Raw genomic sequence first — 70,743 nt, 5'->3', positions numbered from 1 at the left:
GTCAAATATACATGTAAGGAGCCCTTGCCGGAAGGAGATGATGACAGTATCATTATTATTACAAACATAAGAAGAAGAGTTGTACCTCCCACAATTGATTTATATCAACAGAGTACTGGAAAGACCCAATTTTTGAGTCCTCTAAAATTCTAAGCATTAGCCGCTGCATATTGAAGACATGGATAATGAGGAGATGAGTTATAACACATCATAATTGCCTAAGCATGTAGACTACAGAACATTGACAAACACAGAATATATATATATTTATATAGATTTAGCTTCAGAAATCCCTCACTCACTCGGAGGCTCAAGTTCAAAAACTAGAGATCCCTGCCTAACACTAGAATGTATGGGAGTAGAAAACTATAATAATTGTTATGCATGTGCTCAGAAAGAACTAGGATGCCTAACCATTTGAATTACCCTTTTCGGTGAATTACATAGAAAATAACAATCAAGTATTGAATGTGATAATGATAAATAAAATAATGAATGAGTATTCAAGCAGGTAGACAAAGCAAAGATAGTAAACAAATGAATAAAAATTACTAATTAAGTTTTGAAGCACGTAGGGAAAGCACACCAAATTTTTTTGCCGACCATTCTAATCATACAGATGATTGATAAAAACAAAACAAGTAACATAACATATATATACACATAATTAATACAAGGAATAAGAAGCATAAGTTAATAGCCACTTTAGCATTATTACATCTCCTAATCTACTCACTCTGCGATAATGGAAGCAACTATTATCAGCAACATGCAAGCCTGCCCAGTTTCGGGTTTTCTTTAGCTCATGAAGTACCTACAAGGACACATTCAGACTGTTAACTTCATAATCACCACAAGATGAGATACACTGTGGTTATAATAATAGAATCTGAAAAATCAACATTTTTTGGTTATAAATGTTTAAGGACTTATAAAATTACTGCGACTGCCTTTGCCTGCACTTTCATATTTAAGGAAGTTCAGCAAACTCTGACTTTGTATTCAAGGTTCAACGCTCTAAGCCTATAGGTTTAAGCAATCTGAAACAAAAACTAATTTCTTTCTTAATCTAGGACTGGAGGGAAAGAAAGAATGATAAAACAAAGAAATAAAATAAACATATCTAACCTGTTCTTTTGACATATAAGAAACCAACCAGTTCCGATGATTCCATGCACGGTAATTCATTTTTGATCTCTATAAAGAAGAACAGCTAGTAATATAAAATGACCAAATACAAGTATAAGCAATGAAATGAAGGAAATTCATGGTAATTCCATTTTTATCTCTGTGAGGGGGAAAAGCAAGTAATTTGAAACACAACCTATAATAATAAGCAGTGCAAATTAGGAAATAGAAGCCGTTAATTAACACAGGCAGACTACCACATTCCACGTTTTGTGGGATATAGAAGTTTAGTTCAGTTTAACTGTGGCTGTCAATTCGGAGTGCGGGAAGAGGCAATGGAAAATAGAACGTAAAAAGTTTCAACAGAGAAACAAGCATAATGATCCCATATGCTATGCTAAACTTCCTTCGAAATGTTCAAGTGAACCTTTAAGTTCTAAAAGTAAGCAGTTTATGAATTGAATTAGACCTCAGCTATTTTCTCCACCAGCTCAGATTCTTTTTCCAAAATATTTTGTAGAGTTGGACATCTTCCAGCAATTGATTTGATCACCCACCGCCTAACATGATCAATAAGTAGTAAGATTTCTATTCAAAACCATTGCAGAAAAATGGCTACATAACAAAATTGACCAAAAAACTAGATTAGCTATTCAAGTAAAACAAGCAGACCCAATAACATAAAGTACTGAAACAAAGGAAGAGAAAAAATTCCTACAATTATTAGTATCTCTAGCCAACATCATTTCTTTGGTACTGGTACCATACTTGTAATGGTACCAGTACCGGCAATATGGCATACCTGTGACTCCAAGCATGTTCGCATTTAGGTGCATATGATAGAACAAGTGCTGACAAGTGAAGTTCATACACCAACACAGAGGGAGGATATTTCTTCGACACAACTAGTTTCCTGAATGAAATGAGTTGTCAATTGTCATAAATCATAATAGCAGCAATTAAACCATAATAACTGATATTATTAAAGTGCTTTTTAAGTGGGTTTACAATCAAGCAACAAATAACAAAGGTAAATTAGGCCTAATAGCTCTTCATACTCCTATTACTTTAATAATAATAATAATAACAACAACAACAAACTAAAAAACAAAGATACAAGCATTTAAAGATGATCAACAAATATCTTTGTAAACTGTAAAGTTCCCGTGGCACCATTCAAACTAGAATTGAATCAAAGACAATTAACAGCCAAACATGAAAAACAGGGACAACCTGGAATGCCACGCAGTGCCAAAATCGCAGCTTAGCAACAAAAGAGCCCTGCTATGCTTCATAACTTCATTTTCAACATTGCCATGAGAAGATGAAGAGTGACTTGACGAGCTGTCTACCAGTGCCTTGTATTGTTTAATTGCAGCCATGAATGCATGTTTGGCTGTCTGGTATAATGGAAAAAGAACCTCCGTTGAGATTCCCAATTTGTGATCTTTATTCCAAAAACTAGCAACACTAACATGCTTAGAAGCATCAACGTCAGGCACCTTAGAGCTAAAAGTGTCATCTGAGGATGGGACAAACTGATATGCTTCTTCATTCAGCGTATCAAATTGGGATGGATGAATAAACCCCACTTCATCTCTGAGTTTCAAAGCAAAAGAAATCAGATAACGACATTGACATAACAACATATTGAGAAGTAAAGAAGATGAATTATCATAATGGGAGCTCTTCTTGGAATTCTAATGAATCCTAAGAAAGCATTACCTATAATTACCTCAAACACTCCAATTTATCATACATTATATACAATTATGTGTATTCGTATAGGTGAATCTTCTACTTACATTATAGGATCGGATTCCAGAATACGTTCCAACTCAAATAAAAGATTGAGAGCTTTTACTTGAGAAGACGAATCTTGGTCATTCATGATATGTGTTCTCAATGCCAGCAGGCGACAACGTCAAATGCGCTGAAATAAGTGACAAAGCAAGGTAAGCAAGAGATGTGATGAACGGATGAGCAGTGACCATGGAAGATAAGCAATCAGCGAGGATTCCAATTCAACATTGGGTGTGAAGAGTGGAAGAAGAAGAAGAAGAAGAATTGGGGTTTGGGGTTTTGGTGATGATTTACAAGGATTACACGCAAATGACTAAAAAATGGAGAATTCTTATTACTCAATTCTACTTAACTTGCCTTTCACTCTCTCAAACTCTTCCCCGCTTCACCTTCGAGTTACCAGTCGACTGCCACCGCCACCGCCGTTAAGCCTACCCGCACCCGCACCCGCACTCGCACTCGTACCCCACGCCTCTGCCTCGCTCAGTCGCTCGCATCAGTAAATCATTCCTAAGATTGTGTTTTTGCAATTTCATCATTCTAATTCAAATTCAATTTGCTCTAACAAAAAAAACCAAAACAAAAAATCAATTCAATTTGCTTTGAATCATTTTGATAGATTGTTTTACTTTTCTATATTTTTCTAAAATTTCAAGTGAATTTTAAAAAAATTAAGATTAATAAAAATAAATATAAAATAATTATAATACGTAATATTAAATAAATATTTTAATATTTGTCAAAAAAAAAAATATTTTTATAAGCATGCTTAATTCGAGCATAATATATTTCAATAATTAATAATAATTGTATATTAGATGCTTTAGTGATAGTTAAGTTTTGGACAATAACATTAACCAACTAATCCAATTCAATTAAAATTTAATTTTTAATATTTAATCAAATTTCTTCTAAATTAATTAGATTAAATTGAATTGGATGGACTAGTTTGATTTGGGTTGAATGTTAGCCCTACTCTTTTATTTATTTATTTATTTTATGAGACAATTAGTTTGGATTGGATTAGGATTACAAGTTATTGTCAAACAATAGAAAGCAAACTTAAATAAGGAACTACATACTTTGACCAAACTCTTAAATTAAACCGAAACCAAATGAAAACAACGGTCAACTTCTCTCATTGATCCTTTCCACTTTTCTTTTAATTGGATTCTCAATATATAACTCTCAAATATATATTCTTCCTTGCAACTTCCTAGCAAGACTCTTATATAAACTCGTACACCTATCAAGTAAAGCAAATTTGACTAAAATGTAAAGAACATCAAAAAAAGAAATTCTCCAGTTCTAATAACGGGACCCTTGTATAGCCCTCTCCAAATCACAAAGTTACAGTGATTACATTTATATTAATCCTTAACAAATCTATACTATTTTAAATAGATAAAAACTAATCATCCCAGCTTTGAAATTCAAAAGCTGCAAAACCAATTTCAATAGTTGCACAACCTCCACACTTGTGCAAATGGAAACATTAGCAGCTTTATATATTCTAATAAAGTACGTTACTAAAAATTTGTAAAATATTAGATAGTATAAACAAATCAACAAAAGCAAATGTACATAGTATAAACAAATGCTATTTGTAACACTAAGTCCAAGAACAGCCAAACCTTTAACAAGAAGAGAGAACAGCCACCACCGGAGACGACGCCACACACACCAAAGACGAGCAAGAGTACCTCGGAAAACCAAGAGATGACAGTGAAATGGAGAGAGTAGCGGAGTCAGGAGAACGGCGAGATAGAGCTCTGATTTTTTTGGGATAAGTACTCATGGCCATTGTTTTAAGCTGTCAGTACCACATTACAATATGCAAACAAAAACAAATTATAAACACACAAAAGGGACCAGCAATTATGTTACTGTAATAATAAGTTACCATCAATTAGAAGCTGCATGAACAAGACAAACCAAATTCAAGAAACATATCATGTATATAGCTAGAGTCTCCTAATTAATTAACTATATATAGCTACATAAACTAATATTAATGAGTGGTATAGATGATGTTCTACTCAATAATCTATACAAAGAAGAGTGTGATGATCTGATCGACAGTATTTGATTACCCTCAATACCACAAGGGGGAGAGGCATGCATATATATGCCATTTTGGCTAAGAACCAAGCTATATAACATGCTATGCAAACATATATATATATATATATTGAGAAATTAATTAACCTTATTGGGATGAATTATACATAACAGGAATTGAATGATGTTGCCGACGGGCCTTTTTGGAGATTATTAATTACTAGAGCTACTGAAATTAGACGTGGAAGTTATCATTATATATCCTCACGTGTAGCTTTTAATATATTATATATTAGCATACATACATTAATTGCTTTCCAAAGACAAAAATAAAAGACTACTCAAGACGAAAGTGAGAATGAGACCAACATCTCTTGCTTGAAGGAGAAAGGGGAGCTTGTTATAGTATAAGAGATTATATTATATAATATAGTTTATTATTAGTTCCATAAACTTCCATAATTGAATAATATCTAAAACTGGGTTTGATAATCCAAAATCAGAAGAGAGTAGAAAGAAACAAAGTGAAAACCTTTAGTTGTGAAAGCCCTTTTTCAACTCTCTTTTTATTGACTGAAACTCCACCTGGTAAAGTCTCCTTACTGCCATAACCAAAATCAGTCAAACTTTTCTTCTTCTGGCTCATTAATCAAACAAAATTCAACTAATCCACTTGAAAAACCAGTTTAATGGCCAGATCATAATACTTATCATCATGTATAAATTTCAATGAAATGTCCCAAAAAAGAAGTTAATCCAAAACTAACCTGACCACTATAGCTTCCAAATTTTCATCAATTATAGAAGGGCCATAAGGGTCCATGATTGGCTCAGCTTGCACAGTGAGCTCTGGTTTTATAGACTATCACCCCATTTATATGAATATATATATATAGAATCTGAATAACATTGGTCTACTTTCTGAAGTTGCAAAATTTATTCATTGCTTGCCAATTTAAGCAAATATATTTAAACTTCGTCAAACAATGGAATAAATTATAAATGCTATTTTCGTTACTTGAATGGTCAGGCAGAAAGAATGCATCAGAAAAACAAAATAAATGAAATAAACGGATCCCGTGATACACCCCGATGAACAATAAAATAAAATCACGAGCTTTCTTTTATTTGATATCACCCAATGAACAGAAAAAAAAACATATGTACAAAAAAATCCAGACAAATCAACAACACTCAAATTGGTCAGAAAAACCAGACCCAGATACACACAATCTACAATAGAATGAAAGCACAAACTAAAATAATATGGTTCGAAGTTCAAACAAACGAGGCAATGACTCAATATGTAAATACATAAATACAATTAACCAGTATGCATCATATCCAAAAAGAAATGAGAAAATAAAAGTTGACAGACTTGATTTTTTTTTCATTTTCATCATTTATACTAATATTGAACAACTCCACTTGGCTTAGATATCAAGAACTTAGGTTGATTTTTTTTCCTTTTTATTATTATTATTGGCAATGGAAATTATTATTGATTAATACCTTCGGCCTGTGCTCTTCGCTCCGTGCGAATCGTCCCTTCTGCCTGTGCTATTCGGTCGGCGACGATGGCGGTGCGGCTACAATCGGCTGGCTGAGGTAGAGGCGGCGACGGAGAGATCGAGAGGGAGGGTGAGGGTGAGGGGTGCGTCGACGGAGAGATCGAGAGTGAGGGTGAGGGTGAGGGTCTGCGGCTACAATCCATTAGTGGTATATTAGGGATTAGATTTCTAATATATAAATTCTATTTTAGTTTAACATAATTTTTTTTATTTAAATTAAAAATATCTTGGGTGAGACTAAAATAAATCCCTTTTACCCTATATTTTCGAAAGAAACATTGTTTTTATGCTTCTTTACAAAATAATTTTAAGGACTTGCTTTGAGAGTCTTTATCTTTAATATTTTTTAGGACTCGCAAAACGAGTCTTTAAAAGTCACAATTATTCAGCCAATGTGTTTTTAGGACTCGCCAATGTATTTTTAGGACTCGCAAAGCGAGTCCTTAAAGAGTATTAAGGACTCTCAAAGCAAGTCCTTAAAATTGTTAAGTAAAACACTCATTTTTTAGCCCATAATTTTTTAGGACTCGCATATTTTTTTTAGAACACTCATTGCGAGTCCTATATTATGTTTTTTCAGGACTCTCAATGAGTGTCCTAAAAACTCCATAAATATTTTTAAGGACTTGCATTTATGTGCATAATAGCTATGAGTACTCTTTGAGACAGTACAAATCTCCCAAGTTCTCAGATTACTTCATTCATGATAAGAAAATGGTCTAATACTTACAAAACATGTATATGTCCAACCACTAAGCCAAACGGCAATTACAACAATATAACAGAAATTGGTTATTCTCCATTTGCTCTTGCTCAACGCGTCTCGGCCATCACGAAATCCTTCATCCATCTCGGTTGTGCGCGTGCCCTTTTCTCACGCGCTGTGTTGTTCAGTCGGTTCCCTTCATTTGCCTCAACAGTTTCTCTTGCTGCATTTTCTGGCTGTTCTTGAGTGCACTTAGCTATTTCGGCTGCTTCATCCAACCAGTTCTGGGCCTTTGTTCGAATGGGCTTGGGGTCTAATGATATTTGGGCCTGGTTATCACTACTCTCCCCCTCAAAACTGACCTTGTCCTCAAGGTCTTCCAATCCATACAGTTTACAAAATGGTGCAAAATCCTCCCATGTAGCATCCTCTAATGGGCTGTGAGACCATTGAACCAGAACCTGAGGAATAGACTTGGACCCACGTTGTATGGAGCGACTGGACAGAATTGCGACGGGTAGCAACAGAGGTTGAGGGCCCTTTTGCAGTTCGGGCAAAGGATAGTGTTGCACGGGCTGCTGTCCCACAAAACGCTTGAGCAGTGAAACATGAAAAGTCGGATGGATACGGCTATGTTGCGGCAAAGCGAGAGTGTAAGCAACAGGGCCAACGCGTGCCACCACTGAAAAGGGTCCGAAATATCGGCGACACAGTTTCGCATTCAAGCGATGAGCTACGGTAGTCTGTCTATATGGTTGTAATTTTACCAACACCAAATCCCCGATAGCGAACTCAATGTGACGTCGTCTCTTGTTAGCTGCTGGCACATACTGTGTTGGGCTCTCTGCAGGTTCTCTTTTAACCGAGACAATAAGGCATCCCTCAACATTAACTCATCCTCAACCGCCTGGACCGAAGTGCTACCGCGTGTGTACATAGGAATAGAGGGAGGGGGTCTGCCGTACACAGCCTGAAAAGGAGTCATACCGATGGAAGAGTGATGACTTGTGTTGTAATGATACTCGGCCCACTGTAAAAACTGGCTCCATTTCTTTGGGTATTCCGAAGTAAAAGCCCAAAGATACTGCTCTAAATACCTGTTAGTCACTTCCGATTGACCATCGGTTTGGGGGTGAAAGGAAGTGCTCATTTTGAGTCGAGTACCCATAAGTTCAAACAGCTTCCGCCAAAAATTACTAGTGAATATAGGGTCTCGGTCAGACACAATAGAGCGAGGAAGTCCATGGAGACGAATGACCATTGTAGAGAAAAGTTCAGCTACCTTAGTGGCTGTATAATGAGTGGGTAGTGCTCCAAAATGCCCATATTTTGTAAAACGGTCCACAACCACTAAAATCGTAGAAAACCCATGCGAATTAGGAAGACCCACTATGAAGTCCATAGCCAAATCCTCCCAAACCCTCTCCGGTAATTCCAATGGCTGAAGTAATCCATATGGTGCGGCTGTGGAGTATTTGATGGTTTGACAAGTGAAACATGAAGCAACAAATGCTTGGACATCCTTCCTCATTCCGACCCAAAAGAAATTCGCACTCAAGCGTAAATAAGTCCTCTCGACCCCTGCATGACCCCCTACAAGCGAAGCATGAAACTCTTGCAGCAGTGGTAACTTGAGAGATGAAGAATCACTAAGAACAAATCTGTTGCGGTGAAGTAACAGCCCATCGCGACATGTGTAAGGTGAGTTAGGAAGCTGTCCACTGCGGAGCTTCGCATGTATGGCAACTAAATCTGCATAAGTATCATTTTCACGCTTCAAATCATGTAAGAAGTCAAAGGTAAACCCCGATAGTGCCGACTGAAAATGCGAAACTGGTACTTCATCTTGACGGGACAAGGCATCAGCTACAGAGTTGTCCTTGCCAGCCTTATACTCAATAGAAAACTGAAAACCCAATAATTTTCGCAGGCAATGTTGTTGTTCCGGGGTTTGGATAACCTGTGTAAGAATCTCTTTGAGGCTCTTGTGATCCGTTCGGATAATGAATGGCCTGCCCAATAAGTATTGCCTCCATCTAGTGACTGCTTCAACCACCGCCCGCAATTCTCGGTCATATGTCGAAGCTCCAAGCATGCGTGGCCCCAATTTCTTGCTGAAATATGCTATAGGATGACCCTCCTGTATCAACACTCCCCCAAAACCTACATTAGAAGCATCAGTTTCTATGATAAAAATCTTAGAAAAGTCTGGCAGTTGTAAGACAGGTGTAGAAACCATAGCTGTTTTCAGATTATTAAAGGCTAAGGTGGCTGTCTCTGTCCAAACGAAGCTATCTTTCTTGAGTAATTCTGTGAGAGGGGCGACGATGAATGCATAATGAGCCATGAAGCGACGATAATACCCCGTTAAACCAAGAAACCCACGAAGTTGTTTGATATTTTGAGGTAGAGGCCAATCCACCATGGCCGAAATCTTGGAGGGGTCTGCTGCCACTCCCTTGCTTGACACAATATGCCCCAAATATTCAATTGAAGTCTGAAATAATGAACACTTGCTAGCCTTTGCAAAAAACTGGTGTTGAGACAACAATTGAAACACCAAACGTAAATGTTGGAGGTGCTCGGCAGGGGAGGCACTGTATACCAGAATGTCATCAAAAAAGACTATGACAAACTGCCACAAATAAGGTTTAAAAACCTGAGTCATCGCTGCCTGGAACGTGGCAGGTGCGTTGGTGAGCCCAAAAGGCATCACGAGAAACTCATAGTGTCCCTCGTGTGTTCGGAAGGCTGTCTTGTGCACGTCGCGTCCATCCATTTGAATTTGATGGTACCCGGCTCTCAAATCCAACTTAGAAAAAACAGTGGCAGCACCAAGTTCATCCAATAGTTCGTCGATGGTGGGAATGGGAAATCGGTCCTTGATAGTAATCCCATTGAGGGCTCGGTAGTCCACGCAAAACCGCCAAGTACCATCCTTCTTTTTCACTAGTAAGACCGGCGAAGAATAAGGGCTCGTGCTATGACGAATGAAACCCGCCTCCGTCATTTCAAGAACCAACTTCTCAATGACATCCTTTTGGAAGTAAGGGTAGCGGTAAGGGCGTACATTAATAGGGCTAGAGCCAGGTTGTAAAAAAATACGGTGGTCAATAGTGCGGCATGGAGGCAACTGCCGTGGGGGTGCGAAAATAGCAGAAAATTGTTGAAGTAACTGTCGGGCAGCCACAACCAGCGAGGAAGGCAGATTGGACAGCCCTAGTTCAACGTCCAGCTGAGCCGAATCTGGGGAAGGTTCAACAGTGGGGTTCGTCACGGGGTTCATACGTCCTAACCAACGGACCTGGCCTTCATGCATTAAGGACGTGAGTTGAGTAAAAGAAATCTGCTTCGCCGTCCACTCAGGATTTCCATCTAACTTCACCGTTTGACCGGCCCAAGTGAACTCCATAGTCAGTGCCCGATGATCATGAATACATGGTGTAACGCCCCAAACTCCAGGGACCGTTACGGTGTGCCTTGTAAACAGTGCTAAACTCGCTAATCGAGTCATTTGGCCAAAACGTGTAACTAAGTATGATTAGCGGTTTAGGGTCTAAACATTTTGGTTAAGATGTAACGTTTCACTAGAACGTTTAATATATACATTGGGATCCCGAAAATAAAGTTTCAGAGTTTATTACAGAAAGTATTTACAACAGGCCGTTCTAAGCGGCAAAACAGGGTTCCACCCTAGTTCCACTTTAAACCTCGGCCATGGCGGACGAGCAGCTGCATATGTACACATCATCACCTAAAGTCTCCAACTCAAGGATGGTCCAGCTTCCTCTTGCTTTTACCTGCACCACGTAGCACCCGTGAGCCAAAGCCCAGCAAGAAAACACCATATAACATGATATGATATCAACAACAACCATAGTAACCATTCGGAACCAACGGTCCATACAGATAGGTGACAATAGCCAAAAGTCACAGTAATGAGCATCGCTCCCTCTAGCCATGTGACGATAGGGTCACCAGGGCTCAACTGATAAGTGGTTCTTTCATAAGCTTGGTTAGGACAGGTGCAAGGTGATTTGTCACCAACATAACCTTCCTCACGACTCTAGAGTCGAAACTATGGACAACGTCCCTTAGCCTTGTGACAAACAGTCACCGGGGTCATATACCTTGGCTATAGTCATCTGGTCGTAGACCAGGCAAGCGCTTATAGTTCTCATTGACCTTCCGGTCAGTCCAGCACTAATACCCCATATGAGTCATTCAATGCCGACCTCGATTAGATCTAATCTTTATTTGGCCCGGCGTTTACAACGCACTGCCACCTCTGACCCTTGGGTCGGTAAAACACGACCAGTGCTCAGCCCGTGGTGAACTTAACTAATAAGTCACAGCTTCACAAACGGATCTGACACCATTGTCGATTCTGACTAGTAAGTCAGCGTCATACACAGGTAAGCCATGCCACCAAACATATATCACATGTCCAATGTCCACAAACAAGGTATTTAGCATGCTTACTAACAGATACCAGTATAGTTAGGACCATGCACAACCACAGAGGCTCAAGCTCTGAACAATATCATACCCGGTATACAAAGCATGTCATAATCACATGTTTCTTATGCATCATATGCAACATATTCAACAATCCAACATGCACCAATAACAGCCATGCATGTCACATTTAACAGTCAACCAACATGCATCAAGGATAACCATGCATGTCATACATAATAATCAACCGACATGCATCATAATAGTCATGCATGTCTCATATACACAGGGTGCAATTTTCTTACCTCAAATCCGAGCTAGAACCAATATAAGAACGACCCTTGAGAACGGTCAACCTTTAAGCCCTTAGCGGTCACCTAATCATAACCAAACATGGAACACCATCAATAACATGATAACCCAAAGGTTTCCAAACCAATATCTAGCCTCCAAGAGATCAATCCAAACTAATCCAAGTAGTAGGGACACTCCCGAGGCCCGTATCTAAGTTCCCGAGGTCAAAACGAGCAAACGGGGTGGAAACAGGGCAAGGGCTGCGGCCCTAGCACCTTGGGCCGCGGCCCCCAGAATTTCCAGAGGCAAGCGCCGCGGCGCCCCACACAAGGGCCGCGGCGCCCCACACAAGGGCCGCGGCGCCCCACACAAGGGCCGCGGCGCCCAGCGAAACAGAAAGGCCACCTGCTAACTCGAGCTAGGGCCGCGGCGCCCAACCCAGAACCATTCTCCAACGTGTTTCCAACATTTCAAAGTCCCCAAAAACACACCTAAACATTCCCTAATCATCAAAGCAAAGTTCCCAAGCTTCCCAATACCTCAAAACCCAAGGTTCAAACAAACCGAAAACTCAACGATTCACAAAATCAATTTAAAGCTTAGAAACTCGAAATAACTCAAAACTTAAACTTCAATTACCTTTGATTGGGTTGTTTTCCGTCAAATCCTTCGGCTAAGAAGCTTCTATTCTTTCCTAGGATCGCTATGCCTCGACCCTCGCTTGATTCCGACTCCTAAAACTCAAGATATCTTCGAAAACGCTCAAACGGTAAAACGGACCGTCTTTGAGAGAGAACGAGAGGTTTCTAACGTACGTTCTTATCTGACAAGCTACTTCAAGCTTAAGTAACCTCAAATAAAACTTAGTGCTCGGGGTCCCGAAAACACCCTCGGGGATACTATAGTCAAAACTTCCAGAATTCCATTCTGATCTCAAATACTCCCAATCCATTACCAAATAAACATTTCTATTACCTCGAAATTGACCCCGTTATGACAAAACCGCTAATCCATTATATATGACCGTCTCATGTCGAATAGCTCAAATATATCTCCATAATAATAAAATCTCATTCACAAATTACATTATGCACCCAATTTACAAATATGCCCTCAACATGCCAAATTACCAAAATACCCTCACAATAATAAATTCTCCTATATGCATGAATTTACCATCATATAATAATATAATTCACGTAAATATGCATATAATCATTAAATACTATAATAAATCAATTATGGCCCTCCCGGCCTCCTAATCAAGGTCCTAAACCTTATTAGGAAATTTGGGGCATTACACATGGACCAAGAGTTTGTAGCCATTGCATACCGAGGACTATGTCGAGACCCCAAATCGGCAGTACATAGAGGTCAACGTGAAATGTGTGTCCCTGTAGCACAAGTTCCACCGCCTGACATAACTTGGTACACGTTAAGAACTGCCCATTGCCCATATAAACTTTGAAGGCCTTAGTCATTTCGCATGGCAACTGTAATGTATCGGCCAGAGATTCTTGGATGAAGTTATTATTACTGCCAGTATCAATTAACACCTCTATCGACTGTGAGCCATGTTGAGCGCGTAATCGAAAAATGTGGGGATTCACGGAGTTCGACAAAGCATGGAGGCTAACCTCCTCCGCCAAGTCTTCCACCTCCTCGGCCATCTCCGGTGAGTCAGTGTCCTCCTCCTCATACCTACACAACAGAAGGACACGGTTCTTGCATTTATGGCCATAGTGAAACTTGTCATCACAAGTGAAACATAATCCTCTGTCACGCCGATCCTTGAGTTCCTGGGGTGAGAGACGTTTAGCAGGTAGATTCGTAGAGGACCCCGAAGATTTCACAGTAGAACTGGACCCTGCAGTGCTCTGTGGCCCAGAAGAGACAGATTTAGTACCCCCAAGAAGATCTGACCCAGTGACCTTTCGACTCAGAGGACCTGCAGCAAACGGATCAGGACGAACAACATTGGAGAAATCGGCATGACGATCTTCGAACAACTGGGCCTTGGCCATAGCGTCAGCTAAATCGGTCGGAGCCATAAGGAGCAGTTCCCGACGAATAGGCAGCTTCAAACCCCACACAAAAAAATTGAGAAACATTGTTTCAGGCACACCAGTAACCTGTGTCACGAGTTCTTCAAATGCAGTGCGATATTGATCCACAGTTCCAGTTTGAGTAAGCTTGGCGATGCGACCCAAGGGATCCGCATAAATCGAAGTCCCATAGCGCTTCCGAAGTTCCAATAAGAAGACCTCCCACGAGAGAAGCAAACCCCCACGTTCCATCCACTGGTACCAAGTGGCTGGTCCCCCTTCCAAATGAAATGCGACAACAGAGAGACGCAATTCCGGGGCAACCGAGTACAAATAAAAAAACTTAGTGATCTTATAAATCCAATTCTCAACATTAGAGCCATCAAACTTGGGAACCTTGACTCGAAGAGTCTTCAACAGTGCATTCAAGTCTCTGGCAGAAGCATCGCTCCCTACCCGGCGTGAGGCAGGTGGACTCGGTTCACCGTCGCTGCCCACGTGTAGACCCGAGACCGGCGAAGCTGACGGACCTTGCGGAGAGGCGGAAAAAAATTGACCAAAACGTTCATCGGTGGCCGCGCGGTGTTGGTCCAGCAGTGAGGTGAATGTTTCCAACTGAGCGTCGGCATGAAGCTTGAAATTGGCTTCCATAGATTTCAGGAGTTCGGCGATCTCATCGTTCTTCATGACGAACCTGTGAAAGCACCAGTAATAGCTATGAGTACTTTTTGAGACAGTACAAATCTCCCAAGTTCTCAGATTACTTCATTCATGATAAGAAAATGGTCTAATACTTACAAAACATATATATGTCCAACCACTAAGCCAAACGGCAATTACAACAATATAACAGAAATTGGTTATTCTCCATTTGCTCTTGCTCAACGCGTCTCGGCCATCACGAAATCCTTCATCCATCTCGGTTGTGCGTGTGCCCTTTTCTCACGCGTTGTGTTGTTCAGTCGGTTCCCTTCGTTTGCCTCAATAGTTTCTCTTGCTGCATTTTCTGGCTGTTCTTGAGTGCACTTAGCTATTTCGGCTGCTTCATCCAACCAGTTCTGGGCCTTTGTTCGAATGGGCTTGGGGTCTAATGATATTTGGGCCTGGTTATCAGTGCATGTCCTAAAAAAGTGTCCCGTAAAGGGTATTTTGTAGTAGTGTCTTCTCCTTTGACGTTGCCTTGGCCTTGAGTTTGTTATCTACAATTCAAAAACATAAGTTAAATAATTTATTGAAAATAAATAAGCATAAAGCAAATAACACTATTACCAAATCAATTTATTTAGTTTATTTACTTTCTTCAAGAAGCTAATAAGATTGTATTTTATCCAAATACTCCATTGGTTGAATCCCTTCGTGACTCTCCTTCAACCAACTTTGATTGCATACTAGTGCCTCCACCATTTTTGGACCCAAAGAACTCCTAAATAAGTCCAAAATACGCCCACTAGTCGAAAAGAACTCCACCATTTTTTGACTGGTTCATCATTGCCTTCTTTTTTAGGTGACTTAAGTTCAATAGGAGTAGTGTTTGGGGTAGTGTTTGTGGTGATGTTTGGGGTGGTGTTTGCGGCAGTGTTTGTGGTATCAAGCACTTTACCTAATTGAGTGGAAGTTGGGGTAAGAAACTTATCCATCATTCCTATACACATAAAAAAATGCAAACAATTATCAATTATAATTTACCACATAGCGTATAAAAACAACTCACTAGGCAATATCATAATGAAACCAATCATAATTAAAAAAAATAGCACCTAAGCAAAAAATATCATAGATTAAAAATAAAACTAATTCCAATATCAACAAACCTAAGTATTTTATATTGTACACAAAGCTTGTGATACAATATAAAGCTTTGTGATACCAGTCAACAACTTTGTTGTGTGTGGCTTTATTATACCCAAAAAGACAATTTTTTTTATGGACCAGATCAGCTATTTGCCGCAAATCTAGAACATACTTGTATAAATCTACCTCTTACACATAGTTTCCCGTCCATACACTTAAGGTTCTGGATTTTTGTGGATTAAAGCAACTCAATATGCAATATAACATAGCATATTAATAGTCTAATACTCGTTCTAATAAATAAAAATTGAGCAAACATAATTAAAGCAATTCTAATCAAACAAAAATAACAACATGCACGATAAAATTATATATATATATAATCAGCACCAAACAACACAGTTAACCAACAATGAAACAAAATGCTAAGTGGAGGAGAAAATACCCTTTCTTCTTCACAAGCAAAATAAAAGCAATCAACCACAACTTCACAAAGCACAAGCACAACTTTCACCATTTGAACATCTGATTTCAAAGCAAAAAACTAGAGATATTAGAAAGTAGAAAAATAAATTACATATCAAATTAATAAATGACAGGGTCGTACAGTGGTGAAGCGATGAAGCCGTGATAGTGGAGAGATGAAGGGGAGGGTGATGACTGTGAGGCAATGATTGTTCAAATATATCTATATATATATATATAAATATGCATTATTCAGATATATATAAATAGCAGAAACAATCTATATTATTTACAAAAGTAATGAATGTGATCATATATATGTACCTATATATAAATATGCTTAATGAGCTGAGTAGCGAATATTGATCATTAGCAAAATAAATAACCTTGTTTGTTGGCGCCTTGGTGGAGACGAGAGATTGAGAGTGAAGAATGAGTGAGGTAGAAAAGATCAAGAGTGCGGCTGACAGCTGCTATGTTTCTACCGTGAGTGAATGTGGTGAATTTAGGGTAGAAAAGTAATGTCCCAAAATTTCTAATAAGGCTCAGTGCCTTGATTAGTGGGTCATTGTAACGCCTTACGTCACTATGGCTGCTTCCTAAAATGACGATTAATCCTACAAACCAACACAAATCTTTCGAGTGTGCTATGTCCTCACTCGCTCACTTCCTGAGAAAATTTCTCAGGTGTTCACAGACTAGTCCAGGTCAAGCACGCTTAACTTTGGAGTTCTCAAGTGATTGACTACTGAAAACTTCTTTTAATAAAACAATAATACATTGCTTTTATTTACTCACAATTATTTTATAATTTGAAATATTCTATTAAGATCTTTTAAATAGATTGTGTTAAATAAAAGGAAGTAATATAAAATATTTATAATATTTTTTGAAATAAAATTTGGTTATAGAGCTTTAAATAGATTATTTGTGAAAAAAAAGTAATTTCTTAAAAAATTTAGAAATATATTTTTATTATTAAAATTATAAGTATTGAGTGTTCATTACTTGATATAAAATACTTGTACCACTTATCAAGTATTGAGCATTCAGGTAAGATTGTTTTTAAAAATGTTTATTTTTATTCACATATCTATAAATGGATACAAAATAATTAAAATTAAATTATTTTATCCAACATTAATTTAGTATGTCCCAATATTTCAATAATGGGTTCTAGCTGTTTGTATCGAGTTAGTTGATATAAATTATAGTCGGTCAATTTTTCAGAAAGACATATAACGGAAAAGATAATAAAATATTCATACCTAGTGATACATGTCGTTAAGGAAATATATTTATATATTTGGAGTTATAAATAATAATTTATAATATATTTTTAGTATAGTTTATTTATTATTTTGATCTCACTTTAACTATTAAGTTACTCAATTTAACTTAATGAAACTTAGCATAATTATTCAATATAGATGTTTAAATCAGGATAAGCGGTTTTAACAAGATTACATTATAAGTTGTTAATTTTGTTAATTTTCACGTAACTAATACATGTATGGCTAGATTTTGAAGTTAAAAATATTTTCAATACATAATTCCTTTACTTTCTTCCTCAATTCAAATTTGACATAATGATGCTATGATCATTAAAAAAAACCCTAATACATAATAATGCAAAATCAATAGTGTTTCGATGCTCTTGTGATGCAATTATAAAAATTTGATTTTTGGCCAAAACGATGCTTTTTCGATGCTCTTAATTGCGATGCAATCATGAAACTTGATTTTTGGGCAAAGCGATGCTTTTTCGATGTGATTTTGATGCAAAATCGATGATGTTTCGATGCAATCATTAAAACTTATTTTTTTACTTAAAACGATATTTTTTCGATGTAAAATCGATGATGTTTCGATGCTTTTGCGATGCAATCATAAAAACTTGATTTTTGTCCAAAACGATGATTTTTTTATTCAATTTTGATGCTAGGCACTGAAATTTGATGAAAACTTTGGAAGTTCATATTTTTTCACTAAATTGTCTGTTTCATGTGATTTTTTTTTAAATTTTGGTATTTTTTTGAGATCTACAATATTAGAATGAGAGACGCTAGAGAGAGAATTCAGACTGAGAGAGAAAATGAATGTTTAGATGCCAGATGTATTTTTGTCCAAAAAATTAAAATTGTCGTATATTTGGAATAGTAACTTATGTTGGCATATTAAAAAATTTCACTAAGTTAACATGCATATAACATGAAATTTCCCTTATGATATTACTTTTAAATTTTTTTAAAATTAAAGTATTTTTTATAATAAATATATAAACGTGTCATAAATTTTTAATACAAAATAACACACGAGAATACTTGCTCGTGCTTATCAAGTATTGAGTGTTCATGTAACATTGTTTTTTAAAATGTTTATTTTTATTCATTTATCCATAAATGGATACAAAATAATTAAAATTAAATTATTTTATTCAAAATTAATTTAGTATGTCCCAATATTTCATAAATAGATTTTAGTTGTATGTGTGGAGTTAGTTGCTCTAAATTGTTATAAATTAAAGTCGACCAACTTTTCAGAAAGACATATAACGAAAAGATAATAAATTATTCATACCTAGTGATACATGTCGTTAAGGAAATATATTTAAATATTTGGAGTTATAAATAATAATTTATAATATCTTTTTGGTATAGTTTATTTATTATTTTGATCTAATTTAACTAATAAGTTACTCAGCTTAACTTAATGCAACTTAGCATAATTATTCAATATAGATCTTTAAACCATGATTAGCAGTTTTAACATAATTACGTCACAAGTTGTTAGTTTCGTTAATTTTCTCATAGAAAATATTCACGTAACTAATACACGCATGGCTAGATTTTGAAGTTAAAAATATTTTCTATACCTAATTCATTTACTTTCTTTCTGAATTCAAATTTGACATAATGGTGCTCTGATCCCTAAAAAAACCCTAATACATAATTCCTCAAAAAATTAATATTACAATTAAAATAAATAACAAAAAATATGCTTGATTTATACTAATAATTAAACTAAATTTATATTGTTATTGTATATTTATTATGAATTCAATTATATAGTTTTAAATAGTTTTTAACTTCATAATAAATATGAATATATAATTTCAATAAAATAAGTATAAAACTATAATTTATTTACAAATTTGAATGTATTTATTTTTAAACAATAAAATTATATCAAGTTGTCTTAATTTATACTGCATAGACCAAACTTAAAGAATGTTTCATCTTCAACAAGTATACGAGGATGCAAATGACACATGAGATATTGAAATTTTTTAAATAAAAAATATATTTATTTTATTAAACAAGAATATACATTTTAGGATTCAAACTCAATACTTTTTTAAATAACAACGAGACTACAAAAAATTGGGTACTTTTACTACATTTTTCTCCAAAAGTCTATGATAAATTATCTATTGTGACATTACTTTTATAAATTTTAAAAATTAAGTATTTTTTATAGTCAATTTATAAAAGTATCATAATTTTTTAATACAAAATAACACACTTTAGAATACTTGTACCTACTTATCAAGTATTTAGTGTTCATATAACATTGTTGTTTTAAAAATGTTTATTTTTATTCATTTATCTATAAATGGATACAAAATAATTAAAATTAAATTATTTTTCCAAAATTAATTTAGTATGTCCCAATATTTCATGAATAAATTTTAGCTATATGTGTCAAGTTAGTTGCTATAAATTAAAGTCGATCAACTTTTGAGAAAGATATATAACGAAAAATATAATAAAATATTCATACCTAGAGATACATATTGTTAAGAAAATATATTTAAATATTTGAAGTTATAATATCTTTTTGGTATATTTTATTTATTATTTTGATCTAAATTTAACTAATAGGTTACTTAGCTTAATTTAATGCAACTTAGCATAATTATTCAATATAGATATTTAAATCAGGATAAGCGGTTTTAACATGATTACGTCAAAACTTGGTGGTTTCCGTGAATTTTTACATAGAAAGTATTCACGTAACTAATACATGCATGGCTAGATTTTGAAGTTAAAAATATTTTCAATACCTAATTCCTTTACTTTCTTCCTCAATTCAAATTTGACATATTGATGTTCCCATCCTTAAAAAAAACCTAATACATAATTCCTTTAAAAATTAATATTATAATTAAAATAAATATAAAAAATATGCTTAATTTATATTAATAATTAAAGTAGATTAGTATTATTATTAAATATTTTTTTATGAATACAATTTTATAGTTTTTAAATAATTTTTCATCTTCATAATAAATATGAATACATAATTTAAATAAAATAAGTATGAAAATATAATTTATTAAGCAAATTTGAATGTATTTTTTTTAAAATAATAAAATCATATTAAATTATCTTAATCTATATTGCATATACCAAATTCAAAAATGTTTCATCTTATACAACTATCAAAGATGCAAATGACATATCAGATATTAAAAAAAATTAATATAAAATTTTATTTATTTTATTAAACAATATTATAGATTTTAGGATTCAAACTCAATACTTTTTAAATACAAAACTAAAGGTGAGCAAAAATTTACCAATCCCTCTTACATTATTAACTTGTCCAATTATTGTTTTTTCAATGTTGAAAATATTTATCTTTCACTTCTTTTTTAATATATGTTTTTTTTAAGATTTTATTATTGTTTTTTTTTATAATAACTTATTATTGTTTTATAAATGAAGAAAATATTCAAAAAAATTACTTAATTTAAATGTGATTTTTTTTTATTAGGTATTTGTTTTTTGTATTTTATTAATTTTAATATTGAAAGATAATTGCTTGGGTTATAAACTAATTATAAAAAAATCAACATGAAATTTTGTTATTTTTGTATATATTTTATGATTTTTAGACAATACTAGTCAAATTTAGGTGTTATGGATGTAATAATTTGATTGAAGTAAATTTATCACAATATTTTTTTTCTTAATTACAAATAATTCATAAACCATGACACGTGTCCCACTTCAGACCGAATTTATCAGAATTTCATGTGTTAATACACAGATCTTTCTACTCTCGTTCTTTCCTTATTTTCTTTTTCATTTTCTTTTTATTTGTAGCTATTCCGCACTGAAAATTTCATCGATCTCTGAAACAAATTTTCCTCTCATTTTCTCTGGCTTTCATTCATTTTTTTCCCGTTTATATCTCCAATTACACCCACCTTCTTCTTCAAGGAACCAAAATCCTCTTTTCAAAGATCTAGGGTTTCTCTCTACCCATTTCCCCACCTGAAGAGGTTTGGCCATTGGAGTGAACGCTCTTGCTCTTTCTCAGGTTTCGGATTATCGAATCTAGGGTTCGTTGATCTGTATATGTGTCTCGTCATCCATGAGTATGGAAATCGTCGGCGATGCGGCGTCGTTCGACGCCGACTTGTTACAGCTCTCAGAGGTCTCTCCTTTGGCCATGAAAGCGAATCCAGGTTTCGTCGAGACTATTTTTGAGCATTGGCTTGCGCTTCCCGACACTAATCGTCTGGTATTTTCTATTTCATATTAGTATTGTGTTTTTTTTTTTTAAATCTCGCAATTCGAATTAATTTGTAGGTTACTTTTTTTTTTTGTTTCTGAATCACCTGGTTTTGTTTTGTTTTGTCTGTCTTTTTTTTTATTTTGATCGCTTGATTATAGTTTGTCAATTCTGTGCGAATATTAGAGTGTTGGGAACAAATAATGGCGTTTTGGGTATTTTCTTTTCTTTAGACTGCTTTTGATATGCTATAAAATGATTCAGACGCGATTCTGATGATTATTGAAAGTAGTGATTATTGTTGAATGCGTATATGTGGGAAGAACGCAAAGGAGAAAAGATTCTTGTGGCTGATTACGGAATCGTGTTTGTATTAATTCTTTAGAATTATTGTCTATCTAAGTATTTATCAATAGATTAATTATGCTCACTCTCTGCAATATGAAAGAAAACGAAAATTATTTGCAATCTTGAAAAGAATTATTCCTCTTAACTATTCTTGTCCAATTTTTTATTTCATTCATCTTGTATTTGTAAGTTTAAAATTGTATTTCATTGACAGCAAGTGCATTTTTCTTCTAATGTATTTTAACAAGGAGATTCTTTTTGCAAAACCAATTATAAAGCGGAGCATGTGCTAATTAATTGTCTGTGTTTCAACTTTTTCGAGTGTAGGTAACGACATTGCTCAATGAAGCTAAATCAGGTGGTCCGTTGAATGTGCCTGGAAACTCTTCTAGTCCACATGCCACTTCTAGCAATTCTTTGCCTTCCATGTTTCCTGCAGGAAGTGCTCCTCCTCTGTCACCTAGAAGTACATCTGGCTCTCCTCGCATAATGAAACCGAGGGCTGGCCCTTCTAATCTAGGTTCTCCCTTGAAACTAATTAGCGAGCCAGTTAAAGAATTGATACCTCAGGTTTGAGAAGAACTCTTATATTTTCCTGTAATCAGGTGGCCTTCTGCTATGTGTTTCATTTTTTCTTTTATTTATTTATTTGTTGAGAATGGGGGGAGGGACTCAATTTCTTGATCTGATTATTGAACTAAGTATTTGATTGGTTCTAATATGTGTGCTTATGTGGCTTGCAGTTTTACTTTCAAAATGGTCGTCCACCTGCAAGCGAGTTAAAGGAACAGTGTTTGTTTAGGATTAATCAGTTTTTCTATGGTCACTTGGAAGGATTGCAGATTAATGGTGAGATAAACTTTGTGATATTAGGATAAGTAATAGTCCGACTTCAATAACAAATTTTTTAATTTGTGTTCTTATTTCAGAATTTAAATCTGTTACGAAGGAAATTTGCAAGCTGCCATCATTCTTCTCTACAACTCTTTTCAAAATGATCGATGTCAGCAATGCTGGTTTTGTAACAAGGTATTTGAACCTTTTTTTGTTTCTGAATGTTGGTGAGAGTCCTTTTAGTACTTGCATACGAGTCTTTGTAGTGGATGTTACAATGTTGCTTTGTATTTCATTTGTCTACCTTTATGCTTTTCTACCTACCAAGAAGAAACACCAACATTGAAGGGTTTTTTCTTTGTTAGATGGTATATAGTCTTGCACTCTTGCTTCCCACCTCCTTTTAAACATTAAACTGCTTGTGTACCATCCTTCTCTTTCTTTCCAAAAAAAATTGTGGGGGAGCATCACTTCTATTTCCAGTATACTTACCAGGGGTGTGAATTAGTAGACATCACCACTCTTTAGAAATTTACGTTGTGGTTTTGTGCCTGGACATTTTCAAACTTCGAATTTTTGAGATTGGTTGAATGATCTCTTTTGTATTACAGTTCTTGCATATTATGGATGCTTTTGTTATGTGGATCAAATGTAGCTTTATTGAATTATAGAAAGTCTTGCGTGCTCTTGTTGAATTGAGAAAAAAGAAGTCTAAATGTGTAAGTTGGTACATGTAGGTTGGTACATGTAGGAAAACTTGATGAAGAGGCTTGTGTTTGAGTGATAGCACTGGCTTGCTTCAAAAGTTGAGTGGCACTAAAAGTAACTTTCACTCTGTGATTTGGGATTAACGTTTAGTTAACGTGTATAGCTTGATAAGTGTGGAATTAGGGTGTATTGATCTTTCTTTATTGAGTGAATGGCGTCTTTGGTTTTTTGGTCAAATGGGGACATCCACTTAACTGAAATTTGAATGAGTAGTTTTCTAGAACTGTTATTTTGGTGTTTGTTAAGCTAAACAGGTGAAATTAATAAGTTTGTATGGTTCTCATGACTCAGTTCTTATATATTAACTATTTTGTTTGTAGAGATGCTTTTGTTGATTATTGGATCAATGGAAATATGTTGACTATGGATATGGCTACTCAGATATATGTGATTCTAAAGCAACCGGATCTTAAGTACCTAACTCAGGTTATCTTTTATTTTATTTTTTCTTTCTCAAATTCATTCCATGTGAATTATGTCATTAGAGCTAGCCAATTCTCTTTGAAGATCTGAAAGTCATTAATTGTTGCTAAGGATTGGAGTTGTGTTCACAACTGTAGTATTTCTCTCATGGATTAATTGATGTGATATAAATTATTGTAATGCTTCTTTGGCAACAGGATGACTTTAAGCCAGTGCTACGTGAACTTTTGGCAACTCACCCAGGGTTAGAGTTTTTACAAAGCACACCTGAGTTTCAGGAAAGATATGGTTCGTTCTCCACGCAATCAAATGTTTACCATTTCCCATGACTCATTAGTTATTACCTTGATGGCTTAATTCCAATTGTTGTTGATAATGTGCATCAAATACTAGTATGAATTTCTTATGTAATGTGGGATATGCACTTGTGAGGAACTTTTCTTCAATTTTCAATTATTTATGACTATACTTTTTTATGCTGCTTTTAGCTTTATATTTTGCTTTTTTACATGGATATGACGTATGACCATATACCACTTCTGAGTTCTGATTTGATTGTTTGTTTTGTGTATGGAAGTTGTCTCTTTAACTAATCAATGATTGCTTTACTAGAGGAGAGTGTGGAGCTTTGTGCTGGCTAGATATAAATTTTGTTAGGACTTGCACTGTCTATGTGTCTGTAGACTATTTTCTAGTCTGTGAGAACTTGCACTCTCTCTCCAGAGTAGAGACTATATATTATCTAGTCTGCTGGTTTTAATGCTCCTTATATTAAAATCTTTACATGGGATATCATCATTTAAATCTTGAATTATTGTGGCAATTATATGGTTATAACGCTCATTTCATGATTTCTTTAACCTTTAGTTTCAAATTTTAACTTATGGAATATTATTGCAATGGCCAGCTGAAACTGTTATATACAGAATATTTTACTACATAAATAGATGTGGGACTGGTCATCTTACCCTCAGGGAGCTGAAACGTGGAAACTTGATTGATGCAATGCAACATGCAGATGAAGAAGAGGACATTAACAAAGTGTTGAGGTAGATATTCTGGATAATGACTTGTCCTAGCTGTGCGTGGTTACTATATTACTGTATAGAATAGAGACCTTTTATATATAATTAGTTTTCACATGATTATGATTAGATTTCGTTGCATGAGTCACTGTATGCTTGCTCATAACATGATATCAGGTATCTAAACTACTAAGATATTAACATCTTTTATCTTGTGTTATTCTTTGACAGGTACTTCTCTTATGAACATTTTTATGTCATATACTGTAAGTTCTGGGAGCTGGATACAGACCATGATTTCTTGATCGATAAGGAGAATCTTATCAGATATGGTAACCATGCACTTACATACCGAATTGTTGATCGTATATTCACCCAGGTATGTGTTGCTTTAATGTTACTTTTGTTTTTAAAATTACGTTTTATCCACAAAAGATTTTTTTTATTCAATAAAAAATTAAATTTTCTGTCTTTCATCAAGTGTTGGTCAGATTATCATTAATTTTTTAGAATTATTTATCACTCTTTTGGTTGGCAGATCCCCAGAAAGTTTACTAGTAAAGTTGAAGGAAAAATGGGATATGAAGATTTTGTTTACTTCATACTCTCAGAGGAGGATAAATCATCTGAGCCTAGCCTTGAGTATTGGTATGTCTGCACCTATTATCTTTTTTTTGTTGGTTAAGTTGCTTTCATCGCTAGATTTTGGCTGGATTGCTTTTATTTGAATATACTTTCTTTTCTTTTCTTGGTCTTCCTTTTAGTGCTACTCTTCTGAGGTAGCCTTGCCAGCTCACAAGAAAGAAAAATTACGCTAGAATAGGTGCAATTGATGGGTCAATCTTATATGTATCTTGGCTTTTACTTTCCAGAATGCCAAAACTATTGCTAACTCTTTGTTCACTCATTGTGGATGCGACGTATCTTTTTACTTTTACATAAAATTAACTTAGAGGAGGGACATATTGATCTACAAGCAACATATGATCTGAGTACATAGATCTGCAAGCAACATGTGATTTCAGTTTATTAAAGGACTGTTGAACTGTTGATCAGCTTAACTTAGCAATACTAATGAAAGCTTCTGCATTCTCTATTGCTTCTTAAAGCCTTGCATAGCTCTCTGACATTAATTTTCTTGTAGGTTCAAGTGCATAGATTTGGATGGAAATGGAATTTTAACAAGAAATGAACTACAATTCTTTTATGAGGAGCAATTGCATCGAATGGAATGCATGGCACAAGAGCCTGTCCTATTTGAGGATATACTATGCCAGATAATTGACATGATTGGACCTGAGGTTTTACCTTTTCTACCTTGCTCACTTTTTTTAATGTTCTAGTTTGATGGTTTCAATAGATTAAATTGTTTGCATTCATTATCTTTTTTCTGTCCACTTGTTCGCTACTCATTTCTTAAGTGGTGAATCTATATTGCTAGCACATATTTCTAGTTAAATAGGTTTCATTGAATTCTTAAATTCAGGACAAGGAGAGAATCTGAAACTTAGTATTTCTATTAATGTTTGAATTAATCTGTTATTATCCTCTTGTGTAGACAATTGCATGCGAATAATAAACCAACAAGTGGGTATTGGCCTGGCATGGCATATAGTTGTGAATGTTGAGAATGCTAAAGAAAGTTATAGCAGTCAATTGTCTAATAAGATGGTTTATGAGGACTTCAGTTTGTCATGTCTAGCCCTTTCATCCAATAGATATTTTTCTAAACCATTGTGTTGACAGAGTTTCATTGTGGTTCACCTCGAGTTCCTTTCTCTTGCAGAATGAGACCTATATCACCCTCCGTGACTTAAAAGGCTGTAAACTCTCTGGAAGCGTTTTCAATATCCTCTTCAACCTCAATAAGTTTATGGCATTTGAAACTCGTGATCCATTTCTCATCCGTCAGGTAAACACATAATTAATTGGAACTGGGTAATTCCTTTCAAGAAATTTTGTAGAAGGGATATCATTCCCATTGTTTGGTTTTGGGCTTGATGGTGCTGTGATATGAACAGGAACGTGAAAATCCAACCTTGACAGAGTGGGATCGCTTTGCACATAGAGAATATATTAGGCTTTCAATGGAAGAAGATGTTGAAGATGCCTCCAATGGAAGTGCAGAAGTTTGGGACGAATCACTTGAGGCTCCCTTCTGAGTTCATTAAGTAAGCAAAGCTAATTAAGTTGTTTTTGCGTCACCATGTAAATTTTTGTCTGGCCAAAGTTCGGTTGCTCATATTAACTATGCAAGTAAAGCACGTTCCCTTACCCAGGCACAGACAGATACTTGAGAGTCCTTCAAACTGATATCATTCATCACATTTCCCATACATGTGGTAAATTTAGGCTGGTTAAATTTTTAAGTTTTGACATGGACGGATTTTCATTCTTTTGTTTAGCTCTTTGGCATCAATAATGTGACGAGCACTGTGCACATGATAAACATCGAATATATATAAATAATCTCAAAACAGCTAGAATTCCAGTTTCTTTCATCTGCACTCATAAGATGAAGTTTTGTTGCTCGTATTCATAACCCATATGCAGTAATGTTTTTAGTTTTTCATTCTTACATGGTGGGGTACTTGTGCTAAACTCAAATACGCCATAGATGGACCACATTCACATGTTAATCTTCACGAGAAGCAAGTTATTTTCTTGCATTTCTTCTCTGTATAACTATATATACTATGCCAACCGATTATTATTTCTATCCATGGGAGCTCCCTTTATTGATTCTTGTTTTGTTGCAGGCGCGGACAAGAAATTTTTTCTTAATTCAATCTATAAACTGGCCATCCAAGTTCATAGGGATCAGTTACTGAATGGGCTGTTACACAGTGTAGAAAGAGAGAGAGAGAGTGACCTACAAATCTTTCAAAAGGGGAAATATGGATTTTGCAATGTGAGAAAGGCATTGTGTGCCACCGCAATAATATTAATAAGTTCCAGATATTCGTGTGCAGTTATTGACACAGCATTGATTGATTGCGATCAACAGCCCATTTGCCTGCCTCTCATACAAGTTAGAAGTTGCACGAGGAGTAGCTGTCTGCTGATAGGTGATCAAACACAAGCCAGATTTAAAGTATTTAAGAACATTCAATTCCTTCTCTTCTCTTCTCTCCTCTCACCTTTTCTTTTACTGTCTCCCAAATTTTAACCTTCAGTTGTAAGTTATCAGCTATGTTAGTCTCTCTTTTCCTCACCCCCCCTTCTATTTTTCCCTTGAAAAAAAAAAATTTCTTTCAAGTTAGTGGTTGGTTCTTTAGATACTTGCATTTATAAGAATTACTGGGTGGTTTCAGATTTTCTTCTTTATCTAGGAATTTTGGATCGGTCTTTTATCATTATAAATTGGTTTTCAGTGTTTGATTCTTCTTCTGTATCTCAAAACCCAATTTTTGCATACAGTCCTCGGCGCTGATCAACTACTAACTAGTGGCTTAAATTGAAAAAAAGAAGCTTAGTATTATAGTCTACCAGCATTGTGAATTTCTTTTGGCTTTAATGATGAATTACATTACATCAACGTCGAAAGAGGTCATTTTGTTAGGTGTTTGCTTCTGTAGTATATACCAAGTTAATGCTCAAAGGATAAAAGCATAATATCATTTAGAATATGCATGGAATCTAGCATATCGTATGTGAATGGAGCAATTCTGAGATGGTAACTTGGAATAATTCAAACCCAGTTGTAGATGGGATGGGAATGGGATGACCGTTTGGCATTGGCAGAGACTCACTTTCAGCTAACGAGAAAAAGCACAACCTTAGACAACTGAATGGCAAAACTCTAAATTGATGTAGCATTTTCATGCACCTTGTTTTCCATAACAAACTAAATAAGTATGGTTAGAACAACAATCGCTATAAATCTTGTTTAGGAGAAGAGAAGTGCTAATTTGTTCTTATAATATATAAACATTATATATTTTAAAATATTAGTAATTAAAATTAAAGAGTGCAAACGAGAGTAGAGTGCATTTGACTTTTTTTTTATAAAAAATATATAAGAAATATTTTTGTCAAGAATTTAGTTATAGACATTATTATAAAAAGCAAAGGTAATATTATATTTTCTAGCACAGCGAGTCAGGTTGAAAGTATTTTTTTCCTCTCCCTGAACCTGGCCTTGATACCAAAAACCTGGCTTCTGCAAACTCAATCTGTCAAGGAAGAAGCTAAACCCCTAAACTAGGATCAGGGTTTTGAAGGTTCATCTTCGGATTTGAGCGAGTGTGAGGAGAACCGCAGCATCACTCGTCGGAACTCATAAGTGATGAAGGTGGTGGCTTTAGTAAGCGGCGGCAAGGATAGCTGCTACGCCATGATGAAATGCATCCAATACGGTCACCAGGTCCTTTCACCTTTCTCTATTTGGCTCTCTCGAAAATCCGTTATTAGTTTTTTGAGTTTCTTTTTTTGTTTTGGTTAAATTCATTTTTATCATCTTTATGAACTCAACTGCCCAACTGAATAATCTAATGCTAGTTATTGTTATGGAATTTGATGAATTGGGTTTGTGTTATATCCACTAATGTTGGGTTGGGTTGGGTTAAACTGAAAGAGTAACGATTTTCCACTTATTCATGTTGCCATTGGGTAGGTTGTGGCATTGGCGAACTTGATGCCAGTTGATGATTCAGTTGACGAGCTCGATAGCTACATGTACCAAACTGTAAGCCTTTTATTTATTTTTTTAAATGAATGCCCCAGAACTTTATTTAATGATGAAATATGAGCTTTAAGTCCCCGAAAATGTATCTTAATTAGCTGTTTGGATTGGACTATTGATTGCTTTGATCAGGTTGGGCACCAGATAATCGTTAGTTATGCTGAATGCATGGGACTGCCCCTATTCAGAAGGAGAATACAAGGATCCACAAGGCAAGCCTTTATGCAGAAACTTTTGGTAAAACCTGTATCTGATATTTTGGAGAGTTACAACGTTTTCTTCATATTTTCATTAAGTGATATGGGAAACAGTAACAGTATGACTAGCTTCGTGATCAGATTTCAGAAGTAGAAGGGTTAGGAGAAATCTTTTATTTTCTTTGAAAGCTGCAGCTTTTTGAATGAAGTTATCTTGATGAGACCTTTGTACTTAAAAAAAAGATCTTTACTTCATCACAAGAGCTTACAGTAGTATCTTTTTTATTGGGCGGTTTGGTCTTCTTAAAGAATTTTTTGTGTCCTGTGATAGAAGGGTGCATGTAAAGCTTACTTTTCAGTTTCCAATGAATTTTGTGGATATTTCAGGCATGAGAAGCTTAGCTACACAACAACTCCAGGCGATGAAGTTGAAGATATGTTCATTTTGTTAAATGAAGTGAAAAAACAGATACCTTCTGTTGGTGCAGTATCTTCTGGTGCCATTGCATCAGATTATCAGAGGCTGCGGGTGGAAAGTGTGTGTTCAAGGTTAGGGCTTGTTTCTCTGGCATATTTGTGGAAACAAGATCAGTCATTGCTCCTTCAGGAAATGGTAATTTGTATTTTGGTATGTGAATTTGTTCATTTAACATTGAAGATTCGTACATCTCATACGATGGTTTTCTTTTCTACTATAATCAGATAACAAGTGGGATATTGGCTATTACCGTAAAGGTATAATTTTTAATTTCACTTGTTATTTAGTCATGCCTTTTCTTGTTATATTTTGGAAAGAGTTCTACCTTCTATTGAACAGTATTTTTTCTCCTGTTATAGGTCGCTGCAATGGGGTTGGACCCTGCAAAGCACTTGGGCAAAGATTTAGCTTCCCTGAGTCCCTATCTGCATAAGTTGAAGGGGTATGCTATTTTTTTCCCTTATATTTTTTTAAGTTTAGCATTGTAAATTGATGGTTAACTATCATCCTTGGCAGGTTGTATGGAATTAATGTTTGTGGTGAAGGAGGGGAATATGAAACATTAACACTTGATTGCCCTCTCTTTGTTGTGAGTTTCTTCCTTTCCTTTTGCCCGTGGATATTTTATAATTTCCTGCTTTCTTAAGAGGCTTGTTGTCTTCATGATGACCATGAGTGTGCAGTTAGTAACTTAGCATCATATATTTATAAATTTTTTGTTTGTGTAATTATCTGGTTTAGGTAATGATCTCTGCTACTAGAGGAAATGTTTTCAGATTATTTATATTTTGATTTTGACCTCTAAATATACACTTGTTATGGTGTCACCGTTACAAGGTTTATGGTGATTGTATTTCCATTTTGGCTCTATTTTATTTATTTAATTTTGTGGTTACAGAATGCTCGGATTATGCTCGATGACTCTCAAGTTATTCTGCACTCTTCAGATTCTATTGCTCCAGCTGCGGTCCTTCATACCTTAGCTTTTCATTTGGAACATAAGAAATTGCATTGTTCGTTGCCTGGCAGTGGTGAAACCCAAGAGATCTGTCTGGAGAATAAGGGTTCTGTCTTTGAAGTGGAGGGAGACAGCTCACAAGTATGTGACGCCGCAGTCCAGTCTGCTGTTGAAGTCCTTGACTCGATCACTATTGCAGAAAATAAGCTTCACATTTCAAGAACACAGAAAGGTGATACGTTTTCCATTTGTTGCTGGTTGGAACATTCAAGCAAATCTTCAGCAGGTAATCAAAGGATAATTAGTTTGTAGTACACAGATCTGCAAGCTTCTGTGTTTCCCTCTTGTTCATTCCTTATGGTCAGTGCTTCTAGTCTGCAACATAATCATTTTATGTTTTCTGAATATTTTGGTAGGCGTACAAGAAGAGTTGACAGCTGTTCTAAGAAAAATGGAATTGAAACTTGCGGAATATGGTTTTGGATGGGAAAATGTCCTCTATATTCATCTCTATATTGCTGATATGAAGGAATTTGCAACAGCAAATGAAACATATGTGAGATTTATCAAACAGGAGAAATGCCGTTTTGGTGTCCCATCGCGCAGTACAATTGAACTGCCTTTACTGGAAGTGGGGTTGGGTAATGCATACGTGGAAGTTTTAGTGGCAAATGACCATACCAAAAGAGTTCTACATGTACAAAGTATTTCCTCTTGGGCTCCCAGTTGTATTGGACCATATAGCCAGGTGCAAAGCTGCATGATCCTTGTTACTGAATTGATAATTGGGATAAGCAATGTGCATTATTCTTGTTTGGTCAATTATTTAATTCTAGAGAATTTCTTTTCCTGCTCTGATTTCATGTTTTTGTCTGTTGATAGGCAACACTGCACAAGAATATACTTCATATGGCCGGGCAATTAGGGCTTGATCCTCCCACAATGATCTTATGTGAGGGGGGCGTCACTGCTGAGCTGGAAAAGGCATTAGAAAACAGTGAAGCTGTGGCAAAATGCTTTAATGGTTCGATATCTACTTCAACTATTGTATTTGTCGTTTACTGTTCAGCACGTATTCCCTCATCTGAGAGACATCAGATTCAGGATAAGCTAGATGTATTCCTTAAGCAAATAAGGCCTTCTCATTTCAACAAATCAAGCATATCTGAAGCTGTTGATCCCATTTTTCTGTATATCCTAGCCCCTGATCTGCCAAAAAGGTATATATGTAGTTTATCTATATGTAAACTAACTTTTCTACATTTTCACTAAATGTGTCTCCTGAAATTTGGTTAAATTTATATTCATATGCCCTCGGCGTCTTTTGTCATACAGAGCACTTGTGGAAGTTAAGCCCATTCTTTTCATTCCGGAGGATATTGAAGAAACAGATGGAACTGTGAAAAGCCCATCTTGCATACGAGGTCCTAGCTGTTGGGGATTTCAGCATGAAAGCTGGCATGACCAATGCATTAAAAAATGTGTTGTTCCTGGAGAGCTATGCACACTTATTTTGTGTGTTACAAGTGAAGTTGCAATGAAATTTGGTTCTGCAACTTTAGGTGCTGAAAATAGTAGAAGGGACTATGACAATTATTTCACAGAGGAGCAGTTTAGAGAAATATCAAGATTTTGTATATATCTTCTTGACAAAGTTATTACAGAAAATGGTTTCTCTTGGGAAGACATTATGGTAGGTTTGCTTTACACACGCTTGTTAAATCTGATTATTCTGACTGTCTTGGTAATTATTTTATGATGTGTAAGTTCATGTTACTATTAATGTTTTTTTTGCCAATCTTTTCATCATTTAGGTTTAGGGAGTTCAGTAAAACTTTGGTTTAAAATATCAGTGTCGATTGTGAGAAAGTGACAACTAAGTTGATTCTTTTTTATTTGCATATAGAAGGAACGAAAGATCTTTTAAATCGAAAAGGTGTTTGGCAGACCTTGTACCAAATGATTTTGGTCTATATTTGTTGAGTCAGCTTCCTATTTGCATTTTATATTTTATTTAGATGATCTATATGTATTCATAGTTTCAAGTTTTCACTTGATTTTTGATGCCAGTGTATGTGTTTTCATTGATGTTGTTCTCATCTAAGATTTATTTTCTTCAGTACTTGAGGCTATATTTTCCAACAAGCCTTCATGTGCCCCTGGAGACATTGTCCCTCCTGTTCACCAATGCATTCACTGAACTTGCTGCAATGGATCGGACACTCAAAAATGATCACGAGTCCATCTTCAACCTTGTCCCTGTTGTGGGCTCTGGGAACTCTGCCACATCCATGGATGATATATTCACCTGTGAACTAATGGCTAGGAGATTATGAGTATGATTTCTTCTCTTGAAGTACTTATTTTTTTTCTTGTCACCAATTCAAAAGCTTTAAGAATTTGAGGGGTAAATGAAGATTTGAAAAATTCTTTGAAGATAGCAGATTCTCTTTCTTAACCTCCTTCCACCTTTAATGACTTTCTGCAATGGCTTCAGAGATTATCAATCCGGGAGCGGTTACTTGCATGTCCTTATATTGCATGCCCTCAACTATCAGCTCATTTCTTCTTCTTATTGTGTGTAAAATCTATTTATCTGTTAGCATGTTGTACCATTAATCTTTTTGCTGTTTAGTATCTTTGTGCTTGAGCTGTTAGTTCATGTCTTTATAGGACAACAGGATTATCCTGGACTAATTATCAAGGGAAAAGAAATCTACAGAAAGTTGCTGACAATTTTTGATCAGCTGCCAACTCATGTGTACTTGTATGTAGGTAAACCATCAAAATGAAATGATCACACAGAATATTATCATTAGATTATCATCTCACAACTAGACAAATACTTATCACTGGTGATGTTTGTTTTTTTTTAAAATTTTTTTTTGTCAAACACTATGCACAGACATTTTAACAGGGCTTTGTTACCTTGCCACCTTTGGACCATCCTAATGTGATGGCTAAATGTCTTATCCTTCTTAATCAAAGTGTTGAATTCATGCAGTATGTTTATGAGGATTTGTATGCAGGTCACATCATATATGTCCTTTTCTTTTTGTTGTTCCCAAATTGGTTTAGTGCATTTGAGGAGATACCCCCCACTAGCCATAACTGTGTTTGTGTACCCCCTCAAGTGTTGAATCGACATGAGTCACAGGACTTATAAGGTAGTGTGTGTTTTCCTTGGTCTAAAATGTTCAGCCTTTTTAAGATAAAATTTATGATAGAATTGGTTGTCCTATAACTCTTCTAATTGCTTATAAACCACAAACTAGAATCAAGATAGGATTGTTTAGCAAGAAAAAGCAAAAATTAAAACATTGCTCACTTTCTAAGTTTTAGGTTAATGATTCATAGTTTTCATTGCTTTATGGGTTTATACATTTTTGTACCCTGTATTTTTTTCTATTACTTGTTTGGATCCTGTGATTTGACAAATTACTTTTTGGATCATATGTTTTGTAAAATGGTTAAAATAGAATCCTAAACTTGATTTTGGTCAATGTTTTCTCAACTAAAATTATAAATAATTTACCAAACTAACAATTCAGAACAAAAATAAAATCATTCTGCTTAAAAACTGTGTTGTTATATTCAATTTTTTCTTCATCAAAATTGAGTTTAGAGTTCTATTTTAACTATTTTACAAAACATAGGGTCTAAAAAGTAATTTGTCAAAACACAGGGTCCAAACAAGTAATGAGACAAAACACATGGTCTATAAATATTTTTTGTTTGTATAAATAATTATATATATTTTTAACATTTGCTCAAATCATCATCATTATTATTATTATTTTCCCATTAGGTTGAAAATCATGTGTCTTATTTGGAACTCAATAATTATAAAAGAAAATTAATAAAATGGAGAAAATATTTTCTTAAAATTTTATGATAGATTATTTTTTTTAATCTTTTTCTTTTATATATATATTTATATTTTTTTCTATATTTTATAAAATTACACTAAATTTAATTCTTACCTTTTCTAAAAAAAATATATCACACTTATTGTTTGAATCAAAAAAAAAAAAAAAAAAGGAAAAAGAAAAAAATGTTTTGGATTTTTTTTTCAACCCTAGAAGTAAAATTTCAACAGGAGGAAAGTATAATTGAAACTGAAGTTGGAATCCAAAGAAACCTTGATTGTCTCCTCTAATTGCGTCCCTTTAAAGAACATAATCAGATAACTTTACAATTAATTTTTTATTTATTTTTAACTAAACAACAATTATAGTTTGTTACCAAACGTACAAGGGTAGCTGTCATGATTTAATATCACATATCAAATCTTGATGGTAAGGCAACTAATTTTAGATAGTGACTTTGTACTAGAAATTGCTTTTCAAATAATTATCTTTCTAGCCATCTTCCAAACATTAAACAAGTAAAGCCAAGTTCCCAAATTTTCCCCTTATATTCATGACATGGTGTGTTGTGTAGGATATCACTTGAGAAAGCAAAACACCAAAAAGAAAGAAGAAAAAAAAAATTGAATCACAGCCACATGGGAAAGGGGGACCATTTTAATGGCTGGTTTAATAGAGAAATTAAAAAGAAGAAAAAAAAGTGACAAATTCCTTCCAACATAGGTGTATAGTGGTAGTTGAGAAGCATAAAGAAGATTAAGCCCACGAGCATTGAAATCATATGGGCCTCAATCATGGCCCACAAACCCCTTATAAAAATACAAAAAAATTGGGAAAAATTATAATATATAATAGATGGAATGATGATAGATCAGGATGCTTAACTTTCCCATAGAGAAAAGGAAATGGAAAGCTATTGAGATGAGTATAATATAATTAGATTTAGAGTATAAAGAATAATAAGAAGCAAAAAGAGGAAAATTGTTTTGTTCTTATTTGTGTTGTAGACACATGTGATTTTTTTTGACATGTCTGCAGTTGAGGCAATAATTGGATCCAATTGCTAAAAATAAAATAAAATGATAAGCCCTTTTTTCCATATTAATTTTTATAAGCTTGATTTTATACCTTTCATATTTTGTTTTTCCTTGAATTTTACCACATGTCTACTACAAATGGTTCATAATACCATTAATTATGTTAAAGATAACGGAAATGGGAATCAAAATATAAGTGAAAACATACACAAAGTGTTATAAATAACAAATTTATTAATAATATTAATAAATAGAGTGAAAAATGAGATGTAGAAGATGATAATCCACATGGGAATTTTATTAAAAGTACATGGAAACTAATTAGATCTCACGTGAATCTTAGGTGGCTTGTTGTCATAATATCTCAAGTATATGCAAATCTCTCATCAAATATAAATATACACAATAAATTAAAAAACAAAACTGTCGGTGGTAACCCCAAATATCTCTAAACAAATAAATAATAAACTCTAAATATCTATATAAATTTCCCATCAAATCTAAAACCCTTTTAACTACTTTTCCAAGTCCTATATAACAGTTTTACATAATTTCTTTTTTTTTTTTTTTTAAAAAAAACTTATATTTTCTTCATTTATGTTGATAATTTTTATTTATGACGTAAGCAAATTGGATAATAGTAAGAACAACTAACTAAGTTAGAGCAAGGAAGAAGTGTACGGATAGGGGTTGAAGAGACTGAGGTGAGGAAGAGCTTAACTGAAAAAATAACTGTAAAATATGGCAAGAAAAGTAATACATGAAAAAAACGGAGGGTATTTTTGTAAATTCAAGTCCAAATTGGCAACAGAGGAGGGCAGAGGAAAAAAGCAAAAAGGAAAGGACTGTACCCAGTTAGTGCAAAATGCAGAGAGATAGAGTTTAGTTTTTTTCTTTTTTTTTTAAGAGAGAGAAAGAAGATCTGAGTTGGGATCACTGAGTCGTGGGAACGAGTTAGATCACTTCTTTTCAACCTGAGCCGTCAAACATTCAAAAAAGAAGAAAGAAACAAAGAAAGAAAGAAAGAAAGAAGAAGAAGAAGAAGATCCTGGCCGTTAGATCCCATCTCAGATAACTCATACCACCATTCGATTGTTCACCCCTCTCTTTCTCTCTCTTCTCTGCCAAAGCTCAATTTTGAGCTTAAACCTAAGATTCTAAAGAATCAGAGGGAGAGAAAGAGAGGGCTTTTCGAACCCCAATTTGTTTTCTTGTTGATGTTCAGGTACTTGGTCGCTCTCTTCATTTTTTTTATTGTGTTTGTGTGTGTTCTTGTCACGGAGAAAAGGAGAGATTTTTCTTTTTCTTTTTTTGGGTTGCTGGGTGGGGGCGGTGAAGATAGTGAAATTGTCAAGTCTTTTTTGTTGGGGGGTTGTAAGTGTTAGAGCAATGCGTGAAAAATACAGTTAGATAAGGGAATCGGTTACTTGGATTTTTATTTTAGATCCTGGATTTTATATTTTTTTGGGGGAAAGTTGTTGGATTTGGAACTAAATAGAAATTTTTGGTGTGGAAAGGTTGTTTCTTTGGGTTTCAGCTGAGTGAAGTTCGTGGCTCTCCTTTTAATGGTGCTGTTTGAACTCGGTTTTCTTTTTTGTTTTGCAGCTTTGAAGTTCTGTAGTAACTCAACTACTTGTGATGGAGCTTAGGGTCAGGTGGCGGAAGTGGGTGTCAGTGATTGAGCAGCAGAATAGTTTGAAGCTTTGACAATCGTGAAGGGTTCTTGTTGTAGTTTGAATTTGAACTGAATGCTTTTATGGGTTGGCGCTAAATTCTTTTATAGGTAATTTCCAGGGCTTAGACAGTTTTAAAAATCCAAAATTTTGGCATTGGTCTCAAACCCTGTAAGTTATTTCTGGTTCTTGCTAGTGTGTAGCTGAAGATAGAGTAAAAACTTTTCCAATTTGAGTTCAACATCTTGATTTTCATAGAAGATGGAAGTGACTTTTCTGGCTTAGAAACGAAGAAATATATAAAATTAAGCAGAATCAATGGAAGATTTATCCAAGTATGCTCATAGTCCAGTTCATTTAGCTGTAGCTCGGCGAGACTATGCCACTCTCAAGCGCATTATCTGTGCTCTGCCTCAGCTTGCCAAGGCCGGTGAGGTCAACACTGAAGATGAATCTCTTGAGGCAGAGATTCGAGCTGATTCTGTTTCAGCTGTCATTGACCGACGTGATGTTCCTGGCCGTGAGACTCCTCTGCATCTTGCCGTACGTCTCAGGGATCCAGTTTCGGCTGAGATACTAATGGCTGCTGGTGCAGATTGGAGTCTTCAGAATGAGAATGGTTGGAGTGCTCTCCAAGAAGCGGTATGCACAAGAGAGGAAGCAATTGCTATGACTATTGCTCGGCACTACCAACCTCTTGCTTGGGCCAAATGGTGTCGCAGACTTCCCCGTATTGTGGCATCTGCAGCACGAATTCGCGATTTTTACATGGAGATAACGTTTCATTTTGAGAGCTCAGTTATTCCTTTTATTGGCCGCATTGCGCCTTCTGATACTTATCGCATCTGGAAGCGGGGTTCTAATCTCCGTGCTGATATGACCCTTGCTGGGTTTGATGGATTTCGCATTCAAAGGTCTGATCAAACGTTTCTGTTTCTTGGAGAAGGCTACACTTCGGAAGATAACAATGTGAATTTGGCACCTGGTACTTTAATTGTTCTTGCCCACAAAGAAAAGGAAATTACTAATGCTTTGGAAGGAGCTGGTGCCCAACCAACAGAACAAGAAGTTGCCCATGAAGTGGCCTTGATGTCACAGACAAATATGTATAGGCCTGGGATTGATGTAACTCAGGCTGAGCTTATTCCCCATCTAAACTGGAGGAGACAGGAGAGGACTGAGATGGTTGGAAGCTGGAAGGCTAAAGTTTATGATATGCTTCATGTTATGGTTAGTGTGAAATCAAGAAGGGTTCCAGGTGCTATGACTGATGAGGAGCTCTTTGCCGTGGATGACGAAGAAAGGACAGCCAATGGTGGCGATAATGATGAGTATGAAGATGTATTGACAGCAGAGGAAAGAATGCAGCTTGATTCTGCACTTCGTATGGGGAACCCTGATGGTATTTGTGAGGATGAAGAACATGGGGCTTCTGATGGCCAAGAAAATGGTTCAGGAGGTGCCTATGAAAATGGTGAGTCTAATGGTACTTCTAAGGAGAAGAAGAGTTGGTTTGGTTGGAATAAAAAAGGTGGCAAGGCTAATGGTGATGATTCTGAAGATCCGAAGAATTTGAAGAAGATCTCAAAGTTAGCTCCAGAAGGTAGCAACCAGAAGTCACTTGATCATCAAAAACCGACATCTGAATCATATAGGGAGGATTCGGGGGATGCCAAGAAGGGAAAGGAAAAAAACAGCAGAAAGAAGAAGAAGAAAGGAGTGCCTGGTGAAACTAAGCATGAGAGTGAGTACAAGAAGGGTTTAAGACCTGTATTGTGGTTAACTCCTGATTTCCCTTTAAAGACAGATGAGCTTCTGCCTTTATTAGACATTTTAGCTAACAAAGTCAAGGCTGTTAGAAGACTAAGGGAGCTTCTGACTACCAAACTTCCACTCGGCACTTTTCCTGTTAAGGTAACTAAATATTTTGCTTTTTGTTAACTCTGTACGCACTTTCATGGATGCTGCTGCTCCTTACTGGTTGCTTCACTCAGTTCCAATTCTCGATACTCATTTCATTACCATAAATAGATCTTGTTTGTAGAGAAATCGAAACTTAAATATTGAAGTGTCAGTTAAGCATTCTAATAGTTTTATGCTGAACTTAGAATTAGAAGAACAATCTTGAAGTCATTTTCATTTTCTGTGAATTCATTACTTTATTTCAAGCAAATATAACCCGGCGTTTTTTTAATTAGTTTTTAGTGTTGTTTTTAATTTTTTTTTGGTTAGTTCGTGTTACTTGTAGCTTTTAGGTGTTGGGCATGCAGTTCCAGTACTTTGAAAATGGCTGAAAGAATTATTGACAAATTTTCTGTCACTTGCATGATTGTAAATTTCATTTGGTCTTTTGATTTTTGTATCTTCTGTTACACATCGTGAAAGTGCTAAGAATTTTTTATGACAATGAGCTCCCCTAGTATAGATAATGTTTCAGGGACTGATTTTCAATTACTTGAGACATGGTTTATTAATCTCTTGATTGTATATAAAGACATGATTTTTAGTATTTCATACTGTCAATTAGTTCTCTCGAGAACAAATGTGCTTTATTTGTTCTCTATTTGAGCGTTGATCATGACTGTCTTTCCCCTGCCTTAGGTTGCCATTCCTATTGTGCCGACCATAAGAGTCCTAGTCACTTTTACAAAATTTGAGGAGCTACAGCCAATGGAGGAGTTCTCAACACCTCTCTCCAGTCCAGCACATTTTCAGGATGCCAAATCGAAAGAATCAGAAGCATCTTCTTCATGGATTTCATGGATGAGAGGAAGCCGAGGTGGGCAATCAAGCGATGGCGAAAGCCATCGGTTTAAAGATGAAGTCGACCCTTTCCACATACCATCAGATTATACTTGGATTGATGCCAATGAGAAGAAACGCCGGATGAAGGCCAAGAAGGCCAAGAGCAAGAAGCATAAAAAACACACAGCAGCCAGAGCTGCTGATGGGGGACAAGGACAACAGCAGGTGAGTGAGGATGTGGAAGAGTAATTGCCATTAAAGACTTAAAATTTGTTACTTTACCAAATACCCAATTTGAAGAGCTGACAACAGAAAAAGGAGGTAAAAAAAAAGCATATTCTTTGTCCACATCTGACTTTATATTCTTCCCTCTGAGTTTGTGTTGGAGGATTTACAGGAAAGAAAGAAAGAAAGAAAGAAAATCTCTTTGGTGATCGATCAGTTGGTGTTCATTCGGAAAAGGGTTATCTTATTTTGTTGAATTGTTATGTGATGTGAAATTTGAGAGGAACAGGCTCCTCCTCTTTTATTAATAGCTTATTGCGTCCTGATTTTTTTCTTTCAACACGAATCATTGTATCTAAAGTTTTTTCATTTTTGTGATTGGCATTCTCCCCAGTTTGTTATTTTCTGAGCCAAAGTTGGTCACTTTCATCCTTTCCCTTTTTTATTTCCTCTTATTCTTTCATGAGATTTTACGTTATAATATTAGAGCCGGATACTGCCATTAGTTTCCAAACAAAAATCGATAGAATTGTCGTGTTGCAGAAAAGATTGCCTTCTAATCATTCTTAAAACAAGACATAGATAAGTAAACGACAAAGATTGGAAAAAAAATGATTAAAAGATCAGCACAAAGATTCAGTTCATTTCATACTATCAAGAGCTTTGGCTTATGTGTCTTGTAGTGTATGGCTTTTATGCTCTCTCAGGTCAAGTGGACCTCTGGTCCACACATTGGTAGATTGTGAATCTTATTGAAAACTTTGATTTTGCTGCTTTACTTTGCTGAAGCCACCTCTACCGTTGTTTATTAAGAAATAATTAAAGAATTGACAGTTTTGGAATTACTCTCATGTTTTGATAATGTTTAATAGTAGGGACTAGACATAAACATAAAGATGTCAAGTACATGTACTAGTGTTACGGCTCTAAATTGTCTGAAAACAAGTGAATGTAGGCCATTACTTCTTGACTGGTATATTTCTTCCACTATACTTTTTTTAGTAATGATACATGTAAATATCTTATCCGTGTTGAGCTAGTTCACTGCTTTTTTTTTTTGAGTCTTGTTGAGGGTTTTCTTTCGAAATAAGCCAGTATGAAGAACAGGTTTCAAGCAGTCAACCATAACATCAACAGACACAGATATAAGTAGGAAGAAGATAAGAGATTTTTCATATTTACAAAACAGTTTCACCATTTCAGCAACTCAACTCAACATGGACAACAAACCAGTTGGCCTTCATAATAGATGTTAGAGCACCATATTTTTTGATATTGTACTATTGATTGTATATCAGAATGTGATTGGACTAAATGGCTATGGTGTAAGAATATCACTACTCAAATTTACATACCTACTCTTTTGAATCTTTACTAAAACCTATCCTTGTTGACACTCTAGTATCCAACCATGACTTTTTCCCCATTATGGAACCAAGTGCCCCAATGAAAAAGTCAGCTTCGATCGTCATCAAGAAGTTGACAATGGTGTTTCTTTCTTCCACCAGCTACATATTTTCACCTGTTATGTAACACTTTCTTTGATAAATAAAAGGGTTGGCTCTATATGCAGTATAAACTCTCTATATGCAGTAGAAACTCGATAAATTAATAAATTTTATTAAATTATATTTTTGTTCAGTTCGACCAATCTGATAAATTAATCATTCGTAAAATTTATAAGATAATAATTTTCTCTTATTAATCCGTAAATCTCACTTAATATATAAATCAATAATCTCTTAATTATGAAAATATAAATTACCACATGACATTGTATTTAGTTTTAGAGATTGTGATACATTTAATTCTTGCTTGTAATGTTCATGGAGTAGAAATCCAAATAAATGATAGAATGATAGATGATAAAGCAAAATGATATATTTAGATAGTAGAAATTTTGTAAGCGCTAGGACATATTAATATATAGAATGACAGACTTCATGTATAAATTAATAATTTATACATAAAATAATAACACGATTAAATTATAAATTTTGACGGTTCCATATTATTAATATAACGAGTTTTAACTTTATATATGCACTCTATTTATAATCTCCTTTTACCAATAACCCATTTTTTATATTACTAATCACTCTTGATTAGTAGTGTTAATCAAAGTTATTAATTAATCTTCAAAATATATAATTTGAAGATTATTGTTGCCACTATTGAATGAGATGTTCCCTTAACTATATACACTTTAGTAAAAGAAAGTTTTCAAATTTTAGTTACAAGTTACAACTTATTCTTTCTATTAATATTGGTGTCCTTACTACATATTAATTATAAAAACATTAACCAATGTTTTAGTACTAAGTACATACTTTATTTAAGTCTCCAGGTCTATTTGTTGATTAGTTTTAATTGGGGGCTACTTATTATTATTATTATTATTATTTGACAAATGAATTAGGGACTACTTCTTAATTCTACAACAAAACAGTTATTGAAATTATAAACTTTGAATGATTATTTGTTATATTCTTTAATTAAAAAAGTTGACGAAAATTAACAAGGAAAACGAATTCAACAAATATATGAACAAATTTGGATGTAAGGTGCTGCTATTTCATATATCAACAAATTTGGATGGATTCCAACCCAATGTTCATATATTTAAGAAAATTATTAGACCCCTCACTTTTGATATTATCTACAAATGTCGACAAACTTAGTATTTTTTTATCCCTAACTAATTTTCTTAATATAAATTTATCTCCCAAACTTTTTGTCTATAACCAAATATCACATACATGATAAAATTATTTTAATTTTACCTTAAAATTTTATTAATTTTATTATAAATTTGACCATACAATTACTTTTTTTTATTCAATTATTACGTAAATTAAAACAAAACAAAAATTATTCACACCTATTATTTATAGAAGTTGATTGTGATTTTTTTGTTGGATTATATAATTTATTAAATAGTTAGAAAAAGTTTAATAAAGACAATTTTTTTTTATAATGTTCTTAATGTATCTATTAGCTACAAGAAAAAAAGGGGAGTATTGATTTTGAAAAAACTAAAAAAAATTCTAAATTTATATAGCTTTGTTATTTATTTATTAATAAAATTAAATGTAAGTTTGTTAAAATACTTTTTTTTTCAAAACAAATGTATACATTAATTATGAGTTATTAACATATAAAAAAGTAGATTTATAAATTTTTATATTTTTTATTTGGTCATTTATTAATTTAATTTTTTAAGATAAGTTATTTACATTTATGATGGCTAATAAAATTATAATTAATTTAATGTGTTTTATATTTTGAATCAATTTTACTCAGTTATATATTGTAACATAAGTTAATAGATATTCACTTAACTAATTTTATATATTTTTCTAATACCATGTGTTTAGGAGTGAAAAATAAATAATCTTAATATTTAAATAAAGATTAAAAAATTAAATTAATAAGAAAATTCAAATTTAAGAATAAAAATGAAACAATATTATTAATTTAGGTAATAATTGACAATAGATAAAAGTTTTTAAGTAAATTCATATTAAAAGAACTAGTTAGAGAGTAAAAGTAGATTAATTTTACCATTTAGGAGGCATTAATGTCAAAAATAAAAGGACAAAAACATACTAACGAAAAGGAAAGGTAAATGGACTAATTATTCATATGTTAATTACTGCCGACTATAAAAGCTACATATTAATTGCTATTTTTCAAAAAAATAAAGAAAAAAATATATTATAATTATTCCAGATTGATTTTAAAGAAAAGGAAAAAAATCAACAGAAATTAAATTAGATTCCATCAAAATTGATGATATTAAATGGCATCACATCCTCTTGAAAAGAAAGTTGTCGTTTTTATAGGAAAATGGTTGTTTATTATATAGCTTAATGTTGAGTTTTAAAATTTGTCGTTTTTATTAAAAAAATTGTCATTGTATTACTTAGTATCGTTTTACTAAAAAAATTGTCGTTTGAAAGCAATATCGTTGTTAAAAATGGTAGCTTTTCTAAATATATTGTCGTTTTACTAAACATTGTCTTTATAAAAAACTTGTCGTTTTTTCTATTTAATGTGGTTTGATCATTTTACGTTTTTCAACAAAAATGTTGTTTTACTAAAAATTGTCGTTTGACCATTTTATGTGGTTTTTCAATAAACTTGTCGTTTTTCAACAAAATAGTCGTTTTTCTTATTTTATGTCAGTTTTTCCAATTAATGTCGTTTATCAAAGAAATTGTCGTTTTTTAATAAAAAAAAATTATCGTTTCTACACGCCGTTTATATATAAAATATTAAATTGTAAAATTCCCTTAAAAAACAAAAGTTTGTCCACATTCCAATGTCTTCATTCTAACAAAACTATAAAGAAAACCTTAAACCTTAAAATTGTCAAGCAAACATTTTTATTTAATAAGATCAGTTTGGTCGACATATGCATCTCTATTTTTATTTTAAAGGTGTAAATAAAATGAGTGTACTTTATTGCATATCAACCTCTTCGATTCATTTTAAAAAAATATATCATTAACGGACATTTATTCTGTGTCAGAACTGTCCACATATTTATGGACCCAAAAATAATAACATGATACAGTTTAATTATAGTTTAATTATAGAATCATTGTCTATAACATTGTATCACCTATACTAGTTCGAGTAATTTCAAAGGAGCATTTATAACAGACTTTACTCCATTTTTTAAAATATATTTTTAAAATACACATTTTTATATTTTACCTTTAAGTTTTACATTATAACATATATCAGTTTCTTTATATATTTCTCTACATCATTTAAATATTATATCTTCAAACATATTTTATTAATTAAAATAATTAAATATATATATATATACTAAATGGGAGAGAAAAAGAGAAAAATAATAATATTAAAATATTATATAAATGATATGTAAATGTTATATAAATATAGATATGAATTAATTGGAGTTTATGCATAACTATTATAAATTTAGCTAAATATTATAAAGAAAGTATATTACAAAATACACCACCAAAACATATTTTTTTTATAATTTACCTCAAACTTTTACATTATTATACCATATATCAGTTTCTCTATATTATTTAAATATTATATATTTTAAAAATATTTTATTCATTTTAAGAAATAATTAAATATAATAATATCACACACATATATATACAAAAGTTTATAAAAAAATAATAAAATATTTATAGCTTGATAAATAGTATTTCACTACATATAAAGAAATACTATTTAATAAAATTTTCTCTATATTATAAAGAATTAGACATTTTACATAAGAATTCCCCTAGTTGAGGTTTTTTCTTTCTGCTCTCTGCAGATGAAGAAGAACAGGTTCCAAGTAGTCAACCATAACATCAACAGACAAGTAATAAGTAGGAATAAGATAAGAGATTTTTCATATTTATCATCACTTCCAATTATGATTATTTATACATTAATGATATGTACAAACACTTCACCCTTTCAGCAACTCAACATGGACAACAAATCAGTTGGCCCTCAGAATAGAGATGTTGAGCACCATATTTTTGATATTGTATTACTCTATAACAGAATGTGATTGGATTGGACTAAAGCTGATGGGCAAATGGTTATGGTAGAATTACTACTCAAATTTACATACCTACCTATTCTTCTCATTTCAATCTTTACCAAAACCTATCCTTGTTGACACTCAAGTATCCAGCCATGACTTTTCCCCCAGTGTTCCTCATTCCATCTATGAGAAAGCACCAAGTGGAACCAAGCGCCCCAATGAAAAAGTCAGCTTCGATCGCCATCAAGAAGTTGACAACGGGGTAATTTGTGCTAGTTTCCCTACCGAGACTCGCTTCATAAGCGGCCATGGACATGTTCCCAACTTGTCTTCTCACATTGGTGTAGTAGAAGTTCCAGTGAGAGTATCCTTTGGACTTGTCAATAACTTCCTGTAATCAAACTTGTTTTAGTACTGCTAAGCTAGCTTGAAACAATGCTAAAGTAAATAAGTTTGAACCAACTACGTACCTGCATTTCGGTGGAGATCCAGACACTGTTGAGGTGTGGGAAGCGCCTTCTGATGCGGTCGGCTAGACTCATGTATTCTTCGAATTCAACAACCTTCATTTCGCATGCTTTGTCTCCCATTCTCACATGCATGCTCAGCAATGGCCGAGGTATCCAAGGCTTATGGTTTGACCATACAAACTCCTCAATATCAGATCTTTTGTATTTCCTAACATCCTGCAAAACAAAGATCTCAAGATTAGCATCTTGGTTGCTGTACAAAAGGACTGAATTGGAATAAGGTGCTAGTTGTTTGAAATATAAAGGTTTTATTCGTAGCTTATCCGATCCAATTAGTAATTGAATGCTGGACTTTACAAACCAAACCAATCCAATCCAATCCAATCCAATTATCCATTGGATCGTTTGTGTCAATTTTAAAACTTAAAATCTAATAATTAAGGTGTCGAGACCTAATTTTATATAAATGATTTAGACTTTATAATAGGTTAGGCCAATACCATTGTGTAAATAATAAATTAGACACATCTTAGACAACATAATTATACTAGCTCAACATTAATTGAACGACATAACTAGCCCTTTAGACCATCTATCGAGAACAATTACAAAAATCCAACATAAAAATTAGTTACACAAGTCCATAAACTCTAAATCCAAAATAACTATTAATTGAATGTATGCATAAATATATAAATGGATCGGTTATATTGGATTTCAAAATTTCCGATTCAATCAAATCCAATATGAATTGGATATCTAATTTTTTGTGGTCCTTTATGAGCAGACTAGTTAATTTGGTGGGTTAATTTGGAAAATCAGTCACAAACTCTCTGGATATGAATTGAGACCAATTATTTCCATCCATCACAAGAAAGAAACTAAGGCACCAACTTCTAATGATTGTTTATTTGCAAAACCGAGGACAAAGACTAGAATTTCCAACCTTAGGCCACTCTCCAGCAAAACTTTTAAGAACCATAGTAGCAGCTTCCTTTCCGAATGCTGCATGGCGAGCATCGTTGAGTAAGCCACATGTGTACTCGCTTTGAAATCTCATTAGATAGCGTACTGCCTGATGCAATAAAAATGTGAACTTATCAAATGGTATTTTAACATAAATCATGGCTAGAAGTTCCCTTGCCTTGCTTCATTACACAAAACTCTCACCTGTGCTCTCCACCATCTTCGATCCATTTTGTGATGATAAGCAATTAAACTGCCATTTATTTCTGTAGTTGGCTGCAGATTACTCCAAGGATCACCCCATATCCTACATTTAGCAAAACCTTAAGATATTAAGCATGATATGTTGCAAATCACTAGTGTAAACTCAACCAAAATGATTTTGTATGCATATTTCAGACACCCTTTTAACAGATCTCGACACTGTCTGGAAGAGCATTTTGCAAAGTAACATTATAAAATAGTCTATTTTCACCAATTCCTATTTTTCTTACCTCGGAGTATGTCCAGCCCATATATGCTTAGAGCTATAATTTTGTTTTACTCTTACAATTCCTTCCTGCCATGCTTGTTTACTCTCTAGAAGCTCAAGCGCGTGGTCTCGGCATTCTTGGGATGTTTCTGGGAAGAAGTAGCAAGACCAGCTGGAGCGTGAGGAACCTGTGGATTCAGTAAACATATCAGAGAAAATGTTGGAGTTTTGATTATAAGAAATTAGTTCATTGCCATGATATGTTAAGACAGACTACCTTTGCAACCATCATGGTCAGCTCGGTTATAGAACTTGGTCACAAGAACTCGTTTTTCATTGATTGCAAGGGCAAGAACACCAGCCATTCCAGCAAGCTGAGCTCCAATACCGAACCCGGGTTCTCTTTCCCAATCAGCTACAAGAAATCTCACACTAGGGTCTCTGCAGTTTAAAGGATGCTGATGAAGCCATAGGTCTCTTTGCACTTTTCTAGTCAAAGGGTAATTCTCTTCATCAGATCCGGTTATCTACAGCAGAAAATGCTTGAATTTAGTACAAACACACATACTTGTTTATGCTGCTAACTTATCAAATAAAGTAATCGGTGACAATAAACTATTTTCATAATGTTATGTTGCAAAATAGTTTTCTTTTTTGATAGTTTTTTTGTAAAATGGTCTTCAAACAGGATGTCGAGTGTATTTGGAAGACCATTTCGCAAAGAATTATCAAAACGAATGAGGCTATTATACAAATTGACTATAAAAAAAGTTACTTTGCCAAACCCCCAGATCAAATATTAGAATTTCAACACATTGTTCAACATTGATAAAGAGTTATTGGCTTAAGACAATAGAAACATACCCAAGGAGGATGAGAACCCTCATATGCAGCCAGATGCTGAAAATTCTTAAACTGATCATTGGTTGCAGCCGAGGGAAACGAATTCAACCGCCCCTTCCAACTTGTCCAAGGAGGGAAATTCTCATTCCCATCGCGCTTATCAAGCTGCTCGTTTTCCTGTGCTTTCAATTTGCAATTCTCCAAGTGAGGAGCATTTGGGACATCAGATTCATTCAGTCCAAGTTTGAGGAGAAGCTCATTTTTTTCGAATGACAAGCCAGTAAGTAAAGAACTCCAAGCTGAATAGAGTTGTGACACCCTCTCATCATTGATTTTTTCTTCACTTATCCTTGAATCAGTTATTTTCTCTGTTGCTTTCGGTACAAAATTACAGTCTGTAAATGAGTTCATTCATCTCAGTAATGTCAATAACTTTCCACTCAAGTAGAGTAAATGATTAGCCGATTCAATGCAAACCAATTATTTTGTATAGCTGGGATTGAGTTTCAAATTAATTTCTACAAGGAAATAGTGTACAACATATAAATTGTTCCTATATTGGCTTCTATTAGAAGTAACTTAAGAGAAAATTTAGAATTTGATATTGATTATTAGAGAACTGAAATGCTAAACTAAATGTAGTCTTGAAGAAGCTTAACAACAAACTTTTTTCCTTTTGAAAATTTAGTTATTCTAGCTTTGACTTTACTTTGAATACACCTTTTCATCATTCTTGTCATTACTTTTCAATTGCTCACTTCAGAGTTAAGACAAATTTTAAACAAACTTCATGAAAAGAGGGGGAAAACCAAGATAAAGTACCATGGTCAATTAAAAACCCAAAACACTAATCATTGCATAATCAGTTCATTCCATTCTTAATTTTCCCTTGAATTTAAGCAAAGTCCCAACTTTAAAAAAATAAAATCAGAAAAGAATAGAACAATAAGAAGGAAAAGAAGGAAATGACTATAGTACTTGGAAGTGAAGGAAAAAAAAATTGATCAAGAAGTGAAGAAATTTCATAATCAATATGTCAGAAAAGAGGAAATTAATTTAACTCACTGATCATATCTGAGCTTGAAGACCCCAGTGAAATGGCAGAAAATGAAAACCCACCAAGCTCAAAAGTACCAAGAGATGTAAGAGCAGCAAGAAACACAGAGGTGAGACAGACTCCACTGAGAAAACCCACCACACAAATTTGACATGGAAATGAATTTCCCATCTGCAAAGCCTTCTGTGACACAACTCTCTCAAGAGACTTCTGGTTTAATGCTTCCATCATCTTCTTCTTCTTCTTCCTTTAAAACTTCAAAAGTTGTTTCTTTTTTCTGTTCCCTCTTCTCCAGCTAAACAAATAATAACTAGAATCACAAGAAAGAACTCAAGCTATTTTGTCACAAGAAGTAAATGAACAGTTCACTTTCTTCTGTTGACTTTCATCTTGAAATGGGTAAAAAAAGAATAGAGTATGGGCTAAAGCCTAAAGCCAAGGCTTCAAGGCTAGCTAGCTCCAACTACTCTTACTATTCCAGTAAGGAACAACAAAGTTACAAAATTGTCATCTTTTAACCATGTCTTTCACCTTTGCATTTAGTGGTCCACCTCTCTATATACTGCAAAAATTAAAAAAAAAACATTTTTCATAATCAGAAACTGTCATAGAAAAATTACAAGCTCACGAGTCATGGCATAATCAAATCAACGATATGGGGAAGAAAACTCACATAAATTTCTACTAAATCTTTATACCTAGAAGGGAAAACATAAGGTTTTTACAGGAGAAACTAGAGCCAAATGTTATATTCCAAAACTCCATGGTTGAGAGAAACCGTACATGCAGAAAAAGTAGAGAAAGGGAAGATACTTTCACAGACTTAACTTGTTATTATATATAATATGTTTCCATAAAATCACATGAAAATAAAGATGAAACGTACACTTGGACGAAGAGACAAAAAATAAAAGAAGAGAAAGAGAGTAACTAAACAAGTGGGCTATAATTCTACAGCATATACCATGCAAAGAGACACATATACCATAAACGACAACAGACTGGTTTGTATTTACAGAAGATAAGACTATATATTCATATATATATTTATATAAATGGGATATTTTCGAGTAGTGTGAGAGAATAATAATAATTTGTACCATCAAAGTCTAAGTGGGCATTTCAGTAAAAACTTAAAAGAATATAGGTTTTGTATCAGAAAGAGAAACGACAAACAGAGAGAGAGACGGCCATTGGGAAAGTGACCAGTTTCATCTTCTCAAGAAAGAAAATAAAAGAAAAATATGGTCTCTTATACTGTGTCTGAGAGAGAGAGTTCATGATATTCCCACCTCCACAGATTATGGACCCCACACCTCTCACTCCTTTCTTCATCTCGTTCATTCACCAACTTCTTCCAATATTTAGTACTGATCATCACCCACGTTATCATTTCCACAAACTATTAATATTATATATTTATAGGTTAAAAAAAAGAAAAAAGAAAGGTTTGATTGAGTGCAATTTAGAAAATGACAACATTACTAAATACCAAGTGATGATTTTGGGTGTTTGAATTTTCTTTTCTTATGAAGATGTGTTAAGTAGTGTAGTGGGTCCAACCCCAACATATATTATGGTCATTTATATATATATAGAGAGAGATTAAGATATGGTTTTGTCTTTTGTAAAGAGATTATTATTAGTTCGAAAATGTATACTTACGTTTACGTAATAACATTTGTATAAGAAGATTACACTTCAATTTTGGAATCGTAATTATTAATTATTCTAATAAATACAATGACCAAGTAAGCATTGAGCAACTAAACTAAAAAGTCTTTCTTTTTTAGTAAATGAGCTAGTGGTGGTGGCTAAGAGCAAGATGAGATCATGACCGTTGAGCTTAGTTGATTGTGATGAAAGTCTTAACTTAGGTCGGGAATTCCTAGGTAAGACAGTTGAGAACTGATTGAGTTTGTCAGACAGACCACTGGATTTGGAGTTTGATTAAGTTGAACTGCATCTTTCACAAGGTCCAGGCCAGGCATCCGCCGGGTGTATGCGGCTCCTTCAGTTGAGATTTACGTACCAAACAAAGTATGTTACTATATAAAGTATAGGATTATCATCTTTATTCATTCATCTTCAAACTCACGTGATTCTCTCCTAACTAATATACTTTATTACAATTGGCACAACTTTTGGGACATTTACTACCAGTGACAAAATAAACTATAGTAAAAAGAACAAGAACCCAAACGTTAGTGTATTACTTACTTCTTATAGTGTTGGAATTAACAAATTTAATTATGAATAATGATAAATTATGTATTAAAATATTACACTAGATATGGTACTATTTTTAAAAATAATGAATTCCTGAAATAAATTTAATTTGTTAAATGAAACTGTGTGAAATATTTTGGTACATAATTTTGTGACATAAATTATTACTCTTTAATTAATTAGTATGAAAATGTTACAACATAATAAAAATAATTTGAATTTAAAAAGAATGTGTATGTTTTAGTAAATTATTGTCAACTTGTAAATTTGAACACTAGATAATAACAGTTTTAAATACTAAAATGATTGTTTAAAATAATTTATTTTTTTTAATTATTATTGCGTGTAGACTTAGAAAAATGATAACTTATAACAAATGTTGTCCCTAGTATGAAAGTTATTTAATAGAGAGTTATGTTTAATTAGGAAGAAATTATTGAAATTGAATCTATTTTTTATGTGATTTCAATTTGAGATGATTTTTTTTCTTCTAAAAAAATACCATTTTATATATAATTATTATACAAATGTCAGATTGTACAAAAATAAAAATACAATTTTCGTTAATGTTTATTCATATTAATATTTGTTCTGCTCTCATTCATAATTTCCTCAATTTTCATTATTCTAAACCAAACAGCACCACTGATGAGCCATGGGTTACACTATAACTATTCGTTGGAATTAATAGAAGAGAAGTCCATAATTATGTGTAGCAGTGGCCCTACAGTAATTTTATTTGGAGAATTGCTAAAGAGTAGTGGAGCGCAATTTCATAAGTAGGTGGTATATTACTATTAGTATAATTTAATATTGAGTCCTATTTATTTGAATTTAATAAGTATTATAAAGTATTGCTAACAAATAATAAGGTGACACTTTATATAATATTAGACAACTTAAAGTATCAAATAACAAAGCTCTTTTAATTTTATTTGTGATGTTTATAAACTAATTTCCTGAAGAAAAAAAACTTCATATTGAGTAGGTTGCTATGTGATAATCCAACTTAAGAAGTGGACCCTAAGTCTACACTTTTGGTCTTTTCATATGCTGAGCTGTCCTTAAACTTTATATCTATGTTGGCTATACTCCAAGTTGAGCCTGGACCACACCAACAAACTAAAAATTAGATAGAGAAAGTTGGGCCAGACAACAGAAAAAAAAAATTAGTTTGATTGTTTATCACATTACATACTATACTACTCTACCACACTCAATCAATAATTAAAATTGGAAAAAGTAAGTTTTGTGACAAAAATATAGGAATAGGAGGTTGGCTGGAAATAATTGAGTGATCCACTGAATTTCATTTTGTCTAAAACTTTACACCTTCATTTCATGCTTTATTGTGAGAAAAGAAAGATTGAATTGAAGAAGTGACATTTGGTCCCTAAAAAGTAATGCTCAGATAAATAGATAAGATACTATATTGATAAAAGAAAACTCAGCTTCCCCCCATAATGATAACATTACAGGTAGAAATGTAATATGCTAAACAAAGTTCAACCCAACCAAAAACAAGGAACGGTAGGCGTATCTTTTCTAAGTATCAGAAATGCACATGCTTATTCAATTCAATCTAAATTTGGAATACTTAACTAATCCAATCCAGATACTGAATTTTGAAAATCCTTGTCCAGTCTAATCCAAGTGTCATTCGCCAACCAATCTAATTATAATTGAATTAGATCGAATCAGTTAGACTAACCGAAACAGATAGATGAATTACGAGCACAAGTGCTAAGCATCCCCTTAATGTTTTAATGTTGTGATGGGGTTCAAATCCCCCAAGTTACCACTTCAATAATAAGTGGTTACATCATTTATTGTTGGTACATTTGGTTATCACTTCAAGGTTCATCTAGCTCAAATTCTCATAGCTGGTTTGTCTTATCCCTTTGTTTTTTTAACCCAAAAAAAAAGCTTTGCACACCGTGGTTAGATGACCACATATATACTTCTATGGCAATATACAACAATGAAGAGTTTCCATGTCAATGTATTTTTATTGAATGGCAACAGTGAGAGAATAATTCTACCTTAGACCTTAGATCTTCTAAATCGTTGATTAAAGAATTTATACAAAATATTGAACCTAAATACTCAATGCAACACCTCAAATTTGGGTATATTTAAAAAAAAAAAAAAAAAAAGCTTGTATAAATCTCACTAGTTTTCAATTTCTAGTCCCTTGTCAAAAACTGGGGTGGGGGGGAGACTCATTCAGAAATCAGATCACACTACATTGACTTAGTTGTTGACTCAGCTGGAGTAAATCCTCTGCGAAGCATTTCTTCTAACCATCTGTGAGCTTCTTTGGTCCTCCCATGTCTGGAAAAACCTTGTACTAAGATGTCGAAAGTAAACCGATTTGGCACGTAACCATTTTGACACATCCTATGGAACAACTCAATAGCACCGTCCATATTGATCGAGCATAGTCTTCTCAACAACATATTGTAAGTGAAAACATCAGGTGTAAAGCATTTTCCAATAACTTCTTCCAAGTGATCTACCTGTTCGCTCACCCTAACATGGCCACAGAATGCACCAATTAGCAGTCTAAGCATTGAGCTATCAGATTTTTCTGCCTGATCCTCTTTCAAACGAGTCCAAGCCTCATAAAGCTCTTGACTTTGAAAAGAATACAACAGAAGCGTGTTGCCAATGAACGGTGTAATAGAACGACCAGCTTTCTCTAAATCGTCGATAAGATTCACCACTGCATCGTATCTTCCATCTAAGCACAACGACTTTATAAGAAGCTCGTAACACTCCATGCTTGGAGTCACTTTAGCCGTCTTCATTTCCATCAAAAACTCAAGCGCGAGATCCATCTTGTTCACTTTGCAGAGACCAGCGACCATGATAGTGTATAATTTTCTTCCAAGTAGTCTTTTGGTGCGCAAACTATTAAAGAAATTTACAGCATCTAAAATTTTTTCACTCTTCAAATAACTCCGTAACATAATAATGTCAGACTGCAAATTGGGCTCTATCCCACACTTCTTCATCATTTCGTATACTCCTCTAGCCAACTCAGGTTTCTTTGCATATCCAGCACCATCGATGAAAAAGTTGTATATTGTACAGCTGGGGTTGGAGCAAGACATTTGCAACTTCAACAGCTCAATGAATTGAGTTTCTGGTTCCTTCATCCTGCCAAGGGAACGAACAACAGCCCTGAACAACGTACGACTGGGCTTATAACCCTTTTCTTGCATTTCAATGACGAGTTTAGCAGCAATATCACCCTTATCTAATCTATTAAAACCATGTATCAAGTCGAAGAAAGTACTCCTTGTAGGAACCTCATTTATCTTATTGAGTTCCTCGTATATTAAATAGCCATCTTCTACCCTATTAGAAGCGCACAAAGCTGATATAAATTTGCCATAAGTTGAAGCACTAGGTTTAACATTTCGTTCCAAGGCAATAAGAAGCAACTCTTTCATCTTATCAAGTTTTCCCTCTCTGCAAAAAGCATCTGCTAGAATAGAAATTGCCTTTTTACCCGGAAAATAACCTTGTTCAGCAGAATCTTGCAACACACTAAATGCTTTATCAGTGCTCCCATCTAAGCACAGAGTATTGATCAAAAAATTGTAGGCCATGCTATTAAGAGTGAGCCCATACTCTGACCTCGCATGGTACAATTCAACTGCGGCATCCACCATACCAGCTTTACAAAAGAAGCACAATGCAGCATTCATGGTGACATCATCAGGGGAAAGCTGACTCTCTTTCATTTCCATCAATAACTCAAAAACATCCTTGAGCCGGTTCTCCCTCAAAAGCCTACAAATCAACGAATTATATCTAAACAAATCGGGAACATACCCGTCTAAAAACTTTTGCTTCTTCATAAACTCCAATGCCTCATCTTGTCTACCAGCCCAAACAAGATTCATTACCCAAGCATCATAGGCCCTATTCATGGGGGCAGTTTCGGAGTCCTTAAACTCCTCAATCAACTTTTCCGCCTGCTCAAACTTACCATCCTTACAAAGAGAAGTAACAAGTCCACCAAGCTCATGTCCCTTCAAGGGCCGTCCATCGCTCACCAACCCACGAAGATAAGTTGCAGCTTCTTCGAAGAGTTTCTGGTTACAGAAATTTTTCACCATAACAGACCATGTAAGTTCACTCTCAAAACCCCTCATCTGAATCTGCTTAGAAATGACCTTAACAGCGTCAAAACATTCCATCTCCACCAAAGCATTCAAAAGGACGTGGTAACCAAAGGCATCCAAGTCGAGTCCCTGAAAGCGCATTCTACCAAACAGTTGGAGTGCAACTTGAGGCTTTCCAGCAACAGCATAACCCATGACCAAAGTATTATGAAACCGAACCCTATGAACGTATCGTTGCTTGACATAGCTATCGAGAAAATCCAGCATAAGAGAAAAAAGCTTGGCCCTAGAGAGAATACCGAAAATGGCATGGAACGTGGCACGGGTATGCAGAAACCCAGGTTGGCGTCCAGCCCAATCGAAGAACTTGAGACAGGAGAGTACGTCCTTGTATTTCCCATAATTTAGAACATCAAGCACAAACGCCTCGTTGAGGCGGATCCCTAAGTTAGAGAGAGCCAAATCGGTGACGCGAAACGACACGTCGTCGCCCTCGTTTCGATTGCTGCCGATGATTTTGAAGATCTCATAGAAAAGGGCGTTGTTGTGCCTAGTCTTAAACCATTCCTTGAGGGATACCACTACGGGGTCCTTCGACAATCGACTATAGTAACTGTTAGCGTCATTGCTTACTTGAGAGGTTGTAGTTGATCTTGAAGCTAGCCATGGAGTTGAGATTGCAGAACCAGTACCGTTGCCGCCATAAGGGGGAGGAGAAGAAGAAGAAGAAGAAGAAGGAGAAATTGGATTGGTAATGGTGTTGAGGATTACAGAAAGCTGGGTTTTTGAGACAGAACTAGCCTTGTTTTTGGCGAGATGCTTCAGTTTAAGGGATAGCATTATTGAGCAAATTGGGATTTATTCGAACTAGAATAAAGCAATTCTAAGTGAAGAAAAGATCGAAACTTTTACCGTCGCATTGGGAAGAAATCGATCTTGAGAGGTGAATATGAAGTGTTCGATAAAATGTCTGAGAGAAAATTGAAGAAGGCGAATGGTCCTAGTTGAAAGTTGAGGGACGTGGCGGCGCAATGGACCGTGTGGAGCGTTTGGATCCTCCATCAGCTACGACAGAAGACACCGCGGGGTTGCTCATGTACTACGGCTAATTTTTCTTTTTTTTCTTGACAAAGCTAGTGGGAGTTGTGGGTAAATGGATGGAATCACTTTTTTTATAGGTTTATATTATTTTTGGTTAAAGCTTAATTTCACGATGGAATATTTGTTTTATATAATTGTATAATAAATTTGAATTAAATCAAAATACTTTTCTGACGCTATAGAGTTATATATAAAAAAAAAAAAAAATTGACAAAATTTTGATTCAAAAGACTATTTTTAACTATTTGAAAAACATTAGGGCTAAAAATATATGTTTTATAATAAAGAGTGTATTATAAAATTATGTTAAAATACACTAACCAAAATGATATAAACTATTTTTTTTTATCTTTGATTAAAATTATAAAATAATCATTCTTTTTTTAGCAAAAAATATTTATATTTTTATTTTGAAAATAATAATTTTAAAATTATAATAGTGTGTTTTTATTTGATTTGATGGTTATTTTTGGAGTGATAAAATAGTGAACCATAACTAGAGAAATTGAAAATATACAAATTGATGGGAGAAAAATAATGAAAGAGAAAATAAAGGGTTTATATTAATAAAGGTTTCAATATTTAAAAAAAATATTATTTAGGTTTCCAAACTTCATTTTATATCACTTAGGTCCACAAACTCACCAAATATGTCTCACATAAGTCCTTTTAATTGGCAAATGATTTTCAGAATACGCAGGAGAAAACAATTTATGATCCAATGAAAAATAATTAGATTATAAATCATTTTCTGATCCACATTCTGAAAACTATTTTCCCAGCAAATAAAACTTATGTAAGATACATTTAATATGTTTGGGAACCTAAGTGATAATTTCAAATAAAAAAATTAGAGACCTCTGTTAATATAATCGTGAAATAAAAGTTAAAGGTGGTGAAATTTACATGTATATATGAAAAGTATATAGTTTTTAATAAATATTTATTAAAAAGGATTACAATCAATTTTTTTTAATGTTTATTTGTTTAAAACTCAATTCTTTTATATTTGTTGTATATTTATATAATTTTATTAACTTTTACATCCATATTTTCAAGAAAAAAAACCTTTACATTCAAATAATATTGCATATATATAGTATTGATGTAGGAGAACAAGTGACAAAGTCATGACTAAATTATAGAGAGGCCAAAATTTTTTTTAATAAAAATTATACTGGTATATATATATACAAAATATAAATGTATAATTTTTTCTTTACTTATATAGGGGCCAATATACATTTTTATATATAGTTATAATAGTTTTTTTCAAAAATACATTGCTAAAAAATATAGAAAAAAAAAAGAGTTAAAAGAGAGCTGTGAACACCCGTCCCCTTAGCTTTGTATCATAATGCTAAATATTATCCTAAATATAACGAGAAGCTTTATTGTTTGTTTTAGATTTGAATTTGATATTGATATTCACACTTGTATTTATTTATTTTTGTAAGAATTCATACTTGTATTTAAGATGATTTAATTTGAAAAAAAAATGAATATATATTGTTAGAATTTTATATGGACTAATATAATTACTAACATAATTCCATTATCACAATCATTTTCTAGAGTGCCTACGAATAGTTAAAGACCATAATGTGATGGTTAATATTAATCTAATTGCAATTGAGGCACATGGTAGCACCCTAAAGACTATAGGTTGCCCCATTAAACCATTGTCCACCATATCTAATAACATAAGCCCAATAGGCCCAATATACCCCTTAGGGTAAGAAGGCATACAAGACATATATATAGAACATATGTGTTGTTGGGAAAGACAAACGTATGTGGTTTTGGTAAGGGTTGCTTTCCATAAGTTCTCTCTTGCATTTTTTTCTAATATTGTTTTGTGTAGATCGTGAGATATTCAAGGATGAACATTGGAGATTCAATGTCAGGTATGTTTCATCTCTATATATTCAATTCAATGCTCTAAATAAAATGTGTTCCTGGATTGTTGTATGAGCATGTAATGTTGATTTGAATCTGAGTTATGGATTTAATGCTCATAATATTGTTTTACAATTTAACAATTGGTATCAGAGCCAGGTTATTTGATTTTAGGGCTTGAAATTTTGATATATACCCAATTTTTCAAAATCTAATTTTTCACATGAAATTTCGAATATCATTGTTGGGCTATGTAGAAAATTAGTATATTAATCATCAATGGGTTCAGACCATTTTTTGACAAAATTTTGGGAAATCTTTTGAGTGTTTTTCGGCAATGGATACCCATTTTTTTCCAAAAACTTTCATAGATAAATGTATATATGTTTGTTGGTTTTGAGAGTTTTTTAATCCAAATGGGGGTCGGAAAGTGATAGAGGATGAGACGTGGAGCAAAACCCCTCAAACGGAGTCCGATTTGGTGGCCGGAGATGGCCTATCCAACCGGGTCACGAACCGGGTCGCGTAGACCCGAGAAGCAGACCCACGGGTCAAATTTGGGTGACAGGGACGATAAAAACGACATGTCGTTTTGCCTCTGTCAGGCAAAAAATGACATGTCGTTCGTACGGACATGAGTCTCCTTCAGCGCAAAACGACAAACGACGTGTGAGGGGTCGAATTTTTGTATAAAAAACAACAAGTCGTTTTTGAAAACGACAAGTCGTTTTTGAAAACGACACGTCGTTTTGGCATGTGAGGGTCGTTTTTTATAGTGACAAACGACAAGTTGTTTTTGGAAAACGACAAGTCGTTTTTGGAAAACTACAAGTCGTTTTTGGTAAACTAAATGTCGTTTTCTAAAATGTTTTTAAAAATTTTTTTTTGGGCGCGTGGGGGCGCGTGAGGGGTCTTTTTTGGCCAAATTTTTACCATTTCACTCCTATTTTCATATCTTACTATTTGTATATGTTTATGTACAAGATTAATCCATGAATTGTATTCATAATTGTATTTGTATTTAATCTTTTGTGGCATGAATCTAATTATATATTGTCAACAATTATTGTTTATTTTCTTGCCTGTCGTAAGAATAAGCATGTGAATTGTTTAGTAAAGAGGAACATTTAAATAATTATTTATTTAAATTTTGTGTTTTTTCCTCGATCTATATAAGTAATTAATTATCCTATCGATAATAATTGCTTGGTAAGGATGCTTAATATGGTGAATAAAATTTATTAAAGGTTATGAATCACAATTTATCTATCCTTTCGATAGTAAATTAATGTATTTGATTATAATGTTTAATAGATTGTTCTTACCTGTGTATGAGTTCTTGTTATCCAAAAAATTAGCATTGATGACGTGGCAAGTGATCCCTGGACACGTGGCTGACACCTGGAAAAGCTTTGCTAGAGTATCGACCAGAAGACGCATTAGAAGCAGTAAGCAGCCCAGTCTTACCTGCGACCAGTCTGGTTGATGGTTCCGCATACAAAGCAACATTAATGAGAAGATCTTTGTAAATCCCGAATTTAACTCACACAATCTCATGAGTATCCGATTATTCAGGAAAGAATATCTGTAACAATCTTTTGTAATCCCCCTTGAGCTTATAAATAGCAAAAGATAGCTCAAGGAAGGGAATTTTTGGCTTTTGAATCATTTGAGACTAAAGTAATTCTCCTAGTGATATTGTATTGTTCTTGAGAGGTTAGTGAAACTCATTGAACCCTTGTTCTTTGATCACTCCTTTGGTTCTCATATCAATAACAATCTAAGTGGACGTAGGTTATTACCAGATCCTGGGGCCGAACCACTATAAAAATATCGTGTTGTTATTATTTTTCGTCATTACGTTCTTCTCTACATAATCATTCATATCAAGCATATTCTGACTCCGTGTCAGTTGGCCAAATACTGGGTCAACATTCTGGTGCTTTCATTGAGAGCTTGATTAATCATTGCTGAGAAAACTAATGGCGAAAACTGGAAGGAAAGCTGGACAGGCGGCCGCTGCTGCGCCATCAAATCCACCTCCTCCTCCCCCTGCAAGCGTGGTGGAGGATGAGCCACATCTGGACTTTGAGGAGGAAGAAATGGATGATGCAACGCTGAAGAGTACCCTGGGCGCGTTGCAGGAAGAGCTGACTAGTCTGAGAGCCAGTCAGTAGACTGCTGCCGGAATTGTGGCACGGCAGCAGCAGGAGATTGAACGGCAACGCGCGGAACTAAGCGAAAGGCAGGCGGAGATGGACCGCCGCCAGAGTGAAGCCATGGTAGCCCTCGAGGCGGCCTTGCAGCTGGCAAGGAATCAGGCCGCACCTGTTTCGCAACCTGACCAACCTGGCAATGGGCCACCCCAGAGGGGTCCTAATCCAAGCCCACCGATCGAGCCTTCAAGTACACAAAGGCCCGAGCAGCCTCAAGCGCCCCATGATGACGTCCCGCTGGACCCTGAGGCGCAGCCACCATCCCAAGCTGCTCGGGGTATTCCCCCGCAGCAGAGGCAGAATAGGGCCGAGCATCAGCCTCGCAGTCCTAGACGCCGTAGGGATGATGGGCCAAACCTACCGAACAGAGGTTAGTACCTTCCTGGTAACAGGAGAGACTCAGAGTTAGGCTCTGCGGTCCGGGGACCCCCACGGCATGATAATGCACGGGGACACCACGACCAGCGCAGGCCGCCCTCTAACGCCCGAGACGTTTTGGTCAGAGACGGGAATAGAGGGAACAGTCGATCCCACCATAGCCAGTCGAGGTTCAGAGATGGCCATGGATATAATGAGGCTGACTCAGGCAAGGGGAACGCTGGCCGAAGGAATGAAGAAAGAGGTAAAGGCAGGAGCCAGGTACCTCAGGATGACCAACCCAATAGATGGGATGCTGGGGGGCAGCCCAAACAAAATAATGTCTTCAACCGGCTCGATGGTAGCGAGCAGCGAAGAAGAGACGAGGATTTGCGTGACGTACTTAACGATCACCGCGAGCGGCATGGCAAGAACGTCCCCCCAGCGACAGAGGCCACAGCGATTCCTGCCGCTGTACAGGCCCAGATAGACGCCCTCAACCAGGCAGTGCAACAACTGGTCGGAGGAAGGACATCTTACATCGACCACGATAGGAGGAAAATCACTCCTTTCGTACAGAGGATAGCTAATGCCGAAACTCCAAGCAAGTTCAAAATGCCTACACTCCAAAGCTTTGACGGGTATGGAGACCCAGTGTCTCATGTCAACAAGTTTGAAATTCAAATGGACATTCAGAAAGTGTCCGAAGACACTCGGTGCAGGATCTTCCCTGCAACACTTTCTGAAGCTGCGCAGGAATGGTTTTTTAAGTTCCCTCCTGCAAGCATTGTTTCTTGGGAAATGTTCGTAAGGGAGTTTTACAGACAGTTCTATGTAGGTCGTGTGCATCCAACCGAAGCAAACCAGCTGGTCGAAATTTGCCAGCAAGATGGGGAGTCAGTAAAGGACTACATCCAGCGCTTTATGCGAGCGGCGGCTGGAGCAAAAACGGTGGGGGAAGAAGGAAAAATGATGGCCATTACCGCAAGGGTAAAACGTCGTTCTCCCCTCTGGAAAAGTCTCCGAAAGGAAGGAGTGAGAACTACCCAAGAATTTTTGGACCGGGCTGATCGCTACATCAAGCTCGAAAAAGCCATCGCTGACGACGGAAAGCCCTCAAGCAAGGATAAGAAGGCTTTCGAACCTGCCAAAGCCGCCAATGGTTCCAAACCTAATGGCAAAGGCAAAGGCAACGGAAACAGCAACGACAATGGCAAGAATGGTGGAAAACGGCCGTATAACGAGCCTTCCACCTCCGACAACAAACGAGCCAAGGGTAATCGTTATGAACCTCGGTTCACTAACTACACTGCCTTCGTTGAGTCTCGGGGAGAGGTTTATTAGGCCACAAGTTCTAGTGTGCCTTACAAAAAACCTGGCCCCATTCGGAAGGATATTTCGAAGAGAGACACTACCAAGTTCTGTCGTTATCATAACGACTACGGACATGACACCAATGAATGCAACCAATTGAAAGACAAAATCGAGTTCCTTATTAGACAAGGACACTTGAGAAGATACGTACGGGCCTCGGGAAATTCCCAACGAGAAGCTCCGGGTGGAAACGAGCAAGCGCCCACGCGCCAACGCTCGCCACCCTTACAGCCTGCCCCCGTGACTAGCACACTCTTAACCATCTGTGGAGGCCCGCACCTCGCGGGAAATAGCGGAAAGGCCAGGGAACGATATGCTCGGACTCTGCGCTACGACCAGGATATCGAGATGATGACTGTGGAGGACTATGCACCAAAAAAGGCTCGGTCAGAGGAAGGTGAGATAACCTTCTCTGATGGCGACGCCCAACATGTCCGGTTCCCACATTCCGATCCGCTGGTCGTGGACATCCAGATGGCCAACATGATGGTGAAGAGAGTACTGGTCGATACAGGAAGTTCAGTGAATATCCTGTATAAATCAACACTGGAACGCATGAAATTGTCCGTTAAGGACTTGGAGCCATGCAACCAAACGATATACGGCTTCTCTGGAGAAGGACTCGCCCCCGCTGGATTGATCAAGCTCCTAGTAACGACGGGTACAATGCCTGCAACAAGGACATTACTCGCCACTTTTGTAGTTTTCGATTGTCCCTCGGCGTACAATGCCGTTATTGGAAGGCCCATAATGGTTGATCTACGGGCCGTCATCTCTATGTGGCACTTGGCCATGAAGTTCCCAACAGACGCGGGGGTAGGATGCGTGTTGGGAAACCAGAGGGAAGCCAGGGAGTGCTACAACACCTCAATCACAAAGGCGAAGAGTGGAACGTTGAAGAGCGCTACCTCAGATAGGTTGCAGATGGCAGTTGATACACAAGCCCAATCCGGTGATGAAGTCACCAAATAGGGTGTTGCCCAAAGTGAGGATAGAGATTTGGATCCTCGCTTTGGGGATTTTGAAGAGAATGTTGGACCCGTCGAGGACCTGGAGGAGGTCCAACTCGACAAAGAAGACCCGACCAGAGTCGTAAAGGTTGGGAAAAACTTAGAGCCTACCACGAAGAACGCACTGGTGGAATTTTTGCGAAAGAACCAGGAGGTTTTCGCCTGGTCGCATAAAGACATGGCTGGGATAGATCCCGCAGTTATCAGCCATGTCCTGAATATAGACAAGACCTTCCCACCCGTGCAACAAAAGAGAAGGCTGCTCGATAAAGATAGATCAAAAGCCTTAAAAGAAGAAGTCAAAAGACTAAAGGAGAATGGGCTCATCAGGGTGGCATTTTATCCATCGTGGGTCTCAAATCCAGTGCTGGTTCCCAAGCCTAACGGCAAATGGCGGACCTGCGTAGATTTTACGGACCTCAATAAGGCCTGCCCGAAAAATTGCTTCTCACTCCCAAGAATCGACCAGCTGGTCGATGCAACTGCAGGGCATGAGGTCCTCTCGTTCATGGATGCATATTCAGGCTACAACCAGATTAGCATGCACCCCCCTGACGAGGATCACACCAGCTTTCGGACCGATATGGGCTTATACTGTTACAAAGTAATGCCCTTCGGACTGAAAAACGCAGGTGCGACTTACCAACGGCTAGTCAACCACATGTTTAAGGAGCTAATCGGAGTAAACATGGAGGTATACGTGGACGACATGCTGGTAAAGTCTAAGAAGGCAGAAGGACATGTGAGGGATTTACAAGAGTGCTTTAGCGTATTGAACAAATACCAGATGAAGTTAAACCCCCTCAAATGTTCCTTCAGAGTTGGATCAGGGAAGTTTTTGGGGTTCATTGTAAATTCAAGAGGAATCGAGGCCAACCCTAACAAGATAAAAGCCCTGCTCGACATGAAGTCGCCAGAAAGGATCAAGGATGTACAAAGTTTAACCGGAAGAATCACAGCCCTAAGTAGATTCATTTCAAAATCAACAGAAAAGTGTGTCCCTTTCTTCAATCTACTTAGAGGAAATAAGAAGTTTGAATGGACGGGAGACTGCGAGCAAGCATTCCAGGCCTTGAAAGCCCATATGGCACAGCCTCCCATCTTATCAAAGCCAATTGAAGGGGAAACTTTGTTTATTTACCTGGCGATTACTGAATTTGCTGCTAGCGCGGTACTAGTGCGAGAGGAGGAAGGCGTACAAAAGGCAGTCTACTATGTCAGCAAAAGGTTGATCGGGGCAGAATTGAGATATCCACCAATCGAGAGGTTAGCATATTGCTTAATCCTGGCCTCTAGGAAGCTACGCCCCTACTTTCAAGCTCATCCTATTACAGTTATAACTGACCAGCCCCTTCGGCAAGTCCTCCAAAAACCAGAAGCGGCTGGACGATTATTAAAATGGGCAGTCGAACTGGGGCAGTTTGATATAACTTATTCACCGCGAGCAACAGTCAAGGGACAAGTCTTGGCTGACCTTATTGCAGAGTTCACCGAACTCCCAGACAGCGAGCCTGAGCCCCAAGACAAAGCTCCTTCGTGGAAGTTATTCACGGATGGGTCCTCCAATGAAGCCCACGCTGGAGCGGGAGTGATATTGATAACGCCGGAAGGGCATCGATTTCACTGCGCCATCAGGTTCGACTTCACTGCGTCAAATAATGAAGCAGAATACGAAGCACTCCTCGCTGGATTGAGAATGGCAAAGGATATGAGCATAAAGACGCTTGATATCTACAGTGACTCACAGCTGGTGGTGAATTAGGTCCTAGGAGAATATCAAGCGCGAGGCTTGAAAATGATGGCCTACTTAAATAAAACAAAAGACCTGCTAGCCCAGTTCACGAAGTACACCCTCCAGCAAATCCCGCGAGATCAGAATTCAAACGCAGATGCCTTAGCCAAACTCGCGAGCGCGAAGGATGCTGACACTTTGAACATCGTGCCAGTAGAGAGACTGAGTGAGCCAAGCATTCAAACAATCGAATCTAGTATGGAGATACGGATGGAAGATACATGGATGGCACCTTATTTGGAGTATCTGACAAATGGTACGCTGCCAACAGATAGGAACAAAGCCAAAACTCTACTAAGGCGAGCCGCTAGGTACATATTGGTCGATGGTGTTATGTACCGAAGAGGATATTCAATGCCATTACTCAGGTGCGTTACACCAGAAAAAGCTAAGGAACTCATGAAAGAGGTGCATGAAGGCTTCTGCGGGGATTACGCTAGGGGGCAGAGTTTGGCAAAGAAGATTCTAAGGCAAGGCTACTTCTGGCCAACTATGAACGAGGATTCGATGGAGTTTGTACGAAGATGCGGTTAATGTCAAAGATTCTCCAAGATTCCACGAGCAGCTCCAAACGAATTAAAATAGATGCAAAGTCCGTGGCGTTTTGCAGTATGGGGGATAGATTTGATTGGATCCCTACCTACAGGGAAAGGCGGAGTAAAGTACGTAGTTGTAGCAGTCGATTACTTCACCAAATGGGCCGAAGCTGAACCGCTCGCTACCATCACGACCAAGAAAATCCTTGACTTCGTTATCAAGAACATTGTCTGTCGATATGGTTTGCCTAGGAAGATAGTTTCAGACAACGGAACCCAGTTTGACAGCGATTTATTCACCGATTTCTGCGAAAGACATGGAGTCATTAAAAGCTTTTCTTCAGTTGCACACCCCCAGGCGAATGGGCAGGTCGAAGCCGTGAATAAGACTCTTAAAGACACCCTGAAGAAGAGGCTCGAAGAAGCTAAGGGAGCGTGGCCAGAGCAATTGCCTGAAGTCCTCTGGTCGTATAGAACGTCTCACCGAACAGCGACCGGACATACCCCATTTTCCTTGGCCTACGGATATGAGGTGATGTTTCCTGTCGAATTAGATCCCCCCTCACATCGACGTCTAACATACGACCAGGACCAGAACAGCCAACTGATGATGGAATCCCTAGACTCGATTGACGAAATACGGGAGAAAGCCCAACTCCGAGTTGCTGCATACCAACAAAAAGTCGCCCGGTACTTTAACTCCAAAGTTAAAGAAAGAAAATTCAACGTTGGAGACTTGGTGCTACGACGAGTTTTCTTAAATACCTGCGACCCTACTGCTGGAGTGCTCGGACCTAATTGGGAAGGACCTTACCAAATTGAAGAAGTCCTTCATCCGGGCACCTACAAACTTGCACGCTTAAACGGAGATCTCGTTCCGCGTTATTGGAATGGAGAACACCTGCGCAAGTATTATCAGTGAACAGTTCTTCTTAAAGGACTGGCTTGTATTAATTTTTATTTTTACAAGTTTAGCAAAGAGGGTTAGCCACGCTATATGGCTAATCGCTCGTATTTGTAAGATTCTATTTCAGAATCACTCGTAAAGACATGTTTAGTCCATTTTTAATACGAGATTATAAGGGACTGTGCGCAGCCAGTCATTCTTGCCAACCTTTGTGAATTTATATTTGCAAGTATTTGTTCATTACGTGTGTTGTTTTGCTGTATTACAAGTATTATTTTTACACACGAACAGGAATGTTCGAACAGGTCATGGTCAAGGCAAGTGACCAAGGACCTAAAGCTCCTCGATCACTTGGGGGGCATATAAGGCACATCGATAGCAAAGCATACCATGAGGTATGTAAACACACGAACAAAATGAGTGAAAGCATGCTAAGGTACTTAGAGTATTTTTCAAAATTTATATTTTGTTAAATCATGCCAAAGTACTATGCTAAGCTCGGTCATACGGACAAATATTATAATAAATGAAAATATTATAGCATCATGCAACCTTTTACATCGCAAGCATCACTGGTTGGATGTAATTGTTCAAGTAAAAGAAAAAGATTCACTGCCCGTGCAGCAAAGTTTAAAATAAAAATATTGTCTTTACATCACGACCCGTGGGTCATGTAATCAAAAAGAAAGAAAAAATAATGGAAAAGCTCAAGAGGCATTTGGGGCCGGAGGGTCATTAGCGGGATTCTGGTTGAGAACATCCTCAACAACCCCTCCTTCTTCTTCAGCACCAGCCAGGCTTGGGGAAGCAGGGATCCTCGCTCTTGCCTCCTCTTCAGCCAGTTGGGCAGTGCAGCGAGCCAGCTCGGCAGCCCTTATATCCTCTGAAAGATAGCTGAAGTCGGCTCCCTAATTGTGTTTCCAGAAGTTTTAGAAACATCGGAGCGTCGTCCTCTTATACCTTTCCAGATTTTTGGAGTTGTCGAGCTCTAGCTGCTTTACTTTGCCCTCAAGAGTGGTGATGGCCTCGTCCTTAGGCTTAAGCACCTCTTCCAATCTTCTGATTTCGCGAAGGTGAGTGCGGCTGGCATCTTGATAGTCCTGCCTTGATTTTATCGCAGCTTCCTTTACAGCTTTAGCCTCTGACAACTTTGTCACCGCAGCGTCCCTCTGTTGGACCATCGCCTCCAACTCCTTGGCGTGCCTGGCCTCTGCATCCGAGAGCTCCTCGGCTGCCTTCACTTGGTACCCCTCAATGGCCTTTGCCCTAGCCTGCTCGATGGTGGCTTGGGTGCGGGTGCGAGCAGTGGTGGTAGACAGCAAAGCCTAAAGACAGAGGATAAGAGTTAGAACCTGTGGCAAAGACTAAGGCCAAAAGGATTAAAGAAGTACTTACGCTGGCTATTTCGTTCAAGGTCCTGTTCAGGATCAGGTCGACCGTCATATTTTCTGCCTCAACCATTGCATCCTTGACGCGGTCATTTTTCTCGATGTACGCGATGCGGTCTTTTGCTACTCGTACAGCACGGCTCGAGAGTTTGGCCCCAAGGGTCTCTTCCCGCCTATCTTATTCCCTGCTGGGTGCAGCCGGAGGAGGGTTCTTTGGAGCCGGAGGATGGATCTTTGGAGCGGGAGGAGTCTCTTTCTCAGCAGGGGCCAAAGGATGAATAGAAGTTTGTCCAGCTGGCACGTCCCTAGGAGGGTCCTCTGTTCGACTTTTCTTGGCCGGTCTCTGGCTTGTTTTGCCAGTTTGTCTCCGCGACGACTTCCTTCGGAGCTGAGAAACTTCTTCTTCCTCCTCAACATTGTATAAATCGAAGACGTTGGGAGTGGCCATATCTGCACACAAGAAAAAACGTGCAATGGGTAAAGATAAAAGTAGATGAAGACTATCTATCAAAACGAAAAAGAAGGTCACAAAGTTAGTACCCTAGCTACAACTACTGGTCGGTATACTATTGACTCTATTAATCATACACTCATTATCTGGCATGAAGAACTTTGGCCCTAAATTTGGAGTATATGTAAAGTTGCCTTCCCCGTCAAACAAATGACAGGGAATTGACAAACTATTTAAAAGTAAAATAATTTTACCGTTCTCATCAGAAGATTCCCCCAAGTCCACAACTGGCTCTTTGGCTTTTTGTTTCCCCTTGCCTTGGGGAGCAGAAGGCCTTTCTGCGGAAGGATTGCCCGTGGGCTCCCTGATTGTAACCCCCATTAGCCTCCTCCGAGGAGGGGACGTAGGAGGTTGCTGCTCGGGAACCCCCTTCGGCAGTGGCATCGTCTACCACGGACCCTCTCGTTTCATGGCGAGGAGCCAGGAGGCCAGACAGCCTCAAGTTTTCATCGGTAACTAGGGACTTGATGCTTTTTTCTGCGTCTGTCATCCTGGCTAGTCTATTGGACCTCAACACCATGTCTGGTGTTGGGGTCGGACGTAACCATGGCCCTGAAAGACAGATTACAGTTTGAGAAAAATGAAAGGAGACACCTTGATTAAAAGTATCGACAAGTAAAAGGCAAGCACTTACCTCCTCGAGCGAAGGCCAGGTTGTTGCTGGTTATGTCTGGTGTAAGGAAGTACTCCTTACTGTACAGCCCCACGTTCGATATATGCGTGGTGTCACTCAGGAACGTCCGATTGGTCTCCTGGTGACAGAAGTGGAAGAAACCCGTTCCATATTGTTGCGGGTTGGATTTAAGGTCAAAAAGATAGTTGACCTCATGAGGGGTA

General features: G+C 36.0%; 6 protein-coding genes across 18 annotated transcripts in view; 3 read left to right on the top strand and 3 right to left on the bottom strand.

The window, feature by feature from the left end:
- Positions 1–6,716, bottom strand: part of LOC133790676 (uncharacterized) — a 7,766-nt gene extending 1,050 nt beyond the window's left edge. Inside the window, exons 1-11 of one of the 6 annotated variants that reach the window (XM_062228403.1) lie at positions 6,505–6,716; positions 5,525–5,594; positions 4,566–4,744; positions 3,289–3,492; positions 2,934–3,061; positions 2,362–2,727; positions 1,931–2,041; positions 1,598–1,688; positions 1,129–1,197; positions 737–814; positions 86–163 (exon numbers count right to left, since the gene is read on the bottom strand). In XM_062228403.1, coding sequence (XP_062084387.1) covers positions 86–163; positions 737–814; positions 1,129–1,197; positions 1,598–1,688; positions 1,931–2,041; positions 2,362–2,727; positions 2,934–3,019 — 879 coding nt within the window. In that variant the 5' untranslated portion in view covers positions 3,020–3,061; positions 3,289–3,492; positions 4,566–4,744; positions 5,525–5,594; positions 6,505–6,716. The remainder of the gene's footprint in view (positions 1–85; positions 164–736; positions 815–1,128; positions 1,198–1,597; positions 1,689–1,930; positions 2,042–2,361; positions 2,728–2,933; positions 3,062–3,288; positions 3,493–4,565; positions 4,745–5,524; positions 5,595–6,504) is intronic. The other 5 variants (XM_062228401.1, XM_062228406.1, XM_062228405.1 and 2 more) reach the window with 5 other exon arrangements.
- A 14,675-nt stretch (positions 6,717–21,391) lies between these two features.
- LOC133790675 (serine/threonine protein phosphatase 2A regulatory subunit B''beta-like) lies at positions 21,392–28,629 on the top strand. Its single transcript, XM_062228400.1, has 13 exons — positions 21,392–21,854; positions 22,521–22,763; positions 22,937–23,042; positions 23,123–23,222; positions 24,116–24,221; positions 24,416–24,506; positions 25,126–25,267; positions 25,475–25,622; positions 25,782–25,891; positions 26,388–26,544; positions 27,030–27,155; positions 27,265–27,414; positions 28,003–28,629. The coding sequence occupies exons 1-12, from the start codon at positions 21,705–21,707 to the stop codon at positions 27,403–27,405; spliced, it is 1,620 nt and encodes a 539-aa protein (XP_062084384.1). The 5' UTR covers positions 21,392–21,704; the 3' UTR covers positions 27,406–27,414; positions 28,003–28,629.
- Positions 28,630–29,268: 639 nt separating this feature from the next.
- Positions 29,269–34,566, top strand: LOC133790673 (diphthine--ammonia ligase). 2 transcript variants are annotated; one of them, XM_062228396.1, is made up of 12 exons: positions 29,269–29,609; positions 29,859–29,930; positions 30,060–30,139; positions 30,512–30,737; positions 30,827–30,859; positions 30,962–31,044; positions 31,119–31,191; positions 31,501–31,846; positions 31,977–32,308; positions 32,443–32,780; positions 32,896–33,253; positions 33,681–34,566. In XM_062228396.1, exons 1-12 carry the CDS (start codon positions 29,532–29,534, stop codon positions 33,894–33,896), a joined length of 2,235 nt encoding a protein of 744 aa, XP_062084380.1. In that variant the 5' UTR covers positions 29,269–29,531; the 3' UTR covers positions 33,897–34,566. The 2 variants fall into 2 exon arrangements, with proteins under 2 accessions (XP_062084380.1, XP_062084381.1); XM_062228397.1 differs by having other exon boundaries at positions 29,272–29,609; positions 30,060–30,164.
- Positions 34,567–37,316: 2,750 nt separating this feature from the next.
- Positions 37,317–41,510, top strand: LOC133790674 (uncharacterized). Of its 2 annotated transcripts, XM_062228399.1 has the most exons (4): positions 37,317–37,691; positions 38,072–38,249; positions 38,336–40,053; positions 40,741–41,510. In XM_062228399.1, the coding sequence occupies exons 3-4, from the start codon at positions 38,458–38,460 to the stop codon at positions 41,131–41,133; spliced, it is 1,989 nt and encodes a 662-aa protein (XP_062084383.1). In that variant the 5' UTR covers positions 37,317–37,691; positions 38,072–38,249; positions 38,336–38,457; the 3' UTR covers positions 41,134–41,510. The 2 variants fall into 2 exon arrangements, with proteins under 2 accessions (XP_062084383.1, XP_062084382.1); XM_062228398.1 differs by having other exon boundaries at positions 38,072–40,053.
- A 4,965-nt stretch (positions 41,511–46,475) lies between these two features.
- LOC133790672 (uncharacterized) lies at positions 46,476–51,760 on the bottom strand. Of its 6 annotated transcripts, none has more exons than XM_062228395.1 (10): positions 51,743–51,760; positions 50,982–51,012; positions 50,459–50,745; positions 49,415–49,788; positions 48,828–49,077; positions 48,573–48,738; positions 48,283–48,385; positions 48,059–48,187; positions 47,113–47,328; positions 46,476–47,033 (listed from the first exon to the last, which is right to left on the bottom strand). In XM_062228395.1, the coding sequence occupies exons 3-10, from the start codon at positions 50,679–50,681 to the stop codon at positions 46,755–46,757; spliced, it is 1,740 nt and encodes a 579-aa protein (XP_062084379.1). In that variant the 5' UTR covers positions 50,682–50,745; positions 50,982–51,012; positions 51,743–51,760; the 3' UTR covers positions 46,476–46,754. The 6 variants fall into 6 exon arrangements, with proteins under 6 accessions (XP_062084379.1, XP_062084374.1, XP_062084378.1 ...); XM_062228390.1 differs by lacking the exon at positions 51,743–51,760 and adding an exon at positions 51,124–51,694; XM_062228394.1 differs by lacking the exon at positions 51,743–51,760 and adding an exon at positions 51,149–51,694.
- Positions 51,761–54,668: 2,908 nt separating this feature from the next.
- LOC133790671 (pentatricopeptide repeat-containing protein At1g71210, mitochondrial) lies at positions 54,669–57,959 on the bottom strand. The gene has a single exon (XM_062228388.1). The coding sequence runs from the start codon at positions 57,653–57,655 to the stop codon at positions 54,923–54,925; it is 2,733 nt and encodes a 910-aa protein (XP_062084372.1). The 5' UTR covers positions 57,656–57,959; the 3' UTR covers positions 54,669–54,922.
- Positions 57,960–70,743: the final 12,784 nt, after the last annotated feature.

The sequence above is a fragment of the Humulus lupulus genome, chromosome 7, assembly GCF_963169125.1.
Source record: "Humulus lupulus chromosome 7, drHumLupu1.1, whole genome shotgun sequence".
Classification (NCBI taxonomy): Eukaryota; Viridiplantae; Streptophyta; class Magnoliopsida; order Rosales; family Cannabaceae; genus Humulus; species Humulus lupulus.
Note: the sequence above shows the minus strand (reverse complement) of the source record. Positions and strands in the feature narration are given on the sequence as shown.

Excerpts from the sequence above, each read along its gene's own strand:
- LOC133790675 (XM_062228400.1), top strand. The coding sequence starts at position 21,705 with ATGAGTATGGAAATCGTCGGCGATGCGGCGTCGTTCGACGCCGACTTG. Across the intron at positions 24,507-25,125 it reads TGAGTTTCAGGAAAGATATG|CTGAAACTGTTATATACAGA; the intron begins GTTCGTTCTCCA and ends TGCAATGGCCAG. Across the intron at positions 26,545-27,029 it reads TTGACATGATTGGACCTGAG|AATGAGACCTATATCACCCT; the intron begins GTTTTACCTTTT and ends TTTCTCTTGCAG.
- LOC133790673 (XM_062228396.1), top strand. The coding sequence starts at position 29,532 with ATGAAGGTGGTGGCTTTAGTAAGCGGCGGCAAGGATAGCTGCTACGCC. Across the intron at positions 30,738-30,826 it reads CATTGCTCCTTCAGGAAATG|ATAACAAGTGGGATATTGGC; the intron begins GTAATTTGTATT and ends TACTATAATCAG. Across the intron at positions 31,192-31,500 it reads TTGATTGCCCTCTCTTTGTT|AATGCTCGGATTATGCTCGA; the intron begins GTGAGTTTCTTC and ends TTGTGGTTACAG.
- LOC133790674 (XM_062228399.1), top strand. The coding sequence starts at position 38,458 with ATGGAAGATTTATCCAAGTATGCTCATAGTCCAGTTCATTTAGCTGTA. Across the intron at positions 40,054-40,740 it reads TCGGCACTTTTCCTGTTAAG|GTTGCCATTCCTATTGTGCC; the intron begins GTAACTAAATAT and ends CCCCTGCCTTAG.
- LOC133790672 (XM_062228395.1), bottom strand. The coding sequence starts at position 50,681 with ATGATGGAAGCATTAAACCAGAAGTCTCTTGAGAGAGTTGTGTCACAG. Across the intron at positions 48,739-48,827 it reads TGACCATGATGGTTGCAAAG|GTTCCTCACGCTCCAGCTGG; the intron begins GTAGTCTGTCTT and ends CTGAATCCACAG. Across the intron at positions 47,329-48,058 it reads TTGCTGGAGAGTGGCCTAAG|GATGTTAGGAAATACAAAAG; the intron begins GTTGGAAATTCT and ends TTTGTTTTGCAG.
- LOC133790671 (XM_062228388.1), bottom strand. The coding sequence starts at position 57,655 with ATGCTATCCCTTAAACTGAAGCATCTCGCCAAAAACAAGGCTAGTTCT.